This window comes from Xiphias gladius, chromosome 17 (genome assembly GCF_016859285.1).
Source record: "Xiphias gladius isolate SHS-SW01 ecotype Sanya breed wild chromosome 17, ASM1685928v1, whole genome shotgun sequence".
Classification (NCBI taxonomy): Eukaryota; Metazoa; Chordata; class Actinopteri; order Istiophoriformes; family Xiphiidae; genus Xiphias; species Xiphias gladius.
The window spans coordinates 3,612,333-3,683,316 of NC_053416.1; the positions used below are offsets into that span (position 1 = coordinate 3,612,333).

At 43.4% G+C, this 70,984-nt stretch overlaps 5 protein-coding genes and 1 long non-coding RNA gene across 8 annotated transcripts in view; 2 read left to right on the forward strand and 4 right to left on the reverse strand.

Moving 5' to 3' along the window:
* The window catches only part of slc25a14 (solute carrier family 25 member 14), a 22,421-nt gene extending 22,238 nt beyond the window's left edge, over positions 1-183 (reverse strand). The window contains exon 1 of one of the 2 annotated variants that reach the window (XM_040149949.1): positions 32-183. The gene's annotated coding sequence lies outside the window, so the exon portion shown is untranslated. Of the gene's footprint in view, positions 1-19 lie in introns of both variants that reach the window. The other variant, XM_040149948.1, reaches the window with a different exon arrangement.
* An 11,919-nt stretch (positions 184-12,102) lies between these two features.
* Positions 12,103-14,853, forward strand: LOC120803032 (glucose-dependent insulinotropic receptor). The gene is made up of 2 exons (XM_040151305.1): positions 12,103-12,676; positions 14,162-14,853. Exons 1-2 carry the CDS (start codon positions 12,103-12,105, stop codon positions 14,851-14,853), a joined length of 1,266 nt encoding a protein of 421 aa, XP_040007239.1.
* A 4,955-nt stretch (positions 14,854-19,808) lies between these two features.
* Positions 19,809-33,484, reverse strand: LOC120802837 (dual specificity protein kinase CLK4-like). Its single transcript, XM_040151007.1, has 13 exons — positions 33,434-33,484; positions 25,719-25,830; positions 25,110-25,204; positions 24,100-24,262; positions 23,375-23,441; positions 23,139-23,252; positions 22,899-23,065; positions 22,011-22,105; positions 21,741-21,861; positions 21,488-21,570; positions 21,074-21,153; positions 20,053-20,143; positions 19,809-19,964 (listed from the first exon to the last, which is right to left on the reverse strand). Exons 1-13 carry the CDS (start codon positions 33,482-33,484, stop codon positions 19,809-19,811), a joined length of 1,395 nt encoding a protein of 464 aa, XP_040006941.1.
* Positions 33,485-39,937: 6,453 nt separating this feature from the next.
* On the forward strand, positions 39,938-48,178 carry LOC120802838 (rho GTPase-activating protein 22-like). The gene is made up of 11 exons (XM_040151009.1): positions 39,938-39,989; positions 41,115-41,117; positions 41,589-41,702; positions 42,133-42,340; positions 42,437-42,569; positions 43,025-43,098; positions 43,617-43,738; positions 44,140-44,368; positions 45,292-46,278; positions 47,512-47,720; positions 48,165-48,178. Exons 1-11 carry the CDS (start codon positions 39,938-39,940, stop codon positions 48,176-48,178), a joined length of 2,145 nt encoding a protein of 714 aa, XP_040006943.1.
* An 876-nt stretch (positions 48,179-49,054) lies between these two features.
* Positions 49,055-56,119, reverse strand: LOC120802739 (putative monooxygenase p33MONOX). 2 transcript variants are annotated; one of them, XM_040150849.1, is made up of 6 exons: positions 55,961-56,119; positions 55,701-55,815; positions 55,134-55,261; positions 54,417-54,520; positions 54,102-54,286; positions 49,055-52,868 (listed from the first exon to the last, which is right to left on the reverse strand). In XM_040150849.1, exons 1-6 carry the CDS (start codon positions 56,117-56,119, stop codon positions 52,657-52,659), a joined length of 903 nt encoding a protein of 300 aa, XP_040006783.1. In that variant the 3' UTR covers positions 49,055-52,656. The 2 variants fall into 2 exon arrangements, with proteins under 2 accessions (XP_040006783.1, XP_040006782.1); XM_040150848.1 differs by having other exon boundaries at positions 49,055-52,871.
* An 18-nt stretch (positions 56,120-56,137) lies between these two features.
* On the reverse strand, positions 56,138-60,851 carry LOC120802740. The gene is made up of 4 exons (XR_005709261.1): positions 60,707-60,851; positions 58,663-58,786; positions 58,405-58,470; positions 56,138-56,163 (listed from the first exon to the last, which is right to left on the reverse strand). It is a non-coding gene; the product is annotated as an uncharacterized LOC120802740 (long non-coding RNA).
* Positions 60,852-70,984: the final 10,133 nt, after the last annotated feature.

A 70,984-nucleotide genomic window follows, 5' to 3' on the forward strand; every position in this document is an offset into this window, starting at 1 on the left:
CCGATTAGCAACTAGTTACCGTTACATTCACCCGAGACGTCGCGTGCCTGCGGTGCTGGTGTCGGTGTCGGTGTCGTGACCTGTTATTTGACTTGGTTTTCCATGACTTAACACATATACGTGGCTTGACTTTGGTAGAGTGCAAGCAGAAAACTTCTCGCTTGCTGTTAGCTTCCCATTTCAGCTAACGTCAAGTGCGGAAGAAATGATAAAAAACAGGATTTCCGTCAACACCTTCAAAGTAAAGTCCTCTGTTGACGAACTGCGTAAGGTCATCATGGTCATTAATGTAATGTTAAAAATACCAACAATCCAATAGCTAATAATAATAATAATAAAAAACTGATGATATTAGAATCGCATAATTACACGTGGAAATAGCAGAACATCACCAGCCTCTCAGAGCTTTCAGCAATATCTCATGGTCTTCATAAGTGGATAAAAAACATACAGGAACATATAAAGCATATTGCTTAATAATGTGATATACAGTAGTGTGCAAAGTTTGTGACGATAAACGTAATGTGAGAATCCTTTAAAATTATACCATGAATAGTTTCTATTTATCAATTAACTTCATACAAAGTGCAGTAAACAGGAAAAAAACTAAATCAATATTTGAGCAGCGATTCTCCTTGGTACACCCGCACACAGTTTTTCAAGCCCCTTGGCAGGTAGGTTGTTCCAAGCATCTTGGAGAACTTGCCTCAGTTTTTCTGTGAATTTAGGCCTTCTCGGTTTCTTCTGGCTCTCCATGTGATCCCAGACTGACTCCAGGATGTTGAGATCGGGACTCTTTGGGGGGCCAGACCATCTGTTGCCGGACTCCCTGTTGTTCTCTTTGCTGAAGATAGTTCGCTGTGATGAATGAATGTTTGGGGTCGTTGTCATGCAGGTGAATGAATTGAGGACAGATCAGATGCTACGTGATAGTGTTACATGAGGGATAAGAATCTTAACATTTTAAGTGCCTAAAACTTTTGCACAGCACTGTATATCAAAGTACTTTTTCCCCGTGTGTTTTTAACATCTCTAAATGATTGGTTTGTGTCGGAGAAAGCGGGGTACACCTGTCTGAGAATACTTCTCACAATGTTAAGATGTAGGTCAACACATACTGTATGTACACACGGTTGTAATGTTTCGTTTCCAGCGAAACTGTTGAAGAGGTGTTGACTCAAGTTTATGAGCCATTTTGGAGGCTGCAGTTTGTGTTGCTGTTGAATTGCGTTGGGTTACACAGAGAGGTGTTTCTAATATTTTGTCCACCTCATTTATATCAGTGAGGGTAAAATATAATCTTTATGAAATTTTAGCCAGGTGCACCTAAAAAATGGCAACTGAGTGTACATTTTTTTAATGAGGCATATCGCTCATCTTAAAGAAAAGCAAATATTGATTTCCCCCAAAATATCCCGTATTTCTTCAGTACTTTGACTTATAACCAATATCATATCATATCACGTGTGTTATCATAACATCTACTGAAAAATTACATACACTTAATTCAAAAGCCAAAATCATGGTTCTGCTGACTATTGCCATTTTGTCCATCACAGGTGTTTGTTTGAGATCATCTGATTGCGTTTTTCCCCACACACATTGAATGCAACGCTCTCATAACCATTGAAACACAAGCTTGCACTTGTTAAATTACTTTTTTTTTTAAAACTTAGTTTTCTGCATAAGGTAAATTGATGTTATAGTCATTCAGAAATGTTTATTTGCCACATCTTTATGCCTTAATGAAAATACATTACGAAACAACGTAGATTTATTGTAGATTTATATTGTTTATTGTTGTTGTATTAATGGAGTGTATCTGTCTACAGTATATTTAAATCATGATATCATATAACTGAAAGTCTCCAGGCACACCTGCTTTATGTCCTACTGCAGTCAGAAATAGGGACCCAAGTTAAAGTCAGCGATGATATCACCTCAGCAGACAATTGTCATAGCCCAGTATTTACACTCCATTCGCCCCTGTTCAACAACCACAGGATTTTCCTAAATTTAATTTATCTAAGCAAAACCTTGACAAAGAACACTTAGTTTTAACATCCAGTGTGGAGCAGTCAATCCTCTAGGGAGGGTAACACTTCCACTCAGTTCATACAAAAAAGATATCTTTTCAGGCAGCACAGAATATTATAGCTCATTCACTTCACTCAAGCATTCCAGCTGAAATATCTGTGATCGGCCCTTTCACTAAAAAGCTTCACTGTACCAAGTTACCAAGTCCCTTCTTTCTTCCAACTTTAGTTTGATTGGTAGCAAAAGTTTCAGCTCGGCACTAAAAAGCACGATATAATTATTGCTTTAAATGTAATAACCCGGGGAGTTCGGATGTAATACTTTTCATACTAATTGAATTAGCTTTACTCATCCATTCCCCCTTTTCTCAGTTTAACTACAACTCTTTATTTAAATTGGCGCTTTTTAACCTACAGGTGACCTCTGACCTGATATCTTTTTCAACATCTATGCGACGGATGAGAGACTGTCCTCATCAAAACAAAACATCAGCATTTTTTTTTCATCCAGCTTAAAACAACCCACGTTGATGTTTTCCTGACAAGCAACCTCACTGTAAGCTAGTAAAAAAAAGTTTTATTGAGACTGTTTTCTTCCAAAGAAATAGTCCCTGTGAAAACTGCTGTTTTCTGTGGATTATCCAGAGTAACAGGGATATGTGTTTGGAGAGACATTTTGCTGCTGGATTCTTTGAGTGTAATTTTTCATTGCTTTGAGCCCCACAAACTAAATTCCATTCACCTCCACTGTATTGGCGGAGAGGCACAAATCTCAGAGATATCTCAAAACCTGTACAGATAAAGGCAAAACAACTGTATCTGCTTGCAACCACTGTAAGTAAGTAATTAAATATTGTATGTAAATTGGGTCAACTGACCCTCAAAGTAGTTTTAGTTGCCTAAACTTGAAAAACGTGCTGCCGGTCCTGTCAGTGAGGCCCCAGATCAGCTTGCATGCGTTGGCCTAATTTGTTATTCGCGGCCTTGTTATAAAGGAAGCTTCACAGCAGTAAAGTATACCAAGCATAGAAACACAAACATGGATGCTTCTAGCTAGGTAAATTCAAATTTCACTAATACCATAGCAGTGAAGGGCATTAGGGCAACTTTAAAGGGAAGCTGTCTAGTCTGATGCTTATGTTTCATGTACAGCTGTTCCACATATTTGCAAAGCACTAGCCATGTGTTGTAATCGAGTTTGTGTACTTCAGAGTAGGCCCCGATGTGTCCTCTTGGTTCCTAGTAAAGGGAATCAATTTGATTTTGTCTAACAGGGTCTGGGTAGGGTCCTGTTCGATCTTGTGTTAATGGGTCGCAAAGCCAAATGGCTCCTGGCGGATTCGCTATCAACTCTGATCACGTGCTGTGTCAGGGAAAATTTACATGCTTTGTTACGCTTTCCAACCGCAACGACTCCTTAATTGGTTGAGTGTCTTACTGCTGCTAGTGCTAGTGCTCGCTCTCTAGTCGGGTCTGTTTGGGTGACCGCATTTTGGATCAGATCTGATTGTCCTCAGGTCTATTTCAGGCCAATTATGACTGTCCTCTGGCTGTCCCCTTTTGGTTCTGGCCTCTTCTCAGATCTTGTCTTGAAAATTAATCTATGCTCAATGGGTTCGGGTAGGTTTTCCCAAATTTTGGACCTGTGAAGACCTCTATAGTGTTTGTTTTCTAGGCTTCACTCTGATCAGCGCTCATACTCACGCCACAGGTGCCACTGCCAGCCACGAAGCAGCTCCACAGGAATAACTCTGCGGTACAGTAGTTGTTAATGAAGGGAAGAGAATTCGCTCCCTCACTTATGACAAAGTCTCCTAGCCAGTGCAGGAATTTCAGCCAGTATATTTCTTTAAGCTTCATTCTTCAGTACCTGAGGTAAACAGCAGAGCAGCCAAGCTCCCAGTGAACCCTCAAAATGCGTTTAAAAGAGGACTGTTGATGTCCTTTCCACCTCACCGGCATCTCGCACAGCAAATATAAATATAATGTTAACCTTCATCAGTAGAAAAATAGACATTTTTAGATACTCTTCTCTTCAGCTAAAATACAGTCAGGGAAATGAAGTAGTGAGCAGATCAGGGCAGGTGGCCCCCTACAGAAAATACTGAGTTGATTGAAACTCTACAGTCCAAGAGTGGAGTGACACCTTTCCTCTTCCTCTGTTTCTTCTTTTTCTTTCTAATCGGCAATGCACTACTGGAGGGCATGCTTGACAACAGCCACAGCAGCCAGAGCCACCACAGCAACAGGACAGGCTCGGGGTTATTGGTTGAACTACAAGAAGCACTGTGGATCACAGAGTGGTGCGCAGCAGTCGAATGACACGCTGGTAAAGCTGCTGGACGACTGACACCAGATTCCTAAGGGAGGGGAAAACAAGTGAGAGTAAGGATGAAAAGATAAGAGAATAGGGAGAGTGACTTAAGGCAAAGCACAAGAGAGAGTAAAAAGGGAGAATACTGAGTAAAGGGCCAAAAGAGCAGCTGTGACTAAATGCTATATGAGTGAACCAGCACGAACAATACAGGGGTCCTGGCACTGGAGCCCCTAAATGAGAAATCAGTTTTACACCTGTGTTTTAAAGATCTAAATGTCTGCTGTGAGACAAATGATACTCGTCCTTAACTGTTTTTTTCATTTACAGGCACGCCCAAACCATAGAAGAAGAGCACAGATGCAGTCTTTTTAATTACCTCTGATTCTTCTGCCCTCATCCTCAAGCAAAAGCTCAAGGGTTGGCAATGCCAGTTTATATGATCAATTTGTATTGCTTTAATTCCTTTGAATTTGTATATGTATACATTGTATATATGTATAATATTCATGTGTTTTTTGATGTATTTGGATGAGCAAAATAGACTTAAGATTGATGGCTTGTAGCACAGGCTTTGGGGAAAAAATCAAAATTAAATCAAAATCTCTTGGGTAGGTGTCCTCTGTAGGTTTAGGCTTATTACATTGCCCTTAAACTGCAATATTTGTGATTCAGGGACCCTTGCTGCAGCTCTCTCTCTCTCTCTCTCTCTCTCTCTCTCTCTCTCATCTTGTCATTGCTTTCTTAAAGGCTTTAAAATACTTTTTTTTTTAAAAACTGTGTCACGAGTCAGGTTGGACATTTGGACTCATACTCAAATATCTAGTGCTTCTCTTGTTAATAACTCACAACTCCAAGCAAGGGCAGAGATCATCTGGGCAAATTTCCAGCCAAAGATGTGAATCCCAAAAGGAAATTATTGGAAAAGAAAAAGAAAAAAAAAGGACTTTTTTCTTGTTTTCCTCTTAACCTAGCTAACACAGCTAATACAGTATCCAACCACCATCTTAACTCAACCGATCAACTTTTTTCGCTCTTCCCTCTAGAAATGAGAATTATTGAACTAACTGCACATCTGCAGTAACCTGGACAAAGCTAGTCAAACGGTTTCAAAATGTGAAAACACTATCCAAATATCTACATAAATGGACAGCTGGTTAATGGTTGTAGTCTTTGCAGTGTGTTCAAGTGCAGAACATGTGAGCCAACATAATTGGACACAAGAAGTGTTGCCTTTCCTTCACTTGAGGCAGCAATTCACTCCCACCCTGAAGGAAGCAATCCACCATTTTCCGGCAGGCAACCATGGCATCAGACTTGGAAGTGTAGGTCGCAGTCTGATGAAGCCAAAAGAACCATATCATCTGCAAAAAACAGAGAGGCAATTCTGAGGTCCCCAAACGGGACACTCTCCTACCCCCAACTGTGCCTTGAGATCCTGTCCACAAAACACACCAGAGCCTGAGAAGTTCTTCCGGAGGTGGGAGTTGAAGACCTTCCTGACAGGAGCCTCAGCTAGTGTTCCTAGTTCACCCTCACTAGACGTTTGGTTTTACCAGGTCTGTCTGGCAGCGTCCCCCCATCTGATCCAAATCATTCCCGGGTGGCTATCAGAGTCTAGCCTCTCCAGTAGCTTCATTCCAGAGCCAATGCTGCACGTGGAGGTCAGCCCATATACATCTAGTTGGTAATGCTCCACCTTGCTCAACTACAGCAGCTACTTCCCCAACAGAGAGATGACCATCTCCCTAGGACCAGTCTACAATTCCAGGGATCAGCAAGCCTAGGTCCCTACCCTTGCCTGCCACCCGGTTTAGAGCACCTCACCCCAATTCATAACCCTACAATGGTGGTTCCACGGGGTGGTGGCCCCATGCAATTTTTTTCTGGCTTTGCCCGCCTCATCGGTCAAGGCCAAGCCACCAGATGCTCACAGTTGAGCTCTCCTCCCAAGTCTGGCTGCAGGGGTGGCCTGGGATTCCTTGGTCCCGGCAAGATGTCACATCTCCGAAAAAATTAAAAAATGAATCGCTCTTAGTCTGGCCCCTCCCCTGGGACCAATTTGCTTTGGGAGACACTGCCATGGGCTGCTGCCCTTCATCAACACCGCTCCCAGGGACAAACCTATCCACCACGTTAAAGTGGCGATTCCCAGAGGAGATAAAACTGTAAATTTCCTAATGTACAATATGACAGTTGTCTAGAAAATCAGCCATTGTAACAAAAAAGTTCTTAAATGTTTGTTTATGTTCAATATGTTGACACACACGGACTCACCGAGCTCCGGCAGAGAAGCAGTTGTTGCGGTTTGGGTGGAGGCAGAAGAGCGAGGCCACACAGTAAACACAGCACAACAACATGGACAGCAGCCGCCTCTTTAAAGACATCTTCAGTCTGGTAGAAACACAAAGGCAGTCAGTTTCCCTGCTATCAATTTCACAGTGTCTACCACAGTTCACACATGAAAAGGAAACGTATATTGGTGCAAACACTTATACTGTAGATGAGAACACTTTTTTTTTTTTTTTTTCTTTTTTCATTTGTGAAATGTGAATGTGGCTGGTGCACAGGAAGAAATAAAACCCTTTCTTAAATTCTAATTTCTTACATCTGGCATTTTACGCCCGCCCAAATTATTCAAAGTTTCCAATACATTTAGAATATACTTATTTTGAAACTTTTGTTCTTTACAGATTATGAGTTTGTAATCTTTGTTCACTATACTGCCCTTGGGTAGAGCAAAGCAAAGTCTTCAGCAAGATTTAAATTAAAAGGTGGACCGACGTTGTCCTGGTCTTGGTTTTTAGCTGGGTAGGAGGCTATATCTGTGTATCTTAATTACCCTTTAATTTACCAGGAAGTCTCTTGACTTACTTCATCTTTTCTACAAAAGAGACCTGGCCAGAACTGCCAGTGCAGTTAACACATGAAAAGTCACATAAAGAATTAATTTACAACTTTCATATTGAGCATATAGCACAATAACACTAGGCCTGAGAGACAAATGTGGGAACTGGTCTATTTACAGCTTTTACATTCTTAACAAAACAAGTTTTTAATTAGGCGTTTGGGTGTGTGGTATTACAGCAGTATTTCCAAAATAAATTGGTCTGATAATTGATTCCAGTTCCAGGGTGCGCAGTACAAAAATGCAGTTTTGCCAATTTCAGAACACCCTTTGGGGACATTGAAGGTTATCTATGTGGATGGTCTGATCTATAAAACCATCTGAAATGCTGTTACCAGTATGTTTATACTACCCATTCATGTTAAAAGAGGTTGTAAGCACAATGCCAGTCTTATAGTTTGATTCATTTAAATAACACACCATGGGTAACATGGAGTCCTATTCAAAAAACAAATTTTTACAAGTCTAACAGTTTATTTTTTTACAGTTGTCCTCAGTGACACCAGGACAGAATTGAAGCAGCAGGGTTTAAGAATGAAATATGAAGTCTGGAACATTGTGAGGTGAAACTATAATAAATTTGGGATTTTGGTCTTGGGACAACCCCAAAAGCTCTGACACAACCCAAACTCTGCTGCAGGCCATATTGATGTGGAACAACAGTAGGAAATAGCAGCTAAACCCTGCTCCTGCTGAACACCACACATCGCCCTGACAGCTTCACTGACATAACATCATCATCATCACCTTAACAATCCTGCCCGAAGAACTTTTTCCTGACAAGTTCCAAAACTGGAGAACTCCTCACTTTGGCTCAAAACACTCAGCAGTTTCTTCAAACCAGATCCCAAGCTGAGGTGGAGTTAACAAGTTTCCGTCACAGCGGGTGGAGGATGGCGTTGGCAGAGGTGTAAACAGGATCCCGGCTCCCTGGGTGCTGCTGGGCACTGGGCACAATTACTGCTGACCCACACTTTGTTTTGAAAGGTCCTGAAAGGTCTAGCAGGGGTGAATAACATTCCTACATTGTGTGTCTGCTGGAGCTATTTTGGTTTGTCGGGAGGGAGGGGGTGTGAGAGGTAATAAAAAGAGGATCTTTCCTCTCAGGTTGCTTTGGACTCAAATTGAACCCGGTGAAAATGTGCTCTGCTGCTCTGGGCTGGCTGGGATTGCAGTGTTGAAGTTTGGGGATGTGTTTGTGGGACTGGAGGTGAAGGTGTGAAAACACTGTCACAAAGGGGTTAACACATTCAGTTTTTTCAACCAATCAGTTCTTTTTTTATCACTCTGTAGCAAATTTTTCCTCCTTGGTCCAGTTATGTTTAACTATCAGCTTATTTTTATCAAGACTCTACAGCCATGCTAGTTGCTCTGTGATGCTGCACTTAGGCACAGCAATGTTTAAGCCAAATGCTAACATCAGTGTGTCAACATGGTCCCTATGATAATGTTAATGCTGATTTTAAATGCTGATTTTTAGTAATGAATGTTTTTTCACCATAAATAGTGTGTTAGCACGCTAACATTTGCTAATTAGCACTCAACAAAATGTACAGCTGAACGTTGGACAAAATGAAATTTTCAACAAAGTTACAGGTCAAAGACCTTTTTCACTGCAGACATTTGACATGTAACAATGGCTCAGTTCCATCACATGCCCCAGTAAGGCATGCCAGTGAGCCAGCGTGCACAATATCAGGACCCTGCGACTAGCTCACCTAAATGGAAAGCGGTCATTTGTAAGGTTATCAATTACACCCGTGCTTTTCCTGCTGGCAAGTCAACTGTCTGCTCTGAAAAGGGTCTATCATGTGGGGGACACGAATGTCTGCAACAAATGACATTGGCAGTCCGTACAGTAGTCGTCAAGACATTTGACTCTGAACTAAAAATGTCAACCTGCTGGTGGTGCTAAAGGAAAAGTCAGGGGATTACTAAAGTCACTAGGATTCATTCTCTGGGAACCATGAATGTACAATGTTTTTTAGCCAATCCATGTAACAGATTTCACGCTATTTCACTGATTAAATGAAAACTCTGACTCACTGGTGGCGCTAGAGGAACTGTCTGAGGATCCACAAAAGTTATTGAGATTCATCTGCCAGGGACTTTGATATCTGTATACCCATGCTGCTGGCATTGCTAAAATCTCTTTTCTGTGTCCTTCTCCTTGATTTGTTTTTTTTCCTGAGCACGTAGTTGGCATCAAACCCTGATTTGTACAGTGTATACATCATTCTCTTTTACTCACACGTGTTTGATCCTAACTGACGCCTATACCGTGTGCAGGCAAGTGTAATAAACATAATTTACAATATTTTGCAAAATTATCAGAATAAATTCTGCGAAGAGATTCCTCTTACACTTATATACCAGTGAAATTAAATAATTAATGAGCAAACAAATGCCACAAAAATATTAACATTTATCTCCTTGTTTCATATTTGCAGACTTTTACTTCTTTAAAGCAATAATACGTCGCAGAATCTTAACAGTCCCCTTTTTTATAGAATATCTGCAATTAAATAAACTTTCAAAGAGACGTAAGTGGTGGTTGTACATGTTAGGTTGAGAACATGTTTCCTTTTCTTAAAATATGAATCATTTTCAGGACAGTTTTGCGGCATCTTTTTTACTTTCTGAAATTTTGATGATTGAAGAGTTAGGTCCAGCTCCGACATCCTGTTTTAGCTGGAAATCTTTTTTCGCTTATGGCAGCAAAAGTGAAATGCTGTTTTCTTGTGTCAAAGCTAAAAGCTCATTGCATACACATAATCAGGACTAATCATTAACCAGTTTAAGTTTAGGTAGGGATGTCTCAGATCACTGCATTTTGTGTTTTTCCCTAAATATTTTCTCTCAGGGCGTACTGTAGCTGCCACTCGCCAGTTTGTGAAGCTGGTGTGATGCCAGATGATGTTTTGAGTGAGTGCAGCGAGAGAGCATCATTAGCCAGATCTATTTGTGTGTGAATCCTGGTGGAAAATGGTCCCATCATGCCAGATGTCTCCTCTGGGGCCTAAAGAGGACGGCGGCCAGCAGGGTTAGAGTTTAACTAAGCCCATTCAGCTCTGTACACTACACAAACACGGCTGTAGCTGCTTGTGTTTTATATTACTGAATGAATTTTACCAAACCAGCAGATAATTTTTGATCATGCAAATATCAGGGAACTCGTGGACATTTTTTTTACACCATGCTCAGTGAAGAGCCAGAATGCGGTCCACGTATCTCTACCCAACTCCACTGCAACATGTTCCTGTACATCACTGTAGGACACTCATCGACGTTAAAGCCGCAACCCTGCAGAGTACGCACCTCGCTGGAATACACATGGGGATAGGAGGCTATTGCACTTAGGTTCAATATACTGTGCTTTCTCCGCCTTGTGTAAAGGGCCGTACCTAAGTGATTTTTATAAACTGAAGGAATCAATAAAAGCATCCACATCTTACTTCTTACATTACTCTACAAATGTGTGATACGTTTAACGAGCAGCATCTAGTTGAATACTTGCTCAAAAGTTGACAAACTGTGCATTTATTTAAAAGCACCGAGATTCATGATTCCAGCAGAGACAACTATTTAAAGATCCAACTGTAAATGCAACAAATTTTGTTTATTTTGTAACAGGAGCCTGTAAATTTGGTTCAGTATCGCTTTGTAACTGTAAACTCTGAGCGGAAACACCAGAATTTTAAATTTGCAAAAATTTCTACCTCTGGCTGGGGTGGAAAAGTTGGAATATCACCTTGATGGTTGGCGGGACCCACAGCTGAAATGTGTGTTCTTTCCTCCGACGGCCACAAAGGGGCAACATGAACCACTTTACAAACTCGAAAAACAAACTTTTTCTAGCGACACAAAGGTGAGTTTTATTCTTTGTCGAAAGTGTTTTCGAACAAGAATTTTTGGTTTTGTAAGAGAAACTCTGAACCAGCCCAATATAGATCAACCTGCCCATTTAGCCATTCGTTTATTCAGCATTCATTTAATTTATTTACATTCATTTATCTATTCCCCATTATGTATGGTTTGGCTTTCTGCATTAAATTAACTAAAAATAAACCTTAGTTCAAAAAATCTTCCTGATTAAAAAAGATAAAGAAAGTAAAAGTGATGATTGAAAACACAGATCTTCATGCCTGGGTGAGAGCCAGCAGGCAGACGGCTGGGGCAAGGTTCAGTCCCAGTAAGGGGAACAACAGCAACGGCTAAGCAGCGGAAGGGTGCTTATGTGTTTGTGGAGCTGTGTGTGTTCGTCTATAGGCTGTATGTGTGTGTGAGAGAGAGAGGGGAGGGGTTAGGCGAGACCTGCTGATAATGCTGCGAGTGTTTCTGTCCTTCTGCATTTGTTTGTGGGGATTTAAAGGACAGTGATGAGGCCGGTGAGATCGAATGGACGTTTTAGGATCATGTTGACTCTCTAAAACTTTGAGACCGGCCGGTGTGGAACCATTACAGGACACTGGATTAATGTAACAAGATGATTTTGGCTGATGAGATTCTTCATCGTAACAGTTTGATGCCTGAAGTCTTTTCTACTTGAGTGTAGTCACATGTTTCAGCTACTGGAACAAGTTATTTGACATGATATTTGATATTTCAGAATAAAATTTTCGCAACAATATTTACACAGTCTTAACCTTTCTTAAAGTTTTGACCTAGTTTGTTTTTGAGCATTTGTGGAAATCTCTGTGTCTTTTTTCTGAGATGGTAATTAACTGCTGGTGCCACATTTTGTGTTATAATGGACAATGGCTGTAACGGATAAAAGCCCATCTCAACTGCACAAATGCTTGTAAATTTCACCTTTAAATCTTTTGGGTTTTTTTGATATCAACATGTCCTATTTGACTGGACAAGCAAGCACTGAGTCTTCCGTTAGCATGACTCCTGACTGCTTGGAGTCCGACGAGCCGACGACCCAAAGCGACGTGAGGCCTCGGGTGATGGGTGTGATCCTGAGCATCGCCGCCTGCCTCATCATCCCCACCAACCTGCTGGTGGCAGTCGCTCTATTAAAGGTACTCCTTAAGAAGAGCAGCCAGAGCTGGTGCTTCGTCCTCAACTTGGCACTGGCCGACGCCCTGGTGGGTGTGGCCATCACTGGCCTGGCCACAGAAGACTTCAACAGCAACGGCAACAGTGTCCCTCAGAACCGGCACAGTCACGTTACTGCTGACCCTCCCACGAACGCCACACCTCTTGCTCAGGGGAAGACCCGGTGTTTGATGCGGATGGCCTTTGTGACATCGCCCTGCACAGCCTCCATCATGTCCATGTTCCTGATCTCACTTGACCGCTACGCAGCCATCAAGATGCCCTTGCGGTACTCCCTGCTGTCTGGTAAGGGGACAGCGGTGGGCTCCTTGCTGGCTCTGTGGATCAGCTCCTTCACTGTGGGATTCTTGCCAGGTGAGACCTAAAAAAGTACATCTGATTAATTAATTAATTGTATGTTTAAGAAAGAAAAAAAAAAGCTGCCGTTCAGTGTGAAATTACATTGCATTTAAAAAGTGCAAGTTGCTGTGCTGCTGTGACATTTCGTGATGCAACAAGTACTGGACAGAAATGGTCCAGGCGGTCAAGTTTGAGTAATACCTTCATGTACTGAAAGGTTTATCAGACAGGATTTTCAACTCAAGCCTAATGGTTGCCAGGTAAACAGCAGTATTATGTCAATCATGCTACAATGTTATATGTGCTTGCACGTATTTGATCGGCCAGTGCAGTGGCCGATAACATTTCATTGCCTTGCTGCAAAAGTTAAAACAGGTTCAACTTTTCTGTCAGATGATCCTGTGTGTTTTTTTCTCCTGCGTTTTTTCAGTGGTCTCATTGAAATGAACAAAGTGGCTGCATTTTGTGATGCAGCGCATGCGTCTGGCACGGCCTGATCATCCACTAGGGGCCAAACTAAGTAGATCCAAATGTACCAATTTGACGATAGAACCGGCTCCGGACAGTGTTTTCACCAACCACAATGTGGGCTCATATTGGCAACTGGCTAGGCTACCTCATGCTGTTACCGTAGGAGGTAACATTTATCTATTATACTAACAGCATCTTGCACGAATGCATGTGATCTCTTGTCTTGACTACTGTAACACCCTTCTGGCCAGCATGCACAGTAAAATCTCTGCACATAGTCCAAAAAACACGGGAGCATGTCTGGTCTTCAAGCGGCCAGAGTCAACATTCTTACATACCTGTGGTCTCTAGCGACCCTACAAACCTTTTAGAGGAAAACAGCCGAAAAACAAAGCTTTTATCATTTTTCACATTTTGACACCAGAACACTGTCAAAAACAAACCATTTGAGTTGTACCAGGGAGCTGAGTGCTTAAATGAATGAAATTAATGAATTATAAAAGGTTGTAATGTAGTCTGGTTTAAGGTATGCATTTAAGGGTTAGGCCAAGAGGTCTGATTTGAATTAACAGATAGTGGTTGAAAATTAGTTTCACTGTGGACTTTTTGACCGCTATTAGCACTATGGAGCAGGTTTTTCATGAGTGCGCCCCCGTTTTGTTTATCTCATGCACGCGCACGAGGGCGCACACGCACGAATGCGTTCACATGGGTGACATGCATTCAACATGTCAAAGTTTGAAAATTCACCAACCAGCACCTCTAACTCTGACTAATTAACTTGTGTGTCATTTCTTTAGCCCACACTGAAAAAGAAATAGCTTTACAGGACAAACTATTTACGGAAAAAAATAACTAAGTTTGAAGAGAAGATGGGGGTTTCCCGTTTCCTTCAATACAGTTTTGCTTGGAACCAGTATCCCGTGGCCTCAGGGTACCAGAATCTGTTCAAGGACTGTTTTCTTGATAATCTGTGTGTATGCAGCAGTAGTGTCATATGTGAAATAACCCATGTCCTCTGCCACTCAGTCATGGTGCGGCAGCTGCAGGCGGAGGGCTACGACGGCTTTTGTGCCTTCTTCTCCGTCATCCACGAAGTGGGCATCATCGTCTTATTCAGCGTGTGCTTCTTCCCTGTGTTCTCTGTGTTCGTCTACATCTACCTGGACATCCTGAAGATCGCCTGCAGCCACCAGAAGCAGATCTGCCAAGTGAGGCAAGCAGGCTCCAGGACAGCTGACCGACTTTGCCATCAACCCTGTCAACATTACCACCACCATCAGCAGCTGAGAAGCGGTTACTGGAGTCATGTGAAGGCCCTGAGGACAGTGGCTGTGCTTGTGGGCTGCTTCTTGGTACTCTGGTGCCCCTTCTTCGTGGTGTGCATAGTTCACGTTCTGTGTAAAAGCTGTGAACTCACGGACGTGTTGGAGAATTATCTGTGGCTGCTGGGACTGTCCAACTCCCTGATCAACCCGCTGGTCTACGCCTTTTGGCAAAGGGAGGTGCGGCTGCAGTTAGCAGCCATGTTTTCCTGCTTTACAGGCAGGTGGGTGGCCGCTGGACCACCAGGTATCACCGAAAGATATGACCCTCAGTCACCTGTGCAGACTCAAGCCTGTGTTTCTGGTGGAGACAGCATTAACCCCTCGCTGTTGCGGCCAATTACCTGCAACAGCGAGGCTCACACTGCGGCAATATCTGCCACGACTAACTTATGAAAGAAACCGGGAAACCAGAGAAACTGTACAGAAATGTATAGATAGAGTGTCTCATCAATGTGAATGGTGATTTTAGAAACGCGGACTTGATTGATATTCCAGCGTGGCTTTAAGATCAGAGGTCTTCAAGCCAAAAATAAAAATATTACCATTAAACACGTTACTACTAAGTGTTACATTTAAAATAGTACACTGTTCATAATTCGTACAAACAGTCCTTAGCTAACTCCATCACACGTGCACCGTACTGCAGCAGAATCATTCCGTATCCTACAGTGCTGCCGGGCCTCAGCCCGATTCGACCCAAATCCTTCAGGCCTGAGACCAATCCATTAATAAAGTTTTAAAGTCAAAACTTTTGCTCCCTTTCTTTTACTCTAGCTTTTGAACTATCCATCATCATGTGTTCACTACTAATGAATCTTTAAAATGTGTTGGCAGTGAACAAATTACAAATATCACGTGGCATTCAAGGAAAATCCAGGTTCATTACAGCCTGTTTTTAGCCATGCTAGTGGCACGGCTGTGGGGCTTTGTGTTGGCCTGTCGGCTGGTCCACCTCTTTCGTCCAGACTGAAATATCTCAACAACTATTAGCGAGAATGTTGCGCGGACATTCGTGATCACGACAGTTTGAAATTTAATTACTTTAGTGGCCAACTGACTTTTCCTCTAGCGCCACCATGAGGTTGACACATGTGGTTTTGAGTAAAATGTCTTAACAGCCACTGAATGGATTGCCACGTTTGCCATGCCAAGTTTGGAACACACATTTATGCCCCCACACACGATGGACTGTAATCACTTTGGTGATCCTCTGATTTTTCAAAAATTTGATTTGTCCACACATGGGATTTACGCTAAAGTCTAAGATGGTGACCATGGTAAACATTATACCTGCCAAACGTCACCACAATAGCGTTCTAAGCGTGCCGCCGCGGTGGTGTTAGCATTTAGTTCAAAGCACGGCGGCCTCACAGAGCTGCCAGCGTGGCTGTCGACTCCTAGCCTTGTTGAAGTTTCGATCATTTCTATTAGTTACGGTGCAATTGTACACACCCAAAGTAATTGCTGGGAAGAATAAGTCAGACTGGGCAAAAAACACGAGCTGTCTAGTAATCGAACTGGATTTAAACAACGCCCCAGGGTAGCCAAACCTCTCTGCAAGGGAGAAGTCTGGGCTTTTCAGTCAGTTTACCTGCCAAGCGATGAGAACACAGTCTATCCACTTCTCCCTGGGGTTCACTTTGTTGAGTGACGGCGGGCTGGAGACTCATTAAAGTGACATCAGTACAGTAGAATTTACAGATTTGTTCCAGATTTGTGAGACCAAAAGGGTCAGAGGACAGTGGCAGCAGGAGGCCCGGTTTCGCAGGCTCTGGCATGCGCCACTGAGAAGTCAGCGAGGGGTTTAGGCCTGTCCCACTGTGGAATCAGTGAGCGCATGAGGGGCTTTCAATGACTTTATGCACACTTACTGCAAGTCTGATATCCCACAGGGACTTGCAGAGGATAGTGCCTGCGTGCAGCCTGGGGGAAAACACACATTAACGCAGGCTGTAATGTTGAAAATGAAACAAGAAAAAACCAACGTCATACTGAAACTATAAGAAAAAAGTGTTGCTAAAGAACCAGCATAAACCTCATTGGTGTTTATGACTTGTGTACACATTGGGTGGAAATTGTAATTACCAAAAATTTAAGTTTAATTTATTTTTCTGCAGTGGCAGACAGTGAATTTTGGTTCTGAGCGACCCTGTCGGGGCCGGTGAATTGACTCATTCGATATCTGTGTGGACCGGCACTACAAACAGCTCGTAATACCCATTCAGTAAAACGGCCACAATAGCCGCTTAGTCCAACTTGTGCTTTGAGCACTCCCTAGGTTACTCCCTGACTCTGTGTGTTACTCCGCGACGTGGTTCGAAGCACAGAGGAACATACACAGCGCTGGCATCAAAGGACCGCCTGCTGCAGGAAGTGTTTACAGTCTGGTCTTCTTCTACCACCGTATCGGAAAAGGAAAAAGGGAAAAAAGAAGGAGAATTCATATTTCAGTTTGGCCTTAGAAAATAAAAACAACGCTTTGACCAGAGAATATAAAAGTTATACTAAATTTAAACAGGGTAATCTTTTCCATGGTTGACAAAAGCCTCCGAGCGTCCAGAGCAAGTTTTTTTCTGGGCTACTGTTTATTTAATTTTTGTATCATTTGGGCAATTTGCGCCCACAAAAAAATACCAGGATCCAGTATATTCCAATAAATCAGCCGCTCCGCTCATCTGAGTAGTATGAATGAGATTGACAGAAGCCAGAGTTCAATAGGCTCGGCTGGGCACACAGTGACTGACACCTGAAGACCGCCAAAACCAAACGTCATATCAGTTTATTTTAACGCAGGTTAAACACTCAACGTAACATTAGCTAAAATACCTTTACTTGATTTTCTTTTATGACCTTATCGTAACCATGGTTTAAGTTTGCCTCCTGATAAAACAGAAGACCCGAGGTCATAGGAAGCAAACTCCAGTTTTCTAAGTGAAGATTAAAAGCTGGGCGAGTTCTAGGGTCCCATTGGGCCACTTTTTGTCAGTCCAATCTGGCATCACAGCTCAGGGCTTGGGTTGTAGGCGGGTCACTGACATGGGCCGTTGTCTTGCTGAAAGACACGACAGCGGGAATTCAGGATTCAACTGCTGACTCGACAAGTCGCCCAGGAATTTGTTTTGGTGAGCCCCTTAATGAAAGAAAACCAATGAACGCATGGGAACAAGCATCACAAAATTCCAAAACATTCAACGCTCATCAGGAGCAACCAATTATAAACACAGACATACCGAAAGGGATATGTAATTAAAGAGTAAAACGTAGACATTCAGAATAAACTAAGTTTTATATATTCACCGAGAAGCTCAGCTAAAGAGCTGTTTCCTGTTTAAAATATGAAGCATTCTCATCTTCTGAGGAGCTGAAAGCCTCCGCAACTCTTCCCACAATAATGCGAGCTGCAGAGGCTTTACTAAACCATCATTTTGACCATATAACCTAGAAACCAAATCCATTCGTTAAGTTCGAAATTTTCAGGTCTATCACCAGAAAATAGGAAACTCATCCTCCAGCATTTTACGTCGCAACGAATCACAGTTTTCGGCTTTAGATTTGTGATGTCTCCTCCGTGCCAAGTAAACCGAAGCAGGACGGATTACAAACAACATGCAGCAAAGGTCATGAGACAGACTGGAACCCGTGGCATTATACACGAATTACGTGTCACTTTGTTTTATGCTGCTTTATCACATCAGTGTGATTTAGTAGCTTTAAATTGATGTTTCTCAGATAGCAGACGAGCCCGCTGTTTATCTGAGCGGCCGCTTGCACATGTAATATTTTATAGCTGGATAACTATTCAGTCATGGAAACTTCCTTGGCTGCTTGAATCTTGATAAATGTGGCCCACTTTACGTGTCAGCAGTCTGTATCAACAAAGCAGTTACATCAGTTGATGCCAGGGATTTCTAGGTGGGGTAACATAGCTAACATTTACTTTAGCATGACACACCGTGGTTTGTCTACATAATCTTCTCAGGTGGAAATAGAGGAGACCGTTCTGTTTTTTGTTTTTGTGTTTTTTCTTGTGTATACATTAAAAAAAGGGCCTGCGGTTGTGAGCGTCACCACGTCGTTGTGTTGGGACCACACACATTAGAGGCAGTTTTCTGGTTTCATGCGACCTTTCGTCGCTTTCTTCAGTGCTCATCACGGCAATTGCTGGTTGCTGGTGACACGGTGGCGTCGCTAAAAAAGAAGCAGTCAGACGATCAGACAGGTTGAGTGAGTGTGACCGGTTGTTTGTCTCTATGTGTCGGCTCTATCTCTCACCCAGTGTCAGCTGGGACTGGCAGCTGACACTGCAACCCTCAAGGAGAAGCGGTACAGCTAATGGACGAATGCATGATACAGTATTAACATCATGAATTATTATTACAAGATTAGTACAGGAAATCAGCATCTTTACCATTTTATACTTCCAGGGAATGATGCAGTACATCTGCTGTGCAAAGGCAATCAAACTGTAACTGTGGAAGACCACTGCTAATTAATCTTAGCAGAGACGGCAAAAATGTTTTTCCAAAACTTCAGTATTTTTTGGTTTTCACAACCATCCACATTAGGCTTTACATTTTTTATTTTTTATTTTGAGCATGCATACTGACTGCTTTGTGTATAATTTATTTCGTCTCTTTTCTCCACCAGACGCCCTCACCGTTTCCCTGTTGCCCGTACCTGAAAGCGCACTTTTCCTGTCCAATGCAGGATTATTATAGAAATGTCTGAATTTTCAGTTTTCGCCTCCAGATTAAATGTCTCACCCTTCATCCAACTGCAGTAGTTTATCCACTGTCTGTTTGTTTCTCCTCCAGCCACACGGTTGTAGGAATGTTGCCACCTTCCCAGAACTGAGCGATGACTTTGGTGAGAACGATGTTGTGTGTGATAGTGACAGAAATGAAGGCCAAATTGAAGGTACAAATTAAAGGCATTTAATTGATACTCAATTGTTAATATGACTTCTCTACCCACCTCTGATGATGTGTGAGCAGAAGTCAATGGTAGAATAGCTAAGTCATTGTAAAAACAGAATTAAGACACACCAAAATGCAAAATATTTATTAACAAACTGCTGACACAAATGACTGAGAGCCAGTGAAGGAAAACGTAGAATTGCTCTGCATTAGAATTGACTTTATACAAAGACGTGCAGACTGCAGATGTAATCCAAATAAACAGGAATGCTCTCCACAACTGATATTATGATTGTAAATGTCAATGAAAATCTTCAAAATCATCAATTCAGAACGATAAACACAAACAGTTTAATGATCACAATGATGAAATTAAAGCCTGAGGTAGATGCTGAATGTATTTATGTGTGTGTGTGTGTGTGTGTGTGTGTGCTAACTGCGCTGATGCTTCTGCGTCCTCATTGGGCTGAAGAACGGGTGCCACAGCGCCTCCTCCAGGGTGATCCGTCTGCGGACGTCGTACTCCAGCATGCAGCCGAGCAGGTCGAACAGCTGCCTCTCCTCCTCGCTCTTCCTCTGCATGTACTGCTGAGAGACAAACAGTTACGCTCACTCCCTGCCGCTGCCACCTCCACCTCACGGCTGCGACTGACCGGCCGGTATGGGCGCTGCGTACCTTGAGCGGTTTACAGTGTTTCCCGATGTAATCGTCAGAGGAGCTGTGCTCGTCCCAGTCCAGACGCTCGTTGTGCACGAAGTGCTGCTTTCTACGCACAATGCAGTGCATAAACATGGGTTACAGTTAGTTGCAGGTAGACTGACAGATAAACTGTGGCGCTTGACACTTTCACTCATAAGCAGGAAACAGCCGTCACCGTGGATAATGATGGACACGGCTCACCCCTGCTGTTATGTTTTGTCGTTTCACTGCAGGTGCACAGTGATCTAATTTTGTGCCAGGTCAGGTGGATTGGGAACCAAGTAAGGACACCTAGCGGCTGTCTCCCTGGGTATGACTGAACCTTGAGACCCTGAGGCCGACCTAGATCGACTCCTAACTGGCCTCAGAGAACTTGGGGATCCAAGGAGGATGTTTCCAGGGAAAGGGATAGCTGGCCTACTCTGCTCACCCTTTTGCCACATTGACCCTGAGCAGGACAAACAGATTTGACAATGGATGGATGAATTGCGCACTAATTCTAAACTGATCCAAACACTTATAAGCTAATGTTTACAACTCAAATTAATTTAGGGACAAAGCAGTACTTCCTTTTTCTTTTTTTTTACTTCTAGCCTAAATTTACATCAATCATTGTTTCAGAATAAAATACAGTGAACCAACTATACAGTCTGTGCCGCCAGGGAACAAAAAAGAAAAGCTAAAACAGATTGAAGCTGCAGACTTGAGTGTTAGGTCTTTTGTGCGTTCTGCACTGGTTCTGCACTGGTTCTGCACCGTGTCAGTGGGTCTCTAAAAGAGTGGACTGAGTATTAGGCGGCAAGACGGTGCAGTAGTTAGCACTGTCGCCTCACAGCAAGGAGTTTCCGGGTTCTCCCCGTGACTGTGCCGGTTTCCTCCAGGTTCTCCGGCTTCCTCCCTCAGTCCAAAGACATGCAGGTGAGGTTTATTGGCGACTCAGTGTGTGTGTGTGTGTGTGTGTGTGTGTGTGTGTGTGTGTGTGTGTGTTTGTGATTACCTGGTCTGTTTCAGCAGGTGGGGGGGGATCGGTCCCAGGACTTTCTCCATCATCGCCAGATGTTCTTTACTGTCGTGGGTCTGAAACAACAGACAGGTAGATGAACTTACTGCTGTTTCTGTGTGTGCGTGTGTGCGCGTGCAAGTGTGTGGGCTTATATTGCTATCTTTGTGAGGACAATTTCAGTTTTACAGGATATTTCTGCCTTGTGAGGACATTTTGGGCGATCTTCACTTCTTCTGAGGACTGTGGTCCCTTGTGACTGAGGTTTAAGACTTGGTTTTAAGGTTCTGGTTAGAATTTGGTTTAGTTCAGGGCTAGGGGCTGGCAAATACATTATGTGAGTGAGGGTCCTCTAACGACATACATATACCACATGTGCGGTTTTGTGTGTGTGTGTGTGTGTGTACGTACGGGGAAGAGTGTACGTCCCAGGTAAAACTCCATGAGAACGCAGCCCAGACTCCAAACATCACACGACTGGTTCCAGCCCAGATCTGAGCACAAACACATGGATCAGTCACATTTACATAGCCCAGACTCCAAACATCACACGACTGGTTCCAGCCCAGATCTGAGCACAAACACACAGTCACATGGATTACTTGACATGCAGCTAAACCGGTCCTGTTTAGTAATTGTGTGAGTGTGTCAGTTGTGTGTGTACCCAGGATGACCTCTGGAGCTCGGTAGTGGCGTGTCGACACCAGGGATTCGTGGTGTTCATGGTCAAATGTGGCGGTGCCGAAATCCACCACCTTCACATCCAGGCTCCTCAGTTTCCTCTTCTTACACACACACACACACACACACACACACACACACACACTGCTAAACATCCTTTACTACTTGGCAAACCTTGAAATGACAGCAGGACACTCTGAGGCTTTAGCTGGTATTTTCTGACGGCAGACACCTGTGTGTACAAAATTTTTACCGTCTCATCGTTGTACTCGTAGTCGCAGTCAGAGCACACGAACAGGATGTTCTCCGGTTTCAGGTCTGTGTGGGTCAGCTTGTTTCGATGCAGGACTGTATCACACACCGAAAAACACACGCTTAAATTCTGCGTTAAAGGTTTTTTTCTTCTCAGTCCAGCACAGACCTGAGTGAGCTGAACAGGAAACGGTTACCGGTCTTTCCTCATATTGTTGTAATTAGTATGAGAGAGAAAAGTTGCGAAAATGGCGACCATGTTGCTTTGCTCTGATCTTCTCACCTACCTTCCTCTTTCTGTGCAGATACTTTTGGTTTTATATGTCCTGGTCTCATGATGTCTGTCCCTGCGATTTCTGACTCCACCCAAAAAACAATGGAGCTGAATGGATCCAACTGATCTACTGGCTATGATAAATGATTCATTGATGGATCATTTACTCTGTAATGTGTCATAAGTAATGAAAAATGTCCATCAAAGTCCAAAAGTTATTGTGATTTCTTTTTTTACAGGAACAGTCAAATACCTCAGAATTATTCATTTTGTATTCACAGTTGGATAAAACCGAAGAAAGCAGGATACATCTAAATATTTACATCTTTTATTTTACTTTATACTTGAGAAAACTTATTAATAGATCACTGAAGTTATAATTCATTTTCAGTTGATTAACCAATTGATAATTAAACTGTTTGTTTTAGCACCTTATTGTATTTGGATATTTCTGCTGTGAAATGTGGAATATTTCAGATTCAGTTTTGTCCATGGTGGTCGACGTGAGGAACCAGTCACCGTCAACGAGGAGGTCAGGTGTCAGAGGTCACAGGGCTGACGGAAAGGTGTCAAAACGCACGTGCGCACACACACACATACACACACACGACTCACAGCAGACGGCTCTGAAGATCTGGAAGGCCATGTGCCGGATCTGCTCCACACTGAACGGCAGGAACTCGTTCCGTCGGAGGAACTCGAAGGTGCTGAGGCTGAGCAGCTCGAACACGATGCAGATGTGACCTTCGTGCTCGAACCAGTCCAGCATCCTCACGCAGGCACTGGTGGGAGAGAGGAAGTGATCCATAAACACGGCATTTAAATAACCAAAGAAGCAGAAGAATAAACACTCACAATCTGTTGTCATCATCCAGGCTGTTGATCGCCTCCAGCACTGCTATCTCAGACCTCGCTACGTCACGGAAACACTCCGTGTTCCTCACAATCTTCACAGCTACATGCTCATCTCTGTTGAACGCGCACACACACGCACACACACAAAGACGAAAAAAAAACTTCACTAATCCCACAAAAAAGGCTTCTCTTGCGTTCAGTTTACACGATGATTAAACTGTTTCTGGTTTTCTTACTTGTCCCGGTCAATACACTCCACCACTTTTGCAAAGGCTCCTGCTCCCAGCGTAGAGACCACCTCATCTAGGAACAAAGAGACAGACCTTAAATAAGGGCCAGTAGTGTAAGCAGCGACGTACTAAAGGGCTCATGCAATGGTTAGTGCAAAAAAAACAAGTAAACATTTGACCCGCCACAAAAGGATGTTTGAAGGAGGCTGAAAATAAACAGGATGTACTTGAACGTACTGTACGTTGGACCCTTTTCCTCACCCTTACTCCAGAACATACAGACCAACTTCTGTTTTTCAAAAGACATTTACTCTCATTCTTATTTCTTGCTTCATGCTTGAACAAGCTAATGCAGTTAATGTTGTTAAATTAAAAAAAGGCTACGTACTTTCAAACACTTTCCTCCGCTTTTTTTCTATTCATTAGACAGTGAGTCTAATGAATAATGACAAGCGCCGTGTTCACGCCACTAGCAGCCTCATCAGTACTGGTCCAGCTGGAGCTACTTGACGATGTTGTTGTGGAAATCTTAGGCCGTGAGTACTGAAGGATGTGAGTGTATCGTCACTTCCAGCCAACTTCTCTGCACCAATAGAGGCAAAACTATTTCTGGAGTTGCTTGTGGTGTGAACGCAATGTTACCTTCATGTTGCCATGTTAGAAACTCGACACTTCAAAGCTATGACAAGGACAAACAAACGACACCAAAGATAAAGGAAGGTGTTGAGTACATCTTTCTTTCATCACAAGGCCGACGTGATAGACCAGGTGGCCCTCCTCCTCATCGTCCTCAACGCTCTCTCCCTTGCGACTCCTCTTTACTCCGTCATCGTCAGCACTGACGGCGCTGTCACCGAGAAGAGCAGATTCAAGGCGCAGCGAGTCGTCCTCAGGCTGTGGTTAACGTTTGACACGCGCGGCAAATGGAGGATGAAGCGCCGAAGGCGTGCGTTGGTATATGGTGTTGGCGGTCGTGATCCAGACATATGGACAAGACAGGGCACGAGAAAGACGGGGTGACAATTTCAAAAGCGTCAGTTTGTTTGTGACAAAAAAAGACTTCCTTTCCCATGAGGGACAGGTTGAACTCATATCATACAGAGGAACGAAAACTACCAAGGGGAGGAAGAAAACCCCAGGCCTGTCCTCTTGTGTATTAAGATAAAACCATACAAGTGAAAAAGAAGCCACGAAACTCATATAAGAAACAGGTCGGGCAGCACCAAGGCTCACAATTTAAGGTAATACGTTTGTGCCTGTATAAAATTTAGTCTTTAATTATTTTGTCTAATCTTTGGCTACTATAGATTTATAACTGGATACGTCTGCCTGAGGTCCAAACAACACTTATTTGCCAATGATAAGTGGGAAATGTTTCCAACCAAACTGTGACCAAAGTTCAAATTGGCCTCAGTGGGATAAACACAGACAGCAAAAAGAGCGAAGGCTAAAATATAGTTTATATGAAGAGCCCATTTTATTTCGAGGACTACGCCGGCTTTTTTGGAAATTTACTTGATGGGCAACTTGCTTGTTAAGAGGACTGACAGGAAAAACAAACACTAATGCCGCATTACCAAAGACAGTCTTGTTACATGAGAGGCTGCTGTTGCAGAATTAGGTGACACTCTTTGGTCTTAATAAGCAACAAACTAAAACCGTTATTTCAGTCCATCTGGAATACAGATACTTATAGAATCAGGGAGAAGGAGGGGGATAAACAGGAAGAAGAGAATTGTACCGAGTTATCGGTTTCTGTGGCGGTGCGGTGTGCTCGCCGGTCGAAGCGTCCGGTCTGTCCGTCTGTGTGGAGGTCTGTCTTGGGGTCATCACCATCTACCGGCAGAGTAGAAAGACAGAGAGCGGATTTTCCCGCTGTGTGAATACAGTTAAAACAGTCACTGTAAACACTTTCACCAGCCTGATTCAGATTCAGACTGCTGCAGACGCACACTTATGAAGAAAATTTAAATAAACTTGTTGTGTAATACACAATTATACTTTTAGGTAGCCTATTACTATGTACTTATTTGTTGAGCTCGTATTTTTCTCTTTTATGAGTAAAAATCATACGAGCTGTTGCTAACGAAGAGCAAATTATTTCCATCCTTATAACTCCTTTTAACTGTCCCTCTAAGATGAATAATAATGGGCAGGTATGAGCAACAGTAAATGCCCAGAAACAGTCGATTATCTCCAATGGAAGAAAAAAACAAAAAAAACAAAAAAAAGGAGGGAAAAACCTTTCTCTTTCTCTTCTCGTACATCATGTTGAAGTGTCCGTGAGTAAGAAGCTCCTACATACTGACTCAGTGTGAGCTACACTAGACGTGAGCATAAGTAATGTTACCTCTCCAGGAACCACAGTCGTTGTCCTTCCTTCCCATAGTACTGCTGTCCACGCTGGGCTGCGCGACCCCCTCTTTCTCTCCCCGCTCCAGCCTCCGGAGGTCTGAGGATGACTGGTCAGGTAAGAGAGAGAAAAACACAGGCAGAGGGTTTAGTCATGTGAGACCCTTACAGCTGGCAGGGCAAAATATGTAAGGTTTGGCCTTAGAGTGGCGCCACAGGAAATCAGACGGGCTTTCCCTAAGCTGTTGCTACTTTAGCTCAGACTCAGCTTGTCAGGATCAGCTCTGCATTGTCAAAAACGACTTAACTCTTATCTGTTAATAATAATAATTTTAATAATTTTGTACTTTAGCATTAATCTGTAAGCACAGATGAGTTGAATTAATTAGTTGGGTTGAACGAATGAATTAGTCTTATAATCTGCTAAATGAAGTGGTTTATGTAGTATGTGGAGATTGTTTTGGTTATGTTTCGGTTATCTTTCTTTGCATTTGTTTACAACAACAGCTATTGCATTAACTGCAGGCATGTATTTACGTAGATCCTGTACTGCTGGAGATCTTTTGGGATTTTATATATACCATCTGCCTGCGTGTTTAATCTTGCATGAGGTACAGCAGTTGTCCTGTAACATGTTGGTGGGTATATGTGTCAGAAGTTTGGTTTGCTGCTGATTAATGCATCCACAAATCTATTCATTCATTATTCATAGCACTGGCATTATGTATGGCTGTGTACAGCATGTTATTATGCTGTCATAATGTTATGCTAATGTGGGGTGTTATGGAGTGTTCTAACGACAGAATCCCCCCTTAGCATGCTCGCTGTTTGGATGTTAACGTCAGCGCTATCGTTCAACCTGTACTGAAGTTTTGGTCTATTTTAAAAAAAATAAAATAAATTAAATTAAATAAATAAGAGGGCATCATCTGGGGAGGTCATTGGGATTCATCCTCTGAGGACCAAAATGTCTGTAGCAAATGTCACCGGAATCTAAAAACGACTACAGACTAGAAACACATTCTTTGGATATCTAAACGTATAACTCTATCAACATGCTGTTCCATACTGGTACAAGTAAAGTGGTTGTAAATTAGTCACGGGGAGCATTATAACTTACGAGCTGCACCTCAACGAAGAACTTGGATCCTAAGAGTAGAGGTCAAAAACTCTTCAACGTCTTCCTCTTTCTGTTCTCTGCTGTTCTGCCACACTTTGTAAAAGCAGAAATGATTCATAGCTCATCCTCTGTGCTCTGCCTGGTATTCAAACCCTCCTTCCTCCACAGCCTTTGATTTACAGGGAGCAAAGGTTTCCCTGTATCCTCAACCCTTGATGCCCTCCTCTATGTTTTCAAAGCTATACATAGTGTCAGACCCCTCCAACCTGAAAACCTATTGGTGACTGTATCTCCAGGGCTTTCCCTGGCCTTTTGGAGAAGGATTAGTTACGACCCCCCCCCCCCATCTAGCAGGGCAGCTTCCACAGGGGGCAGAAGAAAACATGAAACCATAATGGTCCCGGTGGGGAAATTAGGTTATTAGAGCAGTCACTGGATATGGCAAAGTAAAATAGAGTAGAAACAAGAATAGAAGAATGTTATAAACAACTGGCTGTTGTAAACAACATATTACAAAGAAATGGGTGAATGCAGTTTGAAAAAAGATCTGTTGGTTCCCTCTGAAGACGTCACACTTAAAAAAAGATCACAAATATTTTGTTTAATTTCTAAAAAGGGTAAATAGTTAATTACCCAGCTGGACACTGTAGTTTTTAGCAAACATTACTCAATCAGAAGTGAATAGTATGAACAGTGGCAAGATAAAGTAAGTGAACCCTTTGGAATTATTTGCATTTAATTATAAATTTGTCTTAAAATATGGTCAGATCTCTATCCAAGTTACAATTCTAAACAAACAAATCTATATTAACAAATAAAAATACTGTCCATACTGAGTACGTCTTTCAAACATTCACAGTGTAGGTTGAAAGAAGTCCGTGAACAGCTCGGCCCGTGATATAAGCGAAAAAGTAATTGGAATTAGGAGTTAACAAACCTGGAGTACGGTCAACGAAACAAGATCTGAGGCATGGGTCAGAGCTACTGACTGATAAGAAACACGTTTTGAGTTCGCGGTTCACACGAGGCACCCGCTGATGTGAACCATACCTCGCAAAAAAAGAGATCTCAGAAGATTTGAAGTCAAGAATTGCTGATTTGCATGAAGCTGGAATGGGTTACAGATTCATCTCAGTAAGTTTAGATGTTCATCGGTCCAGGCAAAACTGTCTATAAACGGAGACGATTTAGTTCTTTGGCCAGTCTCCCTAGAAGTGGTCGTCCAGCTGAGATGACTCCAGAGGCACAAGGCAGGATGATTAGCGGGGTAGAAAAGAAACTCGTGCTGCATTGTTGCATGGAGCACGATGTCCATGGCACGGCACCACAGAGGAAGCTGCCACTCTCCAAAAAAACAAAAACATCACTGCATGCCTGAGGTTTTCGAAAGATCACCTTGACACTCCACAACGCTACTGGGAAAATGTTCTGTGGACTGGAAAAAAACTAAGGTTGAATTGTTTAAGAAGAACGCGCGGCACTATGTATGGTGCTCAAAGGGCACTGCATACCAACATGGACACATCATCCCCAACGGTGAAGCGCGGCCCAGAGGCTTTGCTGCCTCTGGGCCTGGAAAGCTCACCATCATCGAGGGGAAAATGAATTCCCAATTTTATCAAGGTGTCTTACAGGTTAATATCAGGGCGGCTGTCTTGTTTTGGGAAATTGCTGCCAAAGGAGGTTCGACCAGTTATTAGATCCTAGGGTTCACTCAACTTTTTCCACCAGCACTGTGAATGTTTACTGTGGTCAATAAATACGTGAATCAGTAAGATAGTCTGAGCATTATTGAATTAAGCACATCGTGTTTGTCTATACTTGTGACTTAGATGAAGATCAGATCACATTTTAGGACCAATTAATGCAGAAAACCAGGTCATTCCAAAGGGTTCACGTACTTTTTCTTGCCACTGTATTTTAAGGACCTATATTTAGCCTTTAGTTCTCTAGAACCTTTTTCCGGCAGCTGTGCAGTGTATGATGGATTGGCTCAAAATAAACTAGTACGACATGCCGCCCAGTGCAACAGTCTGGCTCACTGATGTGCATTCCCTGGACCGTGGGCTTTACGCTTGTCAATACTTCTTTTGTATCTTCATGCAATGAAAACTGCTCCTCTGTCGCTCCCTGTCCCTCGTCCTGAAATAGTGGACATGCCCTTCACAGCGGGGGTTATTCTCTCCCTCCGTGTTATTTCTTATTCATTGTTTCATCACCTCCTCCTCCCCTTCTGCCGTATGCCCACGCCATCGCTGTGTCTTCTTACCCTTGCAACAGCAGTTGAACGTCAGTGCCACCTACAACCTGCAGCAGTTTACAGATTTCTCCACATATTTCCAAGTGGGAGAATGTAGAGAGTTAGCAAAAACTTTCCTTTCATAATAGTGAAATATTTACATGTTTTGGTTGACTGGCCTATGAAATGCCAAGGGGCTTTGCTTTTTATAGCCAACAATGTGAAGGGGTGTTAGTCATTCCAGAGCAGGGTTCTCCTCATCCCTCAGTCAGGAATAGATGCGTCCCTCCATGCCACCCCGCACAGCTGTGTCTGATCGACTGTAAATCAGAGCTGAGGACGACTCTGACAACGTGCAGGACCGTTGTCACTCACTTAAGATCCTCCAACACTCACTACTTGCAAGCCACTGCCAGTAGTGTAGAGGGTTTCGCTCTGCATACAGCTTGATGGGCACAACGAGGTACTATTATGGCCGGAGTTAGGCGGCCCCTTCCAACTGCAGCCGGCAAGACTCGCTGTATCCAGAACACGCTAATTTATATGAATGCTTTCAAAACTGGGCTGGCATCACTGGTGATTTTATCTTATACTGTTTTAGTCTTTCTTGGATAATAGAATTTTCTTTGTTTTGGTAAGGGAATCCTCCTTTTCAGTAAATCCTTTGTGTGGTGTTCTACAGGGATTGATTTTTGTCTCCTTGACATTTAAATGACATTAAAAATGAGCTGTTCCAAAATGACTCAAACTGCTGATTTTATCTACAAACCTAAACATCTAATTTTATCTCTCCATTAGTGACCTGGGAAGCAGAATTGTGAGCTTGGTGACCAGATGTGTCTTTTACTGCTCTCTAGAACAAATCCTCCAAATTAAACATGCAAATTCATTGTTTCTTATACCCATATAAATGTTTTTCTGATCTGACACCCCTATCGGAAGGACAGGGTTTTTCCTAATCTGCAGTATGTAAACCATGCTGCTAGAAATCTGTCAATGGCCAGACCCCCATCTCTGAATGTCGTACCGTATCTTTTCTTTTATAATTGCTGTTGTCTGTGTTACCGTCTTTTAAAAAAAATTGTTTTCCACGAGAAAAAAAAAATCACTCATTTGAACAAATAACCAATAAGTACAGTTCTACTGAGGACGGGATTTTTGCTCTGGACCAAAGTGTAGGAAAAATTTACTGACTGTCTGTTCACACTCTCCTGAGGCACTGCTGGTTCTTTAGAGGCTATATGTAAGTTTTTGCTATCGCTACATGGCGAACGTCAGCATCAACAGCTGTTTACTTAGCGGTCAAAAAGAAATGCTGCGGGTTCAGCATCAAACTCCATTCCTTTACTCAACAAGAGCTGTCTCCAGTGGTGGCAAGCAAAGCCCGTGTTAACTCATGTTTTGCTTCTATTTCTATCACTTCTTTTCTTCTTCTGCCGTCAGCATGCTGACCAGCTACCCCCCGGGTCATAACACTTCTTTGCAACGGTGAGTAACCGTAGCGTCGAGTCTACCTTCAGTCCAACGATGGCTGAAGCTCTTGGCAAGGAACCGGCTCTTAATGCTGGCTATGTATCGATAGCAAAAACTTACATATAGCACCTTTAAGCTTTGGCGCAATCCTACTTTGAAAGTAATATGATTAGATTCAATCCAAATGGTTAAGATAGGTGACTGATAGCTTTAATTGAAGGGGCTTATCAGGGCCTATCAGTTGTAGTTCAACAGTTCATCTGATATGGCTGAAAATACTCTTAGACGACATCTAACATCAGCCTTAACTCTGCAAACTGATCGTCACACACAGCTCCAACGATGAGCGCTTTGCCCGCTAACCGCACTGCATGCTGTGGAGTGCAGTGTGTTAATTCATGAAGCATACCAAGGATACTGAGCCACGTTCCTGACGCGAAGGCATGTAGCTCTAATACGGGCAGCTTAACATCAATTCAATCTCTCAATACCCCGTCTGTTAACTCTGACTGGTGAAACAGATCTAACCAGATTTGTTACCGGGAAAAACCATGGTAAATAAAATTTTGTAGCAATCTTTATAAAATTAATTAAGATTTGAATACAGCTTCTCTTTTTTTTTTGCCTTTGGTAAATAGTCATGGCGTAAGCACTTATTAAATTACTTTCTTAAGGTAAAGGTAAAAAAGCGTTTCAGGTCCCTGAAGTACAGGTAATGCAGGTCTTGTACTGCCCTGTTTTCCTGAACCATGTAAGTCAACATATACTGTACTACAATGTTAAAATGGAGAGGTACCACCAAGACAATGCTTTTAATTTAAATTGGGTAAATAAAAGCTGTGCCAGACAAACAGGGTAGGGCTCATCTTAGAGAAATTTCAAAAAGCTCCTTCCAACAGCTGTTGATAACAAAGTTAAAAACATTTAACTTTGAATGATCAATAGCCGTTTTGAGTAAACACCTTTCCAACTGTCTCTCTGTGGTTTCGATATGAGAGCTATATTTGATTAGTATGGGTTTTAGTGGAGTTGTTTTACTACATCAGTGCTGTGTTTTCCATTTTGACAAGTGTGAAATCATGGGAATGGAGGCATTTAAAAAAAAAAAAAGATCAGCTTAAGATTTTTGAACATAAGCACAAAAAAACCAGTTACTAGCATCTTTAATTCAAAAATCTCTTCTTCAGCTTCCAGAAACTGTACATCAGTCAAACCCATGTTGAAGCAGAAGAGAGGCTCCTGCTCTTACTGGACTTTGGAGGTATTGCTGTTTGGTGAAAGGAATTTCTCTGCTTACCTGTCTTTATTATTGAAGCTGTGATGTCTCCTCCTGCACCTCTCTGCTGGTTCTGTGCTATTTGGGCTCCTGCTGGTCTGTTTGAATAGCATAACCTCCTCCTCTTCTTCTTCCTACCAATCCTCCCCAGGGGGAACACAAACACTTGTTGCCCCGCTTGCTTAGCTTCCAAACAAGGAGAGACAGAAATGGCGTCCGTGGTGCAATAAAACATTATGTCCCACAGAAAACCAAGACGTGGACATTCCTGCGTACTTCTAGGCAGTAAAATCTTCAGCCAGCTGCAGTGAAAAGGGACACGGGGAGCTGCTGCAGCCTCGACCCCTGGCCTGAACCAGCAGGGGCTCTTCTTTCATCCCTCAGGAGAAAACATAGTGTACAGTGTCTGATCGGGAACTGCTGATGCACGATGATGCAGGGGATTGCATGATGTATTTTATGAATCATACAGGACACTGAATACACGTTCAACCCGCAATTCCTACACGACTATTGGCTCCACGTAAACACAGTGTCACTCATGATCCGGGTCCACAGCTGTGGGTCCATACACATTATTGCTGTATGTTATCGTTGTTGTTTCAGAGGCTTTCCTTTCTATAGTTTGTCACAAAAAGTTTGAGCTGAGCCCGAAGTCTATTCTTTATTTTACTCCGAGGAGAAGCTATGGGGAGATGTCGGCAAGAGACATTTTATTTCTTATTTACACTGCTTAGATAGTTTGACTGGCGGACAGGATCGAACTGCGCTTGCCATGTTCATTGCAGTGAAGGAATATGTCACCCTAACAGAACACGTATGTTTTTTTTAGCCACACTAGCAGCTCCAGGGATGGCAGTGTTGGTGTTGTTCCAGGCTGAAATATCTCAACAACTACTGGATGGATTGCCATGAAATTTGCTACACACATTTATATCCTCCACAGGACGAATTGTATTTTGGTGATTCCTTCACTTTTCATTTAGTGCCAACGTCAGTGTAATATATCACCTTGTCCAGTGCTTTGTTTTATGCCCAAATACCTGAAAAACGTAATTCCCATCAGCCTTAGCTGGATTTAGTGTTTAGCGCTAATTAGCAAATGTTAACATGCTTACACGCTACACTAAGACGGTAAACTTTATTCCTGCTAAACATCAGCATGTTTACTTTGTCAGTGGGAGCATCATGTTAGCATGCTGATGTTAGCGTGCTGCTCAACGCACCGCTGTGCCTACCTTCAGCATCACACAGATGCTAGCATGAAATAGACTGAGAGTGTTTCTTCAGCATTCTGCCTTTATTTGACAGTAGATCTTGGCACGAAACACTGAGAGAGGCCAAAGCGGATGACGTGCACAACAAAGGTGTCCAGCTGGAATCAAACTGGGAGACACTGCGATTATATGGACCATAATTCAACAGTGTGTTTTAATAGTTTTTAGGACATTTATGGCGGAGGACATGAGCTCAGATAAGCTGAGGCTACACAGACATCTGTAGGGATGAATTAATTGTTGGTTTTGGCTCATGGGAATTGTTTACAATAATAAAAACAAAAAATAATGCCAGTCTTATCTTAAGATGAAATAATTGTTTACTCACTGCTAGGAAGTAGAAGAAGCGCAAAGGCCTTTGGACGTAGAGCCACATCATCATCCCACTGTACGTTTTCACGTTTCTGGTGACTTAACTTCCAAGTCCCATTTTAAGTGGCATTTTAGCTCTGGTTTTGGTCTCCATCCACTCCTGACAAAAACATCTGGCTCTTTAGTTGTTAGACGTCCCACTTTCTTCACCAGCTAGTCGCTAACTTTGTCTCTTTGCCATTTTGTGTTGAGCATCCCGTGTACAGTAAGTCTATCAGAGTGTGTTTGCTAGAAACAGCTGCCCGCTGGAAACGGAAAGTAAATCCTATTCTTAAACCTCATGAGAAATTAGTTATTTTTTTCATCAGCAATGGATGTATTCTCATATTTACAGCATTGATGCAAGTTTTCCGCATACATTTAACCACAATTGTTAATATCACTTTTAAGTTTTTTCCTCTATTGTTCTTAAAATATGTTTTGTTGTTTTTTAATAACTGGGCTTATGAGATGACATGACATGACATAAAAAAGACAGGATATTCTTTATTGTCAGCTGTGGCTTAATACCCCTTTTTATTCCTTTGTTGCATCGTGCACATGTGCATGGACTGCTAAATAACTTTTAAATAACACAATATTTTGTAAAAAAAAAACAAACACCTAAATGGATTTTAATTTTAGCACAATTTTTAACAATAAAAACAATCTTTTAAAATCTGGATCATTTTTCTCAAAATTCCTGCCTAACATCAAAACCCCATGGCTCAGTGAAGTTCCAGAGTGGATGCGACAGACAGACCGGCAGCCGGACGCCTCCCAGCTCCTCACGCCAAAAGTTCAACGTTCCTGCAGTTACATCCGTGCTGAAGTGCAGCAGTTTGTGTGGAGTGACGTCAACCTGGCAGCAGCTGCAGGTGATGACTGACTGACTCCAGCAGTTTGTACTCTTCATCCAATATCATGCCACTTGACTGCATATATAATTTTATATACTTCAAACTCACTGCGTATATTGAACATATAAATCCAGTCTTTTTAACGGAACTAAAGGGGCGTTTTTTTATGTTGTCGTAACTACAGTATTTCTATTTATTTGGGATACAATTTATCCAAAAAGCAGGAATAGTTACGATAAAATATCATTGTATATCAATAAAATATCGAATATCTTTTATTCCCAGTAGTGAAGCTCCCCTACATGAACATACGAAGATTGACAGGCAAACTAATCTGAAAATGTTTAACATTTAATGAAACACAAATTGCTATGTGTACCATTGATAAGAAACAGGTATGTGTCATGGTCTGTGACTTTATTAATTAAGTAAACAGCGTTTCTAACAGGCAGATGTTTGAATGCAGTTTGGTGCGAGGACGGGAAAGGTGACAGGTGGAAATGTTCACTGTGGCTTTGACGCACATCAACCGCCCCCATGGGCTTGTATGTCTTCCCTGAATACAAAAAATAAAAATATCCTCAGCTTTAACCACTAGCATAGTTTAAATTCTGAAACTAGACACTGCACAAGTGCTCTTCTCCTCTGAAAAGGTGATTATTTATTTTGACTATTTATTTCATATTTTTTTTATTCAAAGTCTGGCCTTTTTTTTTTTTTTGGAGAGATTTCTGACTTATTTCTCATTTTTGCAATTTCATCATATTTCATCTTTTTGATAAGATTCTGACTTTTTCCTCAGAATATTCATCTTTTCCTAAGTGATAAACAATAAACAGGGTAAACTCCAGTATATCCAGCCGTTTTTAACACTTCTTTTCTCTCTTTTCTTTTTTTTTTTTGGTCTTCATGAGGAAGCGATGGTGTTTTTATCCGTCAAACTTTATCAGATGAAGCAGTGTATCAACAAGTACTGTGGTCGCAATTGATGTGCCAGTGAAATGAAACCGGAAAATTTCATGAAAACAAAGGAAAGTTCCATGTTTCCAAATTTCCTAAAACTTTGATTTACCTATACTAATATGTACAATATTTACAGTTTAATGCCTGTACCAGAAAATGAACATTTTCTATTCTGACTGATGTATTCCATTGTTTCTTACTCGACCAAGCCACCGCACAGTCTCGCTGAGTGATTTAAATTGTAGTCATTGTGTGTGATCACTTGGAGGTGCTGTTGTTGGACTCTGCGCTTTTCTCTAGAAGATGCAAGTAGTGAGGTCAATTATTCCTGACAGAGACAGAGGCTGACTGCGTCTGGTTGGCAATATTTCCACGTGTGTGATTTATTGCAGACATGCAGTTAAAGTGAAGCGGAGAGGAGGTGGCAAATTTCATTTAGCGGAGAGCACACAAACACACATACAGGGACACGCACATTCACACACGGCACTTTATAATGAAGGGTACGCCGTCCAGTGCCAGTTGTATTGACAGACAGATGTGAAAGCTCTCAGCTGTGATTAGAAGTCAGTCAATCAGACGCACGGACGGGCAGACTTATAGTGTAGCATTAATATCTATTGGGTTGTGAGTCTGTCGCACTTAAAATGACCTATTTTTTCTTTAGCCGTCAAAGACCTCTGGTTGTCTGTCAGACACCACAAAGGCACAAGTAGTTCAACACTGTTACAGCGCTGCAAAACCTCTACGTGAGGAGGTCGGGGTGGATTGTTGAGCCCACACAGCAACTGACTTTGACACCAAACGCTGTGGTTGCGTCTTGTCTCCTACAGTCAACGCTTGTTTCTTTGAACCATCATATTTCCCTAACCGCACGTTGGGTTCATCTCGGTTGAATCATCCATCACAGTTCTTTTTTTTTTTTTTGCTTGTTGGAGTCAATCCCAGCGCAACCTTTGGGATCTGTCTAAACCTAACCAGTCCTTAACTATAGTGGTTGAAGACCTGAAAACGGTCACACAGACTGTTTTGGAAGGCAATTACAAACAAACCAATGTGTCATTTGGGTTGGAGGATTGGAGTCCTTGTTGGATGGACAGGCAGACGAAACAGGGACAGGACACTGGGTCTGCCAGTACCCAGACTCGCAATCTGGAGCACTTAAGTGCGTGTTCACATGGCTCCAGGTAATAAGCAATTGCGTTCTGCATCAGAAAAATGCCAACACATAGTACGCTTAACACACACTTGATGCACAGTTTAGGTTTACGACACGTTTGAATCAGTGTGAATATTATTATTTATGCCCAAACACTACACTAGTTTGTTATGGCAGAACCTGCATAGATGGATATCATATAATATTAACAATCTTTTCTTGTTTTTTGGACTGATAAGACTAATATGAAATATCTGACACTGTGAAGATAAATATATCAGTCGTATTACTCCTCTCAGTTCCTGAATGTGTTGTTTCGTCATCTGACTTTAAGTGTAATACTCTACAGTTGATCCTACTCATTGGTCCCTACAAATACATCTGAGCTCAATTGTGCCATGTACAGTATTTGTATTTGCGTGAGGGACGGGCTGTCCTTATTAATCAAGTGTGTCCCGAAGAGACGAACTTGGACACTTGGGCCCTGTGGCGGCCACTAGAAATACGTCACACACGTGGGCACTTGCGTTACTTGCAGGTAACGCAAGTGTGGATATTGGGACAGTTCCATACTGTATAAAATTAATATTACAAACTGAGTGTTGACTCTGCCAGTTTGTTATATCAGGTTAAAAACGGTTTTATTCACCGCAAAATAATTGTACCATGATGCTTGAAATTGCTTGACGGCACACAGGACCTGATGGGAGCGAGAACCCAACCAACTTTAGTGCAGGAAATGATTCAAAAACCCCGGCAGGACGATGGTAATTGACGTCCACATGTGATGCTTGGAAACCAGGCAGAAAATTACATATATATATATATCTAAATAAAGACATTTTGAACTTATTTTTTCGGTATAGCCCAAAGAGGTGCATAAAAAAAAATCACTTTCCCTGTTTGTTTTTGGAAGAACCTGACCGGCCTGCACAGAGCCACGACCTCAACCCCATCCAACACCTTTGGGATGAGCTGGATCTGCAGGCCGGACCTTATAAACCAAAAATCAGTGCCTGACCTCACTAATGTGGCTGCATGGGAGCAAAATCCCCGCAGCCAGGTTCCAAAATCTTGTGGAAAACCTGAAACCGGAAGAGTGGAGGCTGCTATGTCAGCAGATGGGTGCCCGTGGTTTGGGGACAACATGTTCACAGAAAACAAGTGGCGGTAATGCTCACGTGTCCGCATACTTTTGGTAACGTGTCTGGTGGATATTGTTCAGCAGAGCAGATGGTAATATTTGATTGCTTATATTGATTACTAACGAAGCTTCAGCGATATACTGTATACTGTATTGTACCTGAGGCCAATGAGGCTTATTGAATTGGATATTGAGAGAGAGAGAGAGAGAGAGAGAGAGAGAGAGAGAGAAAGAGGTTTCTGATACTTTAATTGAGTTCAAAAGTTGACTGGGCTGACCAGCCTCTCTTGCTTTTATGTCCACTTGAATCATGGTGACAGTGTGTGTGTCTGTGTCTGCGCTGTAGAAGACCATACTTCAGCAGCAGCAGAATTTGAGCCAGATCATCTCTCTCTCTCTCTTTTCTCTGCCTCTCTGTCTCTCTCTCCCTCTCTCTCACCATCAGCTGTGATTACTTTGGTAAAACAGCGCTGCGTCGCAGAGAACCAATTTTCCTAATGCACAGCCTTCACACACACACACACACACACACAGCATGGTTATTGATGAGGTAAATGGGGAGGGGGGCAACAAGGGGGCACTCGTACACTGCTGGGAAATGGAGAGAGAGAGAGAGAGAGAAAAAGAGAGAGAGGGTGAGGATAGTAGGACTGAGAGAGAAGGACATGCTAGAAGGGGACAAAGAGATGGACAACAGGAGAGACAAATAGAAAGGAGAAAGAAAGAGGAAGAAGAGGGACGGGGACGATGAAGACGTGGACATTCAGAGGGCTTCTGGAAATGGAGCAGGACGTCCAGTTAAAGAGCTAATAAAGCAAAGGACACGGAGAGGGAGACAAGGAGAAGGAGGGTGGGACGTTACAGGAGGGAATACTAAGATCCGCTCTCTCCTTATGGACGATGGGCTGGTTTGACTCGCCAGCCGGTGGAAGAAGGAACGAGAAATGAAGACTGGGTATCTGGGGTTCTGGATATGTATCAATGCATCCTCGATGTTTTGAAACCCTTTGTAGCATGTATGTTCTGATCATTTTCCTCACAAGTTTTGAACTTTTTGTCAGGAAATCATTAAGAAACCAGTGGGTCTTTTGTGTTGTCAGTGGTTGTGTAGAGAGTTGGCTCTTGTGAAGAGGAGGCTGGAAATACGAAATGCTGGAAAATGTTGGCCTTGTCCAGGAAATAAATCAGCTGAAACTGTCTGTGCATCCATGGCAAACAGAGACTCCCAAGGAGAGCAGGGAAAAATATTTTAAGAATAGTCCGGGTAGAGTAGTCTGCTTGCTGAGTGGGGTGAGGTTGCAACACCCTGAGACTTTATTCTCTCTCATACTCGCTTTTGAAGACTTTACATCATCCAGGAACTTTTTTCTTTTAGAGGCTGATCCAACGAGAATCTCCCCTCAAGGTCCAAATCTATCCACTAGGAAATTCTCTGTACAGTGTATTTCCGCATGGGAACTCTTTTGAAGACATCACCCAGGGAACTTCTCATTAAGAGTTTATCCACCAGGATCCTGAAGGTGTGATCGTGCACCGAAAGATCAAGGCTTTTCTTTAAGGCTGGTTTCCCGTCAGATACCCATCTCTTTGGGGGTTAAAATCTAACTGTAAGGTCTTGCATGCACCAGAAACCTCCTTTAAGACATATATCATAGAGGGGCCTCTTTTTAATGGTAGGAAACTTACTACAAACCTATTTGCAAGGTTCCGTATCTACCACGATCCTCTCTTTAAGGCTCCGTGTCCATCTAGACCAACCTGAGGTTTGCACACCCACCAGAAACTTACATGCAGGGTTAAATATCCACAAGGATCCTCTAATATCTTTCTGGAACTCCTCTTTTTGGCTCATATATCCTCCGGGTATCTCAGTTTAAGGTTAAATCGTCCACCAGTAACTCCTCTTGAGGGAAAGTCTTCACGTGAAACCTTTTGAAAAACGTCCATTTGACACCTCTTTTTAAGGACGAACTTCCTACACGGTACTATATGTTTGATACTCAGGTCCGAACTGTCGGACCTGGAGCCTCTCTGTCAGATATAAATATCCACCTGAGCCTCTCCCTCTTTTTAAGGATCCTAAAACAACAAGAACAACTACTACATCTAATGGGTTGTTAAAAACCAAGAGCTTCCCACACTCGAAGTCCTACAAGCTAAAACGTGGAGTCTGGGTGGTGACAGGGGGCTCAGACCAGTGACAGAAGGATCAGAAGTGATGCAGTTTTTATGCACCGCTGGTGTCTCTGCCTCTGACTTCTCACAAGTCTGCAAAAAACTTTCGCATCCTTGTGTGTAAAGTGCACTGAGCATCTACAACCATTACCGTAGCAACCGGAGCAGGAGTGCTGCAGCATGGGACTCAGCTGCTTCAAGTCCTGGAAACATGACAGTATAGGCCACAAAGGTGAGACGCATACACACAAACACACACACACACACACACACACACACACACACACACACACACACACACACACACACACACACAATGCACATGCAAACCATCATCACATTATTTGCTAATCCCTCCAGAACTGTGTTTGGTTATGTGTGTTGCCCTTGAGTGACATCAGTTAAATGCTGACTCAGGGTCTTTAGGCTCCTATCTGAGGTGACAGTGTGTGTGTGTGTGTGTGTGTGTGTCTGTATGTGTTTCATACATACATGTATGTGTCTGTGTGTGTTTGATGTGACTTTGAGGAGGACAGACAGTGAAGCATGATGGGACATAGGGGAGTAGAGCAGAAAGTGTTTTAATGAGTCTGTGACCGTAGAGAGATGAAGATAGGGAGATGGGGTGGGGTAGAGTTTCTGGTGTGTGTGTGTGTGTGTGTGTGTGTGTGTGTGTGTGTGTATACGTTGATCGTGGCTAACTCAGATTCTTTACTTAAGTGAAAGTACCAATACGAGAATGTAAAAATGCAAAATTAGTAAAAGTTCTGCACTGAAAATGGTACTGAAGTAAAAGTAGTCACACGTTTTATCAGCAAAATGTACTTAAAGTATCATCTCTGCTTGAGGCCAAAGGCTCCAGACTACATTTGTCGCTACTAGCGTAACTAGCGCCTGAATCTCGCACTGAACCGTCGGTGGTCCAGTTGCATTTGGCCTCGTGCAAGAAAATATTTGTATCCTTGTCCTAAAATTCTCTTGTGTTTTTTCTGTGAGGCTAGGTGAGAATTCACCAAACTCTTTTAATTGCACAAACTTGTCATAAATTGCTCCTTTCAGACTGACGAACAACAACGTGCACACGAGGATGTGCGCGTTTTGTGGGATTTGATCATTAGTATAGTCAGCGCCCCCAAAATTGCCAATATAAGGCTGCATGTTTTCCTTCGAAAAAGTCATACAAAAGTAAAAAGAATAATTTCACACTTTCACATTTCACACATAAAAGTACGCCTGTCCACGTGTCTTCGGAGCAGCGCTGTACTGTGACAGAAATAAAGAGGGAATGGTTTAGGCTACGTGAATTTAGATTCTAAAAAACTTTCTAAAGCAAAGCTGTCCATGACTAATATGTGAGGGGGTCAATGGGACGACAGTCACTGAGTCTTTAGACCAGAGAATAATACAGCCTACAGTGGGTGATGTTACACTGTTGGGTTTTATAAAAGAGGATGATACTGGACAGTGACCTGCATTAAGACCCTTGTTCAGTCTAAGCCACTATACTTCTCAACTCAAACAAGTGTGTCTTCCCATGTGAAGAAAGGCTTATTTGTTATGACAGGTCTGGGCCACTCATGAATTTTGTTTTATACCTAAGAAAAAAGTATGAGAAAACTGCTGGCTGCCACGGATTCTCTCAAATCACTCATATGTACCACTTAAGAACAAATCTGTTCATACGACTGGTACTTGCATGATGCCCATTAATTCCCTGCAATGGTCAGCGATGACAGACTTGCATCAGGGCTTGCATTTTGACCTTCTTATAAAAACTTGAGAATTGACTTGGACAATCCCCCTAAAAGTGGCCATGTTTGCGCGTATGCAGGTAACAGAGATGTGTTGGCCAGCCCGGGCTCGTATTTCTTCCTGTCTAACAGCGCCGGTCAGGGTGACGAGTGGTTGAAGAGCCTCAACAAGGGAGTCTGGATCCCTTTCACAGGTAAACGTATACACAGAAACACACCATGTTTCCCTAAAACTGTTTTCCAGTGGTGTTCTTCCCTGAATTTTCACAATTCACACAATGTAATGTTGTTCTGTGCGTGCCGGATATATAAGAAGGCAACTGCTGACACGTCAGACATAACAACTGTATAAAGTGGGAATAATGTTAGGACAGTGTGTCTGTCTCGTTCTCTAGCCCTCTGGTGGCAAAAAAATAAATAATCAGGTCACTACCAATATCTGATATTCTGATTCTGGAAAAGTTACAAAGACAGCAGTAGAGGCTTGGTTCACTTTGCAGATACACGTGATCTTTTTTTTGCAATGTAAAAGGTTTTCAGAGAACCTACCACCGTCAAAGAAGATGACTGGTCATATTGGATGAAGTGGACCAAGAATCTCATCAAAATCTTGCTCCCTTGCAGGGGTCTTTGGTCAGCGTCTGGAGGAGACAGTGCTCTATGAGCGACGTTATGGGCTGCGTTTGGTTCCTCTGGTGGTGGAGCAGTGTGTGACCTTCATCCAGGAGCGTGGCCTGCATGAAGTGGGCTTGTTTCGCCAGCCGGGACAGGCCAGTCTGGTGAAAGAGCTGCAGGAGGCTTTCGATTCAGGGGAGAGACCGTCCTTCGACAGGTACAATCCGTCTGCTTTTTGTCTGTAGTGTCTTCTGATCAAGCGCTCTTCAGGGGTTGGTGAAAAAAGTTAGCTTGCTGTGTGTTTTTCCTGCAGTAGCACAGATGTCCACACGGTGGCATCACTATTGAAGCTCTACCTCAGACAGCTGCCGGAGCCTCTGGTTCCTTACAGCCGCTACCAGGACTTCCTGCTGTGCGGACAGAAGCTGACGAGTGACCGCACACAGGTAACTTGTAGCTCTGTACACAACAGTACGCTGCCAAACAGTACATTAGTTAAAGAGCAACTTAACCCCTCCTGAAAATCTTGTCTTCGATGACCGTCGGTGGTTTAACTTCTCACCTAGCGGCAGTGATATACAAGTGTGCTCCAGAACCCTGTGAAGTCACTGTTGGGTGTGTTTACACAGTGAGCAGCAAAACAGTTTTCAGCCCGGTTTTAAGTTGCTCTTTAAACATACAAACAGTTATCTTTATCTGAAAAAATTCCACATACACGTGCATACAGTAGCATGTAAACTTTGACTTCCCTTCGGTAAACATATGAGCATGAAACACGATCATTTAATGTGTTGGCACCAATACAGAATCCTTCCTTCTTGTGTGTTTGCTTTCTTTCTTCTTCTCCTTCCCCCTTCCTGACTCCCATCCTGTTATTCGCCCCCTCTTTATCCTCCCTCAGGGTTTGGGGGAGTTGAGGAATCTTCTTCACGGGTTGCCAGTTGCAAACTTCAACCTACTCAATTTTATCTGCCAGTAAGAAACCTCCTACCTTGTCATTCAGACTGACACTCTTTAGATGGCTTTTCATTCAAGTATTTGTTTTGTATTATGAAATAACTAATGGAAAAAGTGTATATAAAATGGTTAATCAAAATGAGACTTCCAGAGATGGCACAGTTCTTTGTTTATGCTTTACTTGAGTGGCGGAAATACATTTGTTGAATCAATTCAGCATTCAAATCAAGAGCAAGTAAATGGGGAATCCTATTATTGTGTATTACAAACACCAACCTTACATAGCTACATCCTACACCATTATTTTATTTGTTCAAGTGAGGGATAGTAACCCACCATCAATTTGATTGTCTATAAACTAACCACACAATTCATCATTGCCCAGACAGAGGGTTTCTTCTAAACCTTCAGTTATAGTGAAGTAAATGTTTCAGAGGCTTTTCAAACCTGACAGGACGAACATTACAGCCTTTTGTGTGTGTTTGTGTGTGTGTGTGTGTGTGTGTGTGTGTGTGTGTGTGTGTGTGTGTGTACAGGTTTCTTCATGAGGTCCAGAGTTACTCTGGCAGTAACAAGATGAGCGACCAAAACTTGGCCACTGTGTTTGGGCCAAACATCCTCCGAGCCAAAGCCGAAGACCCACAAAGCATCATGGGAGGTAGACAGAAAAACTGGCCCACAGCACAATATGAAGAATTATTCTATTTTCATATTCATTTATATTTATTTTTTATTTATATATATTTTTTTCAAAATTATGGTCTGTCAAATAAAAAAAAGCAGAAACATTGATGTCGCATCTGTGATATCACATGTAGACAAGGAATTGTTTAGGATTTGGGAAACAAGCAGATATTAGGTGTCTCAGCGTATCACACGCTGTCATAGTGTTTGCCGCTTGCTCCTCCCATTGTCTAGCTCCATCAAAACCCTTAGAAACCCATGGGTGGCATTAAAAATACTATATTAATGTATTTCTAGTATATGACAAGAACCTAAGAGAACCAAAGGGGTTCTTTGAAGGATATCTTAATCCCTCTATCTGTGTCCTATGTGCAGGATTGGTCTATGTGCTGATGTTGGAGCTGATCAGAGAGCATGAGTCTCTGTTTGCCAAAGTCGCCCCACCTATCTCCACCCGTCCACTTGGAGGTTCGCATGCATCACCAAGCGCTCTGGGGCAGCCTCATCTTCACCCGTCGCCCTGCCTTCGCCAGCTGTCTATGCCTCTCATCGCAGAGTGCTCCAGAGAGCCGGGACAGTCGGCCACAGACGGACAGAACCCCAGGTACAACAGACGTGCTCTAGCAAAGCTTCACCATCAACCAACACTCACAACATCTCATACAAATACCTCACAGACTCACGTTCTATCTGGGTGCCCCGGCAAATGGCAACTTTCAGGTGAAGACCACCATGAAGACCTGGGAAGAGCGTAGACTACACATACACACAAGAGGCATAACTCAAGGACACCGTTCACACAGAGGTAACGAGAGACAGGGGTATCAGTCACACAGAGGGAGAAGACGGAAGGACAAAATTCACGAAAAGGTGGAGGGACACAAGGACAGAGCTCATGCAGAGGGAGAGATACAAGGGTGAGGCTGGTTCTCCTGGAGGACTATGATCCAAAATGTCTAGAATGAGGATACGACAGCCAGGGTAGAAACTGAGGTCCCAGGACAGCCAGAAGTGTCGGTACAGAAAAGAGAGGCCAAGGGAGCAGAAAACAGGGAGAGAGAGAATCCATGGAATTCCAACTGAATCAACACAAGAGAGGACCATTATCATTTTGATGCTACTTTCTTCCAATAGTTGTTTTGTGAGATGGTAATTGGATTTTTTGGGATATAGTTTTTAGTTGCAGACCAACTACTCCTGAGCATACCTCTCCCATCTCTCCCTTCTTCAGGTGCTGTCTGGGTGTCAATGTAGGCTCAGATAACTTTACACCTGAGACAAATCCCATATTATGAGTCTCCTTCTTCCAGACCTTCTATACATCTGTCCCAGACCTGCCTAACCAACAACCTTTTCTTCCTACATTCATCCCCTTTCTCACATCCATCCCTGCTCGGTGTTCAATACTACTTTACATCATTAAACCTTTTCTCACATACTGTTGTGGTTTAGTCCTTGCTTGATGTAAAAAAAATCTCTGAGTTGATCATCTTGAAAGTCTAACATCTTTTTCCTTGCTATCTGTAGCTGTATCTACTTTGCTGCTGCCAAATCAGACTCCCCCTGTGGCCAGAAGAGAGTTCTTGGCCATCGCTACACCTCCTCCCACCCAGAGAACTGCTTCTCCCCCGTGCCCTCCTCCAGTCAGCCCCCTCAGCACCACTCTGACAGACACAACACAGATTATTACCAGCATCATGCTGGCCAAGGACCATCTCCTGCAACCGTTCAAGCCTCCACAACCAGTGTCCAGCCACAAGACAAACTGCCAGACAGCTCTAAGCCCAGACTGATGCTCATGGGCTGGGCAAAGGCGTGGCCAGACCCGGGAGAGGCAGACGCTGCTGGTTTCTGGAGCTCTGGTGCTGCAGAGGAAGAGGGTGCAGTGCAAGAGACAGCTAGTGGGGGGAGTAGTGAGGCTCGGGAGGACAGTACCCCTTCTGCCTATGACAACCTGGACAGAGTGTCTTTACATCAGAGGATGGTGGATGTCACTGGTGAACGTTTTGATACCGGCAAACCAGGAGGACGTATTCGAACTGGTGAAGAGGAGGCAGAGTTGGCGAAGGCTGGGCAGACAAGGGACTCCTCCTCTTCATGGTCTTCCTGTGAGGTTCTACCATTGGATGAAAGCAGTGATGCTGTGGAGCTGGTTAGTCCTGACATGTCACCAAAGAAGCCTCAAACGTTACCTTCACCGCTGGTAGCAGAAGAGGAAAACAGTGATAATAACGATCATGAAGACAACAACGACAATGATTATGACAAAGACAATGACGATGATGATGAAGATGATAATGATGGCGTCCACCACCCTAACTCCCCAGCCTCTTGTTCTGTACTCAGCGACAGCCTTCTCAGTACAGGCAGTTCAGACGTGTTCCTTCCCTCTGGCCCTCCAGACTTCCAGGGACCTGAACCTCAGTCACACGCCTGGGAGGCTCACTCACTCATGGCCAAGTTACAGCAGCAGATGGCCCAGCAGAGGGCTCAGTACCAGGCCATGATACAAAGGTGAGAGACCAGCACAAGGAGGAAGAAGGAAACCCTTTCCTCTTCATCAGTACTCTTGCACTGTAAACACATTATGCACCCACACAAACCTACGGCCAGAAGTATGTGGACAGGAGTGTGCTGAGACTGCTTTTCCTACTTTGGTCTGTGCCCCTTAACTCCAATTTTGGGAAATTTTAACGCTACAGCATCCAGAGATAATATAGACAACAGTGTGCTTCCAACGTCATAGCAAAAGTTTGGGAATACCCTATCCTGTTTCAGTGTGTCACAGTTCATTCATGTATTAATTCCTTCTCTGCCTGCCTTTGCCATATTACTAACTCTCCTGTCATTTCAGACCCTGCCGCTCTCTCCTGCCCTGTAGTAACCCCAGGTTTCCCGCCTTTCTGCAACCTGACTCTTCCCCGCCCACCCACTCACGTGTTCCCAATTCTCTAATCAGCTCTTGGTATATATACCGGCCCATTTCCGTTCAGTCCCTGCCAGATTATTGTGTGTATTGTGCTTTTCATGCTCTAGCTTTCCAGCCTTTCTCAGCTGTTATGGCTGTTTTTGAATACCTGCCTGGTTCTGGATTTTGCCTTTTGCCTACTTCTTTTCGGGGTTTATTTGCCTGCCTGTTACTGACCAATGCCCAAACCTTGAGTTCGCCTACTGTTTGTCCTTGCCTGCTTCTGCCTGCCGAGCCCCAATAAAGGTGAACAGTTTGAAACTTTTATTGGTGTCTCTAAGTCGAGCAATTGAGTCCTCCTTAACCCGAGCTGTGACAGCAATGCCCCTGTGCACAAAGCTCCAAAAAGGAACGATTTTTCCCAGTTTGGTGTGGAAGAACTGGACTGGCTTGCACAAAGCCCTGACCTCAACACCATCCAACCGACATCAGTGGCTGACCTCAATAATGCTCTTGCTAGCAACTCCCTGTAGCCTGGTTTCACAACCTGGTGGAGATCATTTCCAGAGGAATGGACGCTGTTTTGACAGCATATTAACACCAATGGTTTTGGAATTACATAGTTAGACAAAAAGTCTATGCTTAGTTGCACCATGGAGACTGAAGGTACATCTCAAACTATAGGTGGTAAAACTGAATCCTAAATCAATACAAACATATGATAAACTTAGGAAACATCAATGAATACTCAATCTAGTCTTCATTTAAAAAGTGCGGCATATAACTAGTGTTTGCGTAAAGCCTGTGTATGTAATATGTGGTGTATGTGTGTGCTGCAGGTTGGAGCGCTGCAATGACGTCCTTGAGCGACAGGTTGCGGTACTCCGGGTCAGCCTGGAGCAGCAGAAGCGCAGCCAAAGCGTTGCCGAGGTAAAGATCCGCAACATGGAGCGAGCCAAAGCCGACGCTGACCGCCGAAACACCACGCTGCAGAGAGAGATGGAACTGTTCTTCCAGATGTATGGAGAGATCAGAAGAAGAAGAGGAGGTGAAGGAGGAAGGGGAGGAGGGAGTCTCTGAAGATGGAAAGAAAGCGAAATTGTATGGATAGGTCAGAGGAGGATTAGACAGGAAGGGAGGGTTTGCTGCACTGAGCTTGATGAAAGAGATGGATGGATAAACAATGTGAAATAGTGAATGGAAGAAAATGATCTGGACAGGAGACCCAACTCCGATTTGAACATTAAGGCAGGCCATGAAAGCGGCGTCAAATGCTGAAGGAAAAACAGCCAGGGCAAGAAGGTAAATGAGTTGTTATCTGATCCAGAAGACAATCTGAAGGAATAAGACAGCAGGTTTAGATGCTGCCTAGCTTCCTCTCCTCTGCAGTGAATGTCTGGGCTTCCCCATTGGTTTGACTGGAGAAACTGATGGACACTCCACATGTCTTTTCTGCTTTATGCAAGCCAGTCACCAAACTGTGTCTTTCAAGGAGGCCTGAGGTGAGGAATTATTCAACATGAACCTTTTTGAGAAACCAAATTCCATCCAAAATCACTCCTAAACAACAACGATCTTTTGGAGTACCGGAAACTGAAAACCAATCTTTCAGGATGACAGAACTGATACACTGCTCAAACTACAGGATTTTTTTGTCCCAGACTGTTGTCGTCGACCTACACCACTGATCTCAGAGGAGTTGTACTGATTTCAAGATTATTTCGGTCAGAGAGAATTATGACGGAATTCCAGATCAGAGTCAGTCCATCGGTCCATCTCTTGTGTCTACATAAGACAGAGAACAGTAATGCTGGTCTTTGCCTTCTGTGAAGCTGTGTCATGTTGTTTTTGAATGTCTGTCGGCTGCCCCCCCGTCCCAGTTTTCTGCTCAGACTGCTCAGATTGTCTCAGACTTGTCTTCAAGATACGCCAACAAGCGCATCCTGTTTTTGGCTACAATACAATTAAACATGTTTGATGTTTACTGTCTTAGCCGCTGAGACATTTTGAGAGTAAACGTCAACATGCGTCTCGGAACGGCTCGAACTAGACAAAGTTTTGTGACGGCAGAAATCGTGGAATCTTTCTGACCAAAAAAAAAAAAAAAAAAGAGTTTCAGTCTCATTTCTCAAAAATGTATGTGGGACAGGAAACGTTATAGCCAAAGTTGTGTGGCCTGCGTTGGGTGTTAGAGAACTTAACTAGCATCTTCCAGAGATCTGAGAGGGGTGACGTTTTTTGAGTTTCTACCATCTAAATGGAAAGGAAGTTTGAATTCCACGTGGCAAAGATTTGTCAATCCCGAGACGTCCAAGATTTGCCTGACTTTTATCAAGTCATAAGACACTGTAAACACTACGAAGCTTTTTACATATTTATTAACCTCAAAATACACCAACATTTCATTTTCTGCAAGTGATCTAGCAGTTCTTACATGTACTAAGCGCTCAGATAATATAAGACGGAGCACACTTTATGTTTGGAAAATCTGAATGTCCATGGTTCTTTGGTTTTTCACAGCTCAGGACCAAAGTCTGTGGGAATTTCTGACTTCTGGCTGTGAAGAGAACACGGGATCAAACTGTGTTGTCTTTGTCCTGATAAATGGAGGACTTATTTAAAAAAAAAAAAAAATCAATCCCAATCAACTTGATGCACAGGACGTTCATACATCAAATGAGTTGGCATTTTGGAGCCATCTGATTTACTTTAAGATGAAAATCTCTGAATCAACGGGATGTTTTCCCACTGGCTACCGGACAAGTTATACTAGTTCTCATGCTATAATAATAAACAAAGATACCACACTTCCTGTTCACTCTGCATGAAGCCATTTTTCCAAGAAAATGAGAAAAAAAAAAAAGCACCAACTCCATTTGCCACACATAATTTAATCAGTAAATCTTTTCAGTGTACTTCTGAGATGCAAACTGAGAAAATTAGATTATCTGCTTTACTTGGCAACCACTGAGGTCTGCTGGGTAACTCATGCTTAGAGATACAATCTGATTGATTTCAATTTTGTTTGTCCTTTTTAAAAAAAAAAAAAAAATTCTGTTAAATGTGACTGCTCGGGATGTGGAGGACAGGACTGACGGGAAGCTCCTCTTGATGACTGATGACGGAGGAGCAACAAGCGAATTTCATCCAATCAGATGCTGCCACAAAGACAATAGACACCTTTCATTGTGGAAACAGGTTTGTTTACACAAACACAGTCAGCTCATTTGTTTAAGATATACCAGATTTTGGTCTTTATTCCTAATTGCCTGCTATAATGAATCAAGATAAGATAAGAACTGTTGGTCCTGGATGGTGAACTGAGGCTCTCTAGAGGCTGAAATATATTACTACAGATCAACAGGGAATATTTATAGGACAATAAACAGTTTAGCTGTTCTGCTTTAACTGTTCAACAGTGGAGATGCCATGCAAAATCTGTGGCTAAAAAGACTTTTTTCCTACCAGAAGTAATGAAGCACTTACTCTTGTTTCTATGATGGGAATGTAACATTTATTTTCAAATTCCAAACTCTTTTGGCCCAACTGTATAGAGACTGTACAAATGAAGGAAAATGTCTCTCAATCAACTGGAAATATACTGAACAGATGAACAGAAACATACAGTAATTCTGTTATTAGTAAATACAGTCAGTCTGTACTACAGAGTCACACTATCACAGAGGAAATTCAGACGTGGTGCTTCAGTCAGGAAGAGATTTAAAGGGAACAGCGTAACACTTTAAACACAAAGCAATTGTGAACACAAACTATGTAACATAAAATGTAACTGAGCAAAGAAGTAAATATTCATTTAATATTTACAGCGGCTGGCAGCTGAGTGGGTTTTGTTCTGTGTCCAGCTTTAGGATTGTTCACACGGGATGAAAGGGAAACAACATCTGACTAACACCACGGCAGGGTTACAAGTGGAAAATGACTTGGACTGGAAATTTTCACTTCATTTAACAGAGAAGCTCTTCCACTGCTGGGTCAGATTACACGTGGAATGTACGGCATTACCAGCAAATAGACTGCTTCCGCTTAATAATAAAAGTGCAAAAATAATATCTAACTATGAGCCACGAGCTACAATTTCGTTTAACAAGTGAACCACGGCACTCTTTAAGCTCTATGAAGCCTCAAACACGCCACCTTGCAGAAACCTTGCATATAAAAACAATTATTAGCTTCAAAGCTAGCACTGCAGAAATGTTTGACACCTCAGTAGCGGGACAAAATCACTGAAAACTCACTGCAGTTTCTAAAATAAAACCGGGTATTTCAGTTATTTCCTGTTATTGTAAGGCGACATTTTGTTCCCCTCAGTCTTTCTCTGCTCTGTGATGTGAGAAGCTCTTTCACCTCTTCAGGTCAGTGTACACACAAGCTCTCTCTCTTCAGTCATTGGTTAAGCACCGAAACGCAACAAAAACCGGAATCCTTCGTATTTGCTGGTTAAAAAAAACAAAACAAAAAACTGAGGCAGACATGTAGATTGGGCACACCAAAAGCTGAGAGATGCTTTAAACCCTCTTCTTCTTTCCCTTCATTTAACTTTATCCGTATTGATGGACTCCAGTCTTCAGAAGACTCAGAAACACTGCGTCCTGTCAGTGTGCGAGTCACACGTAGCTCAGTTTTTTTGTTTTCTTTTTTTTAAAGATATACACACACCAGGTGGGCACTTTTTTTTCCTTCTAATCCAAATGAAACAAAATCTGTTGCTACAGTAGCAGATAAAAAAAATCTTATTCTATACATTAAAACATCTTAAAAATAACTAACACAAAACCAACAAGTGGAACGTTACAGTGAGCAGGAGCCTGCCAAATTTCAGAAATTTCCTGAGTCAAACTTTTTACAATTTTTTTGGGGAGTTATTTTGTTCTGTTGGTTGGATTCGTATTAAACTACATTTAACAAATCGGTTCGATTAATTCTCTCCACCCTGCTTACTGAAATGCCCCTTTTTAGGAATACCAATGAAAAGTTTTTTAGAGACAGATAAGATGGTAACACTCACGCAGAGGATGTTTTCGTGCAATTATTTGCATCCCGGAGGGCAGTGTAACTGGGGTTTGGGTCGGGTTGGATAGATCGAGTGGAAGAGTTGTGATAAAGTGCATTAACAGGGGGTCATTTTAAACGAGGATCACAATCATCTGCACCTTCAGCTGGACAAAGTTCAGAAAAGAAAAAAAATCGGACAGTAGCCCTCCTTGTCATCTGGACCTGGGGGTAGACTCACGCTGAAGTTCTGAACTTGGTGCCAGCCTGTAGATGCCAGCGGTACGCAGCGAGATGTAACAGTTAAAAGAATGATGGGCTAAGAGACAATATCAAAAGTCTGGATTTACAGCCAAGCAACAAAGTATATGTCTCAGAGCAGTGCAGGTGGGAAATTTTCAATTTTTTTTTTTTATGACAGTACAGTGGTTATCTGAATGTTGAAGCTGCTTTTAAAAGGTCCCATGAAATTGTTTTGAGGTTTCACGGCTGAGGTTTGACGAGGTTTGACAAGTTTTCACACGTTTCCACACGTTTCCACCTGTTGAGCCAGATTAGCCACCATTCTATTTAGAGGTGAAGTTGAAAGTGAGCGCACCTGACGCAGCAAATCCGTCTGTAAACTGTGACAGATGCTTAGTCCAAGTCAGTATGGGTAATAATTTTAATGTTCGCCTTTGTTTTCTGATTCAAATTACGTCGATCTAACAATAATAAGACATATTGTAGTTTGAAGTTGTAATAAAACAGACCTTTGACCAGGATTCATACTTGGAGGGGTCGGCCAACTTGCCCCAAAACCTAGGATCACATCACAGGATGGAAACTGGTCGGAAATGCTACCACGTGAAAACAACTGAAGATGGAATGACTTTGACCTAAAAGTGAATGAGGTGCACTTGCAGAGGTTTTCATTTCACGGGACCTTTAGCGTCTGAGCGACGTGCAGCTCTGACAGATGATCATGCGTCGTCTTAGAAGCCAGAGGGCGTCAGGACGTTCATGTCTCTGGGTTTGAGCTTGTGTGGCCGCGCTCCCTGCCGCCGACCTTCCACTGTGGGAATCTCCAATTTGGGAGGGGCCACCTTCTGAGCGCCAACGTTGTCAGTGAGCCGCGTGGCCTGTGACTTCATCACCTCCATGGGGGTCGGCTTCTGGGCGCCGCGGTACGCCTGCAGTGCAAAGCCTGCTGGGAAAAGTGAGGAGGAAGACCATTTCTCATATTGTGGCAATGAAATTGAATAAGGCTCAAAGGATTGAAATAACGCAACCAGCTTGCAAGGTGTTATTTCTGACTACTATGGTTTAATTCCGCCTTAGATGATTTGTTTACAGCCCGAGACTGTGGTCTGTAGACTACCTCAATAACTTTCTATGATGTCTGGGGGACACGTCTTCCTCATGTCACCGGTCATCCAGCTTTTTGAAACCCTTCTACACTTTACCTGAAGCTCTTTCCTTATAAACACCTGATATCTAAGGAAATATTATACTTAATATACCTGATATAATCATTTTCCTTCATATTGTAAATCTATTACAGCTACTTCTGTCTACTCTGACCGCTCCTCCTGAAAGAGGGAACCCGTCCTCCGACAACAACTTGTCATTGTGTTCTCCATAAACAAAACTGTGAAGTGGTGAATCAAATATCCTGCTAATCATCAACATAATCTGGTTAATCATAACCAGAACACCTATCTTCACGTGAAGACCACCACAAGGGAAGTTGGTCTGCCAATTTACTGCAGCAGCCTCTGCTATAAACGTTTATACAGTATCTTTCCATTTATGTGTATTTATGAGGATTTTTTAAAAAAGAGAAAAAAAACAAAATATAACAAACAAACTATTTTTACAGCCTTGTAAATTTTATCAAGCAGTTGATTTGGTTTGTTGAAAAGTCTGCAAACCTTTTTCTCAGTCCCACCTTTACTCCCCAAACTAAACTCCACACAAACTTCTACCACTTGTCTTAAATTACCTACCCAAAGTCATCCTGGAAAAAAGATTTTGATAGTTTGGAAACCGACTGAACCGTCCCACATGTGGAAATCTAGAGGTGGTTTCTCCGCAGCCGTCAATGATCTAAACCTGGTCTGACTCTTACGTCACCGGGATGCAGAGAAACGCTGCTTCGCTCTTTGCCACAGCCAATCAGTGAACAGACTCACTGGACTGTCAAGCTCTGAATGTTAGTCAGTGTTTGCTGTCAGTCTGAAGGTCATCTGCTTACCCATGAACCCAAATCCTGAATGTAACTGGGACAAAAACAACGAAAAACAAAAACAAAATCACCTTTCACTGAGTTTCTGTGTATGGCTGCAGAAACAGGAGGGAGTCTTGGAACCTTTCTGGGGCTTTGTTCACACACACGTTCAAACACTTTTTGTCAGGATTGTGAGGCGATGCTGGTTACCTGCAGATGTAGGGTCCGATCCTAGGTCGGAGGTCGACTTCTGGACTTGTGGCCGAGGAGTGAACACGCTCCACTTTTCAACCGCACCGCCTATCCCTCCTGCTGCAACGTCTGCTCCTCCCATGTCCACGCTGCTGTTGGAGGAGCTAATGCTGACCTCTGAACCCGTGCTACCGAACCAGGACCTACACAAACACACAAAACACTGTGTAAACTTGAGCGAGTTTTAGATTGGCAGTGTTTATCCCTTCTTCTCGTCAGGATAGAAAGAGGATTTAGACCACGGGACGCTGAATACTCAGTGTGCCTGTGCACCTGCGCTGTTGTCTTGGGGAGCTGTGTGGTGTGCTGGATGGAGTGGACTGGGCGGAGGAGTTCTGCCGCTCTTCTTTGGCCTCCATGCTCTGGATCTGTAGTTTCTAAAGAGCAACAAAAAAAACAGGCTTCAGTCCTAAGTGTTTCCATGGCAACACAGTGTTTCCATTAGTAAAATCATAATTGTACGGGGAAGTAAATTTCATCACCACGGCCTGTTACTCTGGAATCGTCACATAATTAATATTAAGAAGCCAACCTACAACTACAAAATTTAAGAAACAGCTTGAAGGCCATTTTTTTTGGTTTTTCTGCAGCGTTCATGGTGATTAAAACAAAAAACATCAATGACTGAAACGATGCACATACAAAGGGAAAATCTGCTCTGCTGAAACGTACCATTTATGTAATTCGTTCCAAGATCAATTAGCTTTCACCTGCAATAAGTATTTGGATGGTGACACAATTTTCGTAATTTTGCCTCTGTACATCACCACAATGGTTTTGAAACGAAGCCATCAAGGCGCGACTGAAGTTCAGACTTTCCGCTTTAATTAACTGTATCGGAAAGTAAATGGACAAACTAACATAATTAAAAATATAAGGATTATTTTTAAAAACCGTTTCCTGTCCTAACACCCGCTAATTACAAAAAACTGCATCAACTGCATCGTGGTTGTACATACAGCATGTGGTGTGATCTGTGTGTATCTTTACCTGGAGGGATTCGGGCATGCGGTGGTGGTGCCTCGTCTCCTCAGCGGTGAGGCCTTTGTGGGGCGTGTAGCTGGTGTCGGTAAGCCCCGCCCTCTGCTCAAACTTGTACATACTATCCTGGGTCTGCTCTGAGGGAGAAAGAAGAAGTCAATTTAGTAATTATTTAAAGTGACAGTATTTCTTTTTAAATATCCAACAGTAAAAACCAGGCGGCCTTCAAAAGGTTAAGAAGGTTGCGGGCATCCTGAATCCCAGTGATTCCCAGCAGCAAGTCGACACTTTGGATTAAAAAAAAGTACCAAATATCCACAGAATCTTGTTAAACCAGCCCTGCAGCATAATGCACTTCTCATCTTTCAATCTTTGCCCAAGTAAAGCAAAATCCAAAATAAGTAAAGGAACAATTTCTTGACACAGAACTGTACTTAGCTCGACATCTGGGGATGTTTTCCTTCTGCTGTAAATAAAACCTGCCACCAATCACAGTGTTTGAATGACAGACCTTGAGTAGAGTATTACTGTAACATTACCAAGTCAAATAAAAGTTAAAAATATACTGGTACATACTGGTGATGAGGGAATTCATGATGATGGAGGATGCCTTGGTTTTCACTACGCCTGATGACCTGCAGGGGGCGCTGTCCGGCACTGTAGACTGACCCAATGCTTCATTGTCATCCTCCTGGTGGAGACAACACACCACCATCATCATCATCATCATCATCATCATCATCATCTCCATCGCTAAGCTGCATCAGCGTAGACGAGGACACAACAGGCGAGGATGAAAAAACAGCTGTGTGTCTGTTGTGGACGCCATGTCTCACCTCAGCCAGGTGTGCGAACTTCCTTTCCGGGATGATGGGTCGTCTCCACAGGTTGTTGATGCTGATGTCGTGGGGGGGCGTAGACATGGGGGCCTCCAGGTTATCGTCATAGCTGAGGGCTCGTCGGGTCATCCCGATGGGAAGCCTCATCCCGCCCATCCCGCCCATTCCGCCCATCCCGCCCATCCCGGAGCCCTCTATGGCTGTGGACGCAAACAACGGCGGCAACTAAACAAAAGCTTTTTCTTCACTTTCTGACACTGGGAGCGTAAAACTCTTCTTTCAGTTACGGAGACAGAGTGTGATGAAGACTTTTTTCAAGCCTTTTTCTAGTCATTTATTCAACTACCTGTGCCAAAAACAGAGAGGACAAGATATTTTTCAGAGTTAAGTATTTTTACATGTCAAAATATAAGGCTGGCAATAGTCCACGTTTTTCCTTTTGTCAACAAGTACAATGAAAAGACAAAAACCAACAATGAACTGATCTTATTAACTGATAATACTGTCTGAGTATCAAAAGCCTGATATATCTTATTACTTCGTGCCATAGAGCTCCACTGTTGTTCAAAAACTATGCAAAATGAGTCACACTGTTGCACTGACGTACGTTCCTTCATTGTCATGACACACACACACACACAGTAGATTATTTTGAGCCATTCCCAGTCACTTCATCTTGCTGCCATAAATACTCACTAAAGCATTAAAGACTATATAATTAGTCCCCAACAAATGCACCGTTTACTCTGTTTTGAAAGAGTAAAAAAATGTAGCGCCAAAGAAACATTAAACGATATATTTGCGAGACATTTCTAAAGGTTTACGTCTTCATATGAAGCATATGATCCCAGGGTTGAGTGAACCAGACAAAACAGGGAAGTCGCTAAATATTCAGAGATGGACTAACACATTGTTGGTTTTGGTCTTTTAACGGGAACGTGACTGACAATGAAAAAAATCTGAAACGCTGACCTCTGCTTTAACAAGCGTCGGGGGTAAGCTGACCTTCTGTAAATGTTTGCCCCCCCCCCCCGTAGCGCTACAGGGCGCTCCAATGGGTTACTGTTTGCAGACTGCGACAGTTGACTTGTGGACACTACGTGGGACAGTCATTAACTGCCCCGCCTGTTGATAAGCTCTCCAACATAACCTACAGCTCCGTGATTTTGGGTTACTCAGTATGTTGACACACGCACACTAGTGTACTGGTTATACGCGCGGGGGGGCATTTAAATGTCTTATCTTGTTTACGGAAACTTGAATAAAGAGAAAATGAATAATCAGGTTACTTCATGTGATTCATGTTTGATCGAGACCAGGAAGAGACCTAGGATCATAATAGAGAGCTGAACAAGTCACAAGTGTGGAAGTGGTACTTTTACAGTATAGTAGTGAAAACCGGTATATGATAAAGTGGGTGAACGAACAGATACCTGGAACTCAGAACATGCTGCATTCGTTTAGGTTTACAATTCCTTTCTGTTGACAAATGACTGCTGCTGCTGGAAGCTCCAATTTAATGTAGCATTCCTATAACCACGGGGCACGATCCTTTTGTTCCTGTTCATTTCAGGCTGTAGTTACAGATATAAATAGATTTTATTAAACAGTGTGCTATTCAGCGTGCGTCGCCGTGTGTCGTACGCTACGAGCGTGAGATTGTGTGCGATTCCAGTCCTCTAACATTTGTCTGGTGCGAGAGACCAAACGATCTGTGTAATCCGCTGCTCTGCGTGACGCAACATGTTGCTATTTTCTGGTGTATTTTCTGTGTTTGTCTGCTTCCGGCCCGTAACTGAAACCAGACTTCCACCCACGTAACACGTACTGAAGGCTTTAGTGAAACAATATATGAGGTAGGCAGAAACCAGCCGAAGTAGATTTCCCAGAAAGAGGTAGAACAACAAGGCAGGGCATCACATTGAATATCCAGCCATCAGATCACAAACACTACGTGGCCAAAAGTATGTGGACAGACAAACATTTCACTTTTGCGATTGCTGACCCTGCCGTTCCAAAATCACGGGGCAATAATCTGATACTGTAAGAGGCACCTCTCTTCTGGGAAGGCTTTGCACCAGCTTTGCACACATTTAGCCACAAGAGCATCTGTGTGGTCCAACAGTGATGCCGGGTGATAAGGCCTGGCTCACGGTCAGCGTCTCTGATTCGTCCCAAAGGTTTCTGATGGCGTTGAGGTCCGGGGCTCTGTCGCCGCCGGTCAGGTTCTTCCGCACCAAATTGGGAAAACCTGGCTTTGTCAAGTTGAAACATGAAGGCCTCTCTGCCAAACTGTTGCCGCAAAGTTGGAAGTACACTAGAATATCACTGTATGCTAAGCATTAACATTTCCCTGAACCGAGACTAAGGGGCTAAGCGCAAACCATGATAAGCAGCCACAGACCAAACACGTCATGACTTCAGCTGCAAGAAATACTCACATGGTAAGTCGCCTGAGCCAGACATGATTCCAGTAAGACAATGAATAACACCAACCCGGACAGGACCTGGAAAAACGAGACGGAGAGAGGTTTCTTATATTACTAGATCTATATACAGAGGTAATGAACGGAAAACAATGGACTGAAATAGTCTCTGCTGCCCTCCTCACCCTGCACATTTTCCCTTAATATCTAGAGCAGCAGTGAAAGAGATAAAAACAGAGAGTTAAATGAGACAGATGTGGAACAGGCTCTTACCTTCCTGCTGTGCTGCTGCGGTGTGCTCTGGATGGAGTGGTGTCAACGGTTACAGTGGGCTGTCCAAGAAACACAAAAGCCTCTGGCAGTGCATTGTGGGTGAGCAGCAAGGCCAGCGAAGCAGCTAAGGAGACATAAGAGGTCAAAGGTCAACCATGAGACGATCTCATCCATTTCATTCGGAGGCAGAAACCTGTTACACTGACTTCGAAGAGTACTAGTATGCTCTCTCTTAAGACATTTAGTCTGTTTAACCTCATTTCTCACTAATACGGTTGGTATTCAATCTGCATCTAATAACTTACAAAGACAACATGTTTAAAATGTTGGCAAATTTATAAAGACATGTAGAGGGTCTGTGAAACACCCAGCAGTTGCATTTCCCCTTAGTCTGTTAGAAGAAAATCTCTTTTGCCAAACTGCACGAGTTTCTTTTTCATTCTTTACTAACCAGTTTCCACACTTCATTGAAAAAAAAAAAAAAAAAAGATCAGCGAGATGTTTAGCATATTTTTTGGTAAAAATTTCAATTTCAAGACACCAAGTTTTGTACGGCTGCATCACTCCATCAAACTTAAATACTCCAGATGTGCACTTTGGTTCAAAATTCAGCCTCGCATTTTTGGAATCATTGCAAAACTTTAACAGTTCCACTAACATTAATAAAACTCTCTTTTGTGGGTCTAACCAATGATCGGTCCGGTCAGAATTTGTAACGCCGGACAGACTGGCAGAGTAAAAGATGTCGAACTACAGGTTTTCTTTTCAAGTCACGTCCACAAATGAAAAAGGCGGCACACAATGTGGTGAGAAAGGGATACTCATAACAATGCTAACGTGTATGACAAAAGGGATCGTATCCCCTGTTATAAACGGTGGCTGACTGCAGGATTGTTCCAGAGGATGATGGCAGACAGGATGGATTACATAACTCCAGGGGCGCTGCATCACTGAGAGAGGCTTACTTCAAAATAAGAGCTCACAATTTGAACTGTGGGGGCTAGAACGTATAGGGTAGACCTATAGGCAATTAAACTGTGAATATATGCAGAAGCTACATGCCTTTTCTCAACAAGGCTGTGTCAAGCAGCTTGCTACATGAATTGCTTTTAGCTCAAATTAAAAACATTTTTTATACTGTCACAGTTTCACTCAAGAGTCAAGGAAGAAAAGATTGCACCAGAGACACCCGACAACATCTGTGAAATACACACACACACACACACACACACACACACACACACACACACACACACACACACCAACAGCACCCCTGAACAGTAACAAATATATATGGATATATTGAGAGGAGGTTAGTGCGTTGAAATAGATGAGCTTTGGCTGCTTAGCACTGGTGAACTAAACAAGCTGCGACATTTATATAACCATTATACTGTTTCTCCAAATAGTATCATAAACCTGATCCTTTCGTACATTCGCATCACAATCTAAAATAAAATGAACTTGCAGCGGATAACTGTAACAAATTCTGCCGACGCCGGAGGATAGAGGCCACAGCCCCGTACTCGCAAAACCCCATTCAGGCATTCGGCATTTTACGGTCTCTCACAATGAGGGTGGCGGGTGCATTACTGCGAGACGCCGTTGAGACTGGCACGATATCATTAAAAATTCAGCAAATATCAGAATCACTTTAGAGCATCTATTTCCAAGCAATGCTCGCAGGCTGTTTGTTAAGGTGCGCTTCGACGAGGGAGGAAACACAGAGGAGCCTGTTTTAAAACGTGCGTTTCTACTAAAAAAAAAAGCGACTGCTTGGTGTATTTTATCATCCCGAAACGAAGAGTGGCTGCTCCACACTCGCAAAATGTCTGAAATCGAGTTTCAACAGTCTCATACGTCGACCCAGAAGCGTTGCGTCGTTAAATTAGCCATTTTTCGAGCGCAGTTTGGTGGCCGCCGGGGCGGTCTACGGCTAGCGGCGTCGCTCCGAGCTGAAGGACAACAAGATGCCCAACGGCTGGCGACCGACGACGTTTGTCAACGCTGCGGTGTCGGCACAGTCTGCGTTGCTTTCTCTCACCGGAGGTAATGGCGGCTTCAGAGCGACGACTGACACACGGGCGACCCTCCGATGTCGACTGGACCGCGTAGAGAATAACGGAATCGTCGGGTAGCAGCCATTATTGTGTCCGATAATAGAAGCCGTTTCCTGATTGCACGGTACATTAAGTCGTTTTTCTCGCTGCGCATCGCGAGAGCGGAGTTTAAAAGCCCGCGCACGCGCACACGCACAAACGCAATGCAAGCGAAATCCGTCAGGGGCCCGATCTCAAAAACTGCTTTTTCGCCATAGGCCACAGACCGCATACACACATACTGTATTATATACAGTCTATGCCGTTTACCTGCTTCACGATTCGATTCACCATGGCGGGAAAAGCAGGTGTAACCAAGAAGTTATAACCAATAAAATGGGTCATGGTGCTGTTCATTTTTAGAAAGCCAGCACGCACAATAGGAAAAACAAGGAACAAGTTATGAAATTAATTAGAACAGGACTAAATATAGAAAAAATATACAAAATTTTGACAAACACATTATTGGCTGCGTCGTGACTGGTGATAAGTGAACGATCAGTCTGTAAACTGCCAGAGTGAAATGCAGGTTAAAAAAAATGAAGTTAGCGGGATGAAATCAATTGTCATCAGAAATTACTGGATTGTTTCACAGTGTTAGGATTGTATTATGTCTGTCTGTGTTTATCCCATTTTTATTCTTATTAAAATTATTATAATTATATAATTATTCAGTTTAATAATAAACGCTTTTGGTCTCCATAACTTTTCACATCAAAATAACCACATACAGCAGGAAAAAAAAAAAAAGCCACATTGGAGCACATTTCGACACCGGACTGGACAGGAAGGGACAGAGCAGAGTCTACTTCTTAAGGAAGCTTAGGTCCTTTTAATGTGTGCAGCAAGATGTCGCAGATCTCTTTGCTGCGGCCTGCTGGGGCAGCAGCATCAAAGCTGGTCTTACAAACTGATCAGGAAGGCTGGCTCTGTGCTGAGGACTTCTCTGGAGCCCAGAGGGTTTGGGGGGGGGGGCTCAAATGCTCAAGGCTGTCTGTCAAAATCTAGTTTCAGCACCTCGACTGTTTTAGTTTTAGTCGGTCAAGTGAAGCAATTTCCCTATATGCGATTAATCAAACTACCACTATGACAAATTAAGCATTGCTCCAGCACAGGAGTGTCTGGTTGCACTGGACTTAATGGGAGGCAGCAGGTTACATATTCAGAGGGCAGTAGGTGGGTGTGTGTGTGTGTGTGTGTGTGTGTGTGTGTGTGTGTGTGTGTGTGTGTCTGGGGGGGTCAGAAGGGGCCCATAATGTTCTGTGCGGGTTCCCCTTAACAGGTTAATGTGGCTGATGAAAAGTCTTTCAAGCCTGTCCTTATATGCTGTTCTCATGAGTGTATATAGATATAGATACATGAATATCTATATCTATAATTATATATAAATATAGATATATACAGTGTAAATTATTTATAACTTATATATATTTCCAATGCACAGTAAAACACCCAGCAGCATCCTGCAGCTTTTAGGAATATCAACCCGATATGCACTAATGTACAGTGTATTATAGTATATAACTGTCATTGCACGGTTTATATCCATCACATACTATAGTCTAGTTGTGGCTCTACATCTAGTCCCTGTTTTTTATTTCATTATATTTACGTTTGTATATTCACGCAATCTGCTGTTGGTCGTGCTGCGCCTGCGCTCGACCCATGCCACAGGTGACTTTTGGCTTCCGTCTGTCTCCCCCTGGCGGCCGCCTGCACTCGCCTACCCCCCGCCTGACCCCGCCGCAGGCGTCGGGTAAATCCGGGTTCCATACAGGTCAGGTCTCGACCGTGGGATTACGACGAGGGGACCTCAGGCACTGAAGGGGTCGAGCACATTTTGAATACTGAAAAAAGTCAAATTCACCTGCGTGTTTTGACAACGCGCGCGCGCGCACGCACACACACACACACACACACACACACACACACACACACACAGAGAACCACGCTCACTTTCGCTGAGCAACCGGGATGAACTTTGTGCCGCCCGTGAGCCGCAGTCCCCCTCCAGGGCCCTCCCACCTCCTGGTGCGCGGACCAGCATTTGCATAGAGAGAGAGGCAGAGCGCCTCCCTCACTCCTCCCTCGGCTTCGATGGAAGTGCTCCCCTGACCGGACTTTCCTCACCAGTTCGCCCAGCAGAGGAGGAAGTCACACTGGGGCGTTTCACCTCTCCGCGCGGCCACCGCTGAAAAGGAAAAATAACAAACAAAAAAAAACACCCCTCACCGGAGCACGACCTGAGGAACCCCGGTGGTTTTACCCCGCAGCGAATCTCTCTCTCTCTGAGAAACTTCAAACTTTCTGTTGCCGCCGTTGTTTTCCTCCCCCGGTTTTGTTTTTTTTGGGGTGGGGGGTATCCGAGCTGATCCGCGCCATCAAGATGTCTGTCCGGACGAGCCAGAAGACGTCGACCATCTACCGGACCGTGAACGTGGCCTCTCCGGAGCCGGTGAGCAGCACGGTGATCTCGAGCGGGTCGGTGTCGCCGATGCCGTACGCGGTGAACGGCTCCTACGAGGGGGTACGGTACCTGGTGCCGGTGCAGCAGGCCGTGCAGCAGCAGCAGTCCTTCGTCCTGATGCAGCAGCCTATGGTGCAGCCCATGATGCAGCAGATGGTGTCCCCGGTGTACCTGCAGGGTCTGACACACCTGAGCGTCGGCGGCCAGGAGTCCGACCGTCTTTACCAGAGGCAGAGCAACGTGGAGGTGAGCCCCATGTTCAGCCTCTTCTCCTGCGGGGGGGGTGATACTTGTTAAAACCATTACTATTACAAAAAAAGCTGGAACAAAACTTTGTGGGGTCCCGAGCAGGATCTGACGCACCCTCGACATTATGACTTGCAGTGTCAGAGACAGAGTTCACATTATTTGGTCAGTGCAAGACTCACTGCCAAACAGGGGTACCGAAAGACCACACAAGGAATGTGGTCTACTCAACACAAACCGGCGTCCAAACTACCTTTAACCCCCACGGGCCAGCTGGTTTATCTGAAATTAATTTAGCACAGTGCATACCAACAACATCAGCCACCTTTTTTTTTTTTTTTTTTTTTTAAACCACCTTATCACCACCATAAAATTCATAATTATCTTACGGAAAGTTAAAGCATAAAAACGGTTCAGAAACGTGAGACAGCAAGACTCTTAAATTCTTAAGATTCCTGAATTAGACGAAAGAGAAACGGACCACGGCGGGTAGAAGGGCCCGTCCGTTCGGGGCCCTTCAAGGCCGCAGATCGAGCACCCGTTCAGTCGGTCTGGGCCTCGGCTCTGATCAGAAGTAACTCGGGGAAAGTGGAAGGACGAGCTGTAGATGTAAGTAATTACATTAGTAATTACATTAGTAAGAATTCTCTATAGGTTCATTGTATTGTGATTATTTTAATAAATGAAATTCCTGCTTGTACTTCAGGTTCACCTTTGTTTTTTGTAGTTTGTTTTTTTTATGTCTTAATATCCCCCCTTTTTTTTTTTTTTAAATCTCATAACTCAGTTGCTTGGTCTTCACATGTGTGTAAACTGCCTCTGCGTGGATTCAAAAGCAGCTTGTTGATTGGACGGGGTTTGGCGAGGTGTTGTGGAAGCACAAACCAGGTTCCAGCCCCTGGGATGATTCCTTCTCCGGTTTTCCAAAGCCGAACGTGAGCATCAGTCCGGGCCTGGTTTTTCCCCCTCGGATTTTCTGGAGTCACTGATTCCCCCCCAAAATGTCGCCACCCACCCCATGTCTACATCTGTAGCCTTTTTTGTTTTGTTTTTGTTTTCAGTGAATGGTCGCACTCACCTGTTAAAAAACAAAAACAAAAACGTTCATTAGTTTGTCAGTCGCAGCCGGATTCGGTCGCCAGAGCAGAGAAAGTGGGCGACCGCCCTGCAGCCGTCAGAATAAAAAACAGCTGCCCATACAGCGTTGACTTATTAGTTCTCACACCGTGCCTCGAATTGTCACAGCCTGTGGTCAGAGATAAACGGGGGAATCTGACGGACAGGGGGCTGAGCCCACGGAGGCCGTGCGCGTGCCGGCGGTAGTGAAGAAACGACACTTTGACCGTGGGAAGTAGAAAACGGACTTTTTCTCCGTCTTACCTGTGAAGTGTAAATCATTCTGACATAAGTGTCACATTTCAGCAAAGCAGAAGTTTGGACTCGTGTGTGCCTCTGTTGTTTTTTTACCCAATTACCCACCTTAAAAAAAAAACTCACACTATGTGAAGGGGCAGGTCGCGCCTGAGAATTAGGTCATGCAGCCACAAGAACGTAGCAGGTAACCGTCGTTTTCATTCACACTTTTGTTTTCCGTGCGAAAGTGGGCGTAATGTACCTTTTCGGGCTGATCGGTCACTTGCTGACTACACTCACACACTGAATCCTCGTAGCCCAGGGGTTCAAGATCACGTCATTGCAACTTCCCCCGCTTTGATTTTGGCAGGCGACGGTTGTTGCGGGTCATCTAGGGCTGCGACGATTGGTCGATTCATTCAGTTAGTCAATCTGCAGAGAGTTAATTGGCGATTATTTTGATAGTTGAGCAATTGGTTTTGTCTCTTTTTAAGGCAAAAAATGACCAAACGTTGCTTCTCAACTGCCAGGATGCGATGCTTTTCTTTGTCTTCATACATGGTAGTAAACTGAATAACTTTGGGTTTCGGACTTTCGGCATTTGTCGACGTCCCCTTGGGCTATGGGGATTTATAGTGGCCGTCTTTCACTATTTAATGACGTTTTATGGACAAAACCGATTAATCGAGGCATCGAGAAAAACTACGAGGCAGATGGATCGATCGTCTGTTATCTACAGCACACGTCAGACAGCCGTCAGGTATCACGGGTTGGCATCGAATGGCTTTCTCATCCGTTGATCAGATACCTCCCGATTTATGTCATAGGTCAGTCACTGCTAATATTAGACTGAATTTTTCTCCAGGTAAAATGTTCTACTTGACGACTCTGATGCAATTGAGAGATTTAGCTGTTTTTTTTTTTTTATTTTTAATTTATTTTTTTATTTTTTAGTATCGGTACTGAAACTGAGGTAGTGTATTGACACGGGTGTCAACAATTTTTATTTCCAGCAACCGGGGTCTTTGCCATATTTTCCCTTCCTGAGGGGAACGAGTTCTAATGAAGTTAACATCATCCGCTTACATTTACTGAAAGAAAGGAAACTCTTGCCACTTCTGCTCTTTGCCAGTTGACTGATTAGTCGACACTCTGTCACCGTCGCGATATGATGTAGTGTTACGAGTTGTACAGTCACAACAATCGATACAGGCTGTGCTGCCGGGCTTCAGAATCTGTCAGTGGTTAATATTATTGCCCACAGCTCGGGCTTATCCGAGTTTTCCTCCTCATCGGTTTGTTATTTTACAAGCCACCCGTCTGGTCCTGCACTCGCTAAAGTGTTGCCAGCAACCTCTTTCCTGCGCCGATAATCACTTCCTGAAATGCCTTGGCCTTTGCCCCAGGGATGGTTTACACAAGGTCTCTGTTGTAGACTGAGAGCATTTGAATAATATATTCACCCAAACATTTTCTTTATCTGTTTCCTGTATTTTGCTTCGCCTAATACAAGAAAGAAAAAGAAAAACAGTTCTCCCTGTTTCCTCAGATCCTGTTCTTGTATTGATAGCAGCAGAATATTGTCAGTACTCCCTCGGGACCTTTCCTTAAGCTGATAATTTTCTAATTCAAGTTATTTCTGCTGCTTGAGTCACTGCACTCAGACCTGAGCGAAGGCTCACGAAGGGTTTGATAGAGCAGCCGTGCCACACCCGACCTGACTCGCCTGAGGTGGCACACCCTTAGGTTTTGAAGAAAAACACATTCTTCCACCTGGCTGGATCAGCTCCTCCGAATCACACACTTACCAGGACGACAGGTCAGCCGGCAGGGTTTCTTCTGACATCGCCTTTATCGGTGGAAACCTGTCCTCGGGTTTGAACCTGTTGGTTGAACAAAACAAGACGTTCGAAGACGTCACCTTGGACTATGGGAGCCTGTGATGGGCCTCTGTCAGTATTGTCTGACACACATAGGAGAAAAGAAACAAACAGATTAAGCAACAGTGGAAATGAGATTTAGTTTAGCAGACTGTCGCTCTGTATTGTACATTTTGAACCACTGTGTTGGTTTTAGAGGCAGATCTGCTACACGGCCTATTAGTTGGCTAACGCGCGTCCTATCTTACCTCATCCGGATGAATTTTGACTGTTATTGGCTCAAATTCAATTTTTGATTTCGCTGTTGCCTCCAGAGTGACGTCAGGACAGAAGGACAAGTACCAACATCCTCTTGGCATTGTCATGAAGTAGCGCGGACATAATACTGACATTCAATTCACTCACATCACATAAAACACATTTTCTCACTTAGCCCTCAGGGAACTCTAGATTTTTTTTTTAAATTTGCAGTGGACAGTTTGTTCCCAACGACAGCTGTTCACTCGGGGCTGCACGTCGACGCCTCGCACAGTGCACTGTGGGTCAGTTCACCGGGGCGATGTTGTGTTGCTGTGATGACCAACGGTGCACGGAGGTCGAAACGTCCGAGTCAGTGACAGCGACAGTCTCCGAGGGCTTGTTGCGTTGCCGCAGGGAGATTAAAGGGACATTATGTAACATGAGGTAGAGTCGGCGACAACCAGAGCCGCTGCGAAGTCTCGAGTCGTCAAAGACAGGTCCAAGTCAAGTTCCAAGTCATTCAAGACGTCTCAACTTGTCTCACGTCATTCAATATATCCGTCCTTCGTAAAACAGTTTCTCCTCACTAAGTCCTTAATGGACCAACAGCTTAGACAGTCCCAGTCCATTCATTTTACTGGGAACGAACTATAGATTCAGTCATGTGTTCACATTGTATATTCAATACTGAATTAACATAAACCTGATTGATTTTTCAGTGAGAAGATTTCATATATTTACCGTGTGAGCCAAAAAGGCTTTAGCTCTAATGTGGTTTGAAAACATCTTGTCCAACTAAAAGCATAAAGATGATGCCAGGCATCGTGTGTCTAGTGGCCCGAATATTTTCCGTTTTTAAATCTGACAGTCTCCTCTGTTCCTCTCCCTCCTTTGTCCGTCTTCCCAGAGCATCAGCGGGAAGTCTTCATCAGTATTCAGCCAGTCGTCCAGTCCTATCAAGAGCCCCGAGCCAAGCGCTGAGGAGGAGGCGAGGACACACACACACACACACACACACACACAAAGAGAATGCTGCTCAGTGAAACAGAGGTCTGGCAACTGCACAAATATGTGTCCCTCACTCAGTACATGCCTACTGGAGCAAAAGTCTTCCCCTGGTTTAGTTCGGTGAAGTTTTTTTCTCACTCTCATTTTTTCTCATCCATGTTATTTTTTTTTTTTAAAATACAGAAGACGAGATAAACATAGAAATAAAAGATGCAAATAAAGTTGAGGATAAGCGTAAAAAAAAAAAAGAGCAAACGTCTAATGTCAACAAAATAAAAATCCGGACAACGGCCCCCGTGAACACAACACACACTACTCCTAGCGAGATGAGCTTGTAACTCGCCGCAGCGAGTCAAAGGAAATCCAACACACCCCGAAAACGTCACTCAAGCTGATAAGAGCAAGAAGAAACGTTGCACCTTCCCTGCAATCTAGTCCAGCGGGTGCAGACCACGATAGCCGAAACCATGCGGTGTTCAACCATGAACATAACACACACATCTATCATCTGTTTTTTGATTTCCAGCTCTGGTCGTACGTAACCTAGATGTGTATTTTCAACTAAATGTAAGCCACGTTCAGCCCAGAAGTCCAGGTGTTTTTGGGCCTGTAGTATCAAATATTTCCACGTTGAATAGATTAGATGACAACTGGACACCTAGATGTCTCTTGACCTGCAAATCAACAACACAGTGGCTATTGGGGTTCCTGTGCCAGCTGACTTGATCTCTCCGATCTTTCTGTCCAACTTCTCTATCCTGGTAAACTCAAAGCCTGCAGGTGTGGTTTGTGCCGGCTCTCCAAACGATCCGTGGTTTGAGGTGTAATCTTGTTGTAGAAGGCAGAATTGTGGAGGAGTTGTGGAGGCCATCTGTTGGTTCTGTGCAGACACACCCGTCAAGCGTGAAACCCAGACATGGGAACGTGTCAGTGTGGTGTTTTTTTTTGTTTGTTTTTTGAAATCTTCTCAGTTCAGGCGGTGCTGTTTTGCTGAACATGCATGCTCTCCGCGTGGACCTACGCCCAACATTGTTACATCAGCACTTGGTTCGTAGTCACAGGACCTTCAACTGTTGCAGCGCTGACAAACAACTCAGGGTGGGTGTAAAATCGAGGTGTGTCCGGCCACTTCCCACGGGCCTTTGCTGTGGGTGGGTGCATTCCTTTGATTTGAACCTGCAGCGTCATGTATGTGGCAGTTGTCAAAACAGAGAAGTTCTGGTTTTTAGCAGCCACAACGGTGCTTTGATGATGTTTGTCTTGGCACGAACTGAGAATGTCCTCACTGCCTTTACGGAGAAATCTCAGTTAGCTTATCGTCCTACCTGCAGTTCATCCTCCTAAAGAACTAGTGTCGGGTGAGGAAAAGGTCTTTGAAATAACTCGCGTAAGCGCCTCCATTTGCTGAAATGATCAAATTGTAAGCATTGTTGTCACTCGAAGGGCTGCGAGTTACAGTTATTTGCATTATAAATTTAACTCTTCGAGTTTTCTGATTAATTATTCAGTGTATGAAATGTTAGAAAGTAGTGAAAAATGTCCGTCTTCATATTGCTCTTGTTTCCTGACCAACAGTCCAAAGATATTATAAAAACAGGGAAAAGCAGCAAGTCGTCACATTTCAGCAAATCCTTGTCGAACCAAACATTTTTTTTTGGAGATCCACTAATTTCCAACTAATTGTTTCAGCACTCTGTCCCTTTGTCACCAGTTTTAGATTATCTGGGTTTTATGACTCTCACCCAGCTCAGTTCAGTTCACCTCTTTATTGTGCTACAATAGGAAACTCTTTTGGTTTTTACTTTGGCAGCAAGGCAGGTTCAGATACAGTTACAACACATTGAATCAGTAGGACAATATAAGACGCTAAACAAGTTTCAACAATACGCTCGTTACAGAAGTCCATAATAAAACTGCAATAAACAAGAGCAAGGATTAGATGACGTGTTAGGCTGTGTTTTTGTGCTATATTTGAATTAGGTGCATTTATCGGACATGGAGTTCAGGAACATTTGTTGGCTGAGGATTGGGTGAGCCACTTCATCCGTGTCAGTGAAGAGTTCGTCTGATTCCTCGTCTTTGTCTGTTTCATGTTCAAAACCGTCTTCTTCTTGTTCATCTTCTTCTTTGAACTATGAGAATTGTCTTGTGATTGCACTCTGCGGTTTTTTGACCTTTCCCCGTACGTCCCCTGCGGAGCATGTCACTGCCGCAGACCCGCTGCTGCCTCTAATCCGCCTTTGCCCCAGCTCGCTCGGTATGTGCTCAGTCTTGTGTCAGCTACAACGTCAGAAAATAATTTGGGCTGACAGGCCTCAGACGGTAATCTCCTACTCGGCTCTTCTCGAAGAAGGAAATCTTTGGATGGTTTTATTGTTTGGTGGAGGACAAAGTCAGATTTAGCTGGTTTATTAGGGGGACAGGTCAACCACACCCATGTGTGTGTTTTCCTACAGGAATGAAGGAGAAGAGGTGTTTCTGAGCCCGGGCCTGATTTGATTTTTTTGATTTTTTTGATTTTTCAATTTTGTCATGTACTTGTTTTTGAAGAGATCAGAAGCAACTTTGAGGGTTACTGTTGCTGTTGTACAGTACAACGCATTTGCTGCTTTTGGAAACATGAGGTTCTCGATGTTTCACGTCCTCTTACCACGTGTTTATAATAAAAACAGACGCACTTGTGAAGCTGATGGGGTTAAAGTGCTAGAAATGTGTGTGTGGCAGGGAAAGGGGTAAAACAAATCCGTCGCTTCTGCACTGAAAGGCGAAGTGTTGTTGAGTGTCAGGGGGCTCAGCTTCTTCGAACTCAGCTTGTTTGTGACTGACAGACACTCACCGAGCCTTAGACGGGAACTCTCCACACACACACACACACACACACACACACACACACACACACACACACACACACACACACACACACACACACACACACACACACACACACACACACACACACACACACACACACACACACACACACACACACAGAGAAATGTCAGAGTAATTTACGAAGTTGAGTGGTGGCT

Coding starts and splice junctions, on each gene's coding strand:
- LOC120802838 (XM_040151009.1), top strand. CDS start 39,938: ATGGGACTCAGCTGCTTCAAGTCCTGGAAACATGACAGTATAGGCCAC. Junction 44,369..45,291: donor ACAGACGGACAGAACCCCAG/GTACAACAGACG, acceptor TGCTATCTGTAG/CTGTATCTACTTTGCTGCTG. Junction 46,279..47,511: donor TACCAGGCCATGATACAAAG/GTGAGAGACCAG, acceptor TGTGTGCTGCAG/GTTGGAGCGCTGCAATGACG.
- LOC120802739 (XM_040150848.1), bottom strand. CDS start 56,119: ATGGGCGGGATGAGGCTTCCCATCGGGATGACCCGACGAGCCCTCAGC. Junction 55,262..55,700: donor CATGAATTCCCTCATCACCA/GTATGTACCAGT, acceptor TTTCTCCCTCAG/AGCAGACCCAGGATAGTATG. Junction 54,521..55,133: donor GCATGCCCGAATCCCTCCAG/GTAAAGATACAC, acceptor GTTGCTCTTTAG/AAACTACAGATCCAGAGCAT.
- LOC120802837 (XM_040151007.1), bottom strand. CDS start 33,484: ATGATGTGGCTCTACGTCCAAAGGCCTTTGCGCTTCTTCTACTTCCTA. Junction 21,154..21,487: donor TGGGACGTACACTCTTCCCC/GTACGTACACAC, acceptor CTGTTGTTTCAG/ACCCACGACAGTAAAGAACA. Junction 19,965..20,052: donor AACACTGTAAACCGCTCAAG/GTACGCAGCGCC, acceptor TTTGTCTCTCAG/CAGTACATGCAGAGGAAGAG.
- LOC120803032 (XM_040151305.1), top strand. CDS start 12,103: ATGTCCTATTTGACTGGACAAGCAAGCACTGAGTCTTCCGTTAGCATG. Junction 12,677..14,161: donor CACTGTGGGATTCTTGCCAG/GTGAGACCTAAA, acceptor TCTGCCACTCAG/TCATGGTGCGGCAGCTGCAG.